The sequence below is a fragment of the Salvelinus sp. IW2-2015 genome, linkage group LG2, assembly GCF_002910315.2.
Source record: "Salvelinus sp. IW2-2015 linkage group LG2, ASM291031v2, whole genome shotgun sequence".
Lineage (NCBI taxonomy): Eukaryota > Metazoa > Chordata > Actinopteri > Salmoniformes > Salmonidae > Salvelinus > Salvelinus sp. IW2-2015.
The window spans coordinates 26173953-26227637 of record NC_036839.1 but is presented as its reverse complement, the minus strand read 5'-3'; the positions used below and the strand labels follow the sequence as shown (position 1 = coordinate 26227637).

The following is a 53685-nucleotide window of genomic DNA, read 5'->3' as shown; positions in this document are numbered from 1 at the left end:
CAGTTTTGAAATACAATAAATAGTACACTAACTTGTCAACAAGTTAACATATATGTTGGATTCACATCTCCAACTCAACCAACAATAAAAGTTATAAAATGGGATAAAACCAGTGGCTCAGATCAAACTATCCAAGCAGTTTATAGGCCTACATCTCCATAAAATTGTGATATTTGGTTGAGTTGTAAACTAAACACAATTCAATATTACTTTTGTAATACAGTTCATAGACTAAAGTTAACGCTATCTTACAAACTGATGTAACATTCAAACTTAAAAATAGCCACATTTTGAGTTACTGTAACTATATATTTCTTTGTAATCATTTAAAGCGTGCATGTTCCAACATGCATAGGTCATCGCAGGTCTGTGGAGATCTTCACAATTGCTGTAATTACCTTTGCAGAATCTCGACCGGTCTTGATAATTTGCACCATGTACTATTAATGTAATTTTTACTCAACTGCAATTTAGGTAATTTGGTTCTGCTATTAAATGAAGCACAGGTATAACACATTAATCTATTACATGAAAATAAAACATATCTGATATTGTATTTCCATTTGAACTTTGCTGTGGCTTAAAATGGTTGAAAGCACAMTGATAGAAATTTAGTTGACATCTGAACCAAATCAAATGTTATTTGTCACATACACATGGTTAGCAGATGTTAATGCGAGTGTAGCGAAATGCTTGTGCTTCCTAGTTCAGACAATGCAGTAATAACCAACGAGTAATCTAACCTAACAATTTCACAACAGCTACCTTATACACACAAGTGTAAAGGGATGAAGAATATGTAGATAAAGATATATGAATGAGTGATGGTACAGAACGGCAGAGACAAGATGCAGTAGATGGTATCGAGTACAGTATATACATATGAGATGCGTAATGTAGGGTATGTAAACATTATATTAAGTGGCATTATTTAAAATGGCTAGTGATACATTTTTTACATGTATGGCAGCAGCCACTCAATGTTAGTGGTGGCTGTTTAACAGTCTAATGGCCTTGAGATAGAAGCTGTTTTTCAGTCTCTCGGTCCCTGCTTTGATGCACCTGTACTGACCTCGCCTTCTGGATGATAGCGGGGTGAACAGGCAGTGGTTTCGGTGGTTGTTGTCCTTGATGATCTTTATGGCCTTCCTGTGACATCGGGGGGTGTAGGTGTCCTGGAGGGCAGGTAGTTTACCCCCGGTGATACATTGTGCAGACCTCACTACCCTCTGGAGAGCCTGACGGTTGTGGGCGGAGCAGTTGCCGTACCAAGCGGTGATACAGCCCTCTTATACACATCTAGATGTGTATAAGAGACAGGATACAGCCCGACAGGATGCTCTCGATTGTGCATCTGTAAAAGTTTGTGAGTGCTTTTGGTGACAAGCCGAATTTCTTCAGCCTCCTGAGGTTGAAGAGGCGCTGCTGCGCCTTCTTCACCACGCTGTCTGTGTGGGTAGACCAATTCAGTTTGTCCGTGATGTGTACGCCGAGGAACTTAAAACTTTCTACCCTCTCCACTACTGTCCCGTCGATGTGGATAGGAGGGTGCTCCCTCTGCTGTTTCCTGAAGTCCACGATCATCTCCTTTGTTTTGTTGAKATTGAGTGTGAGGTTATTTTCCTGACACCACACTCCGGGGGCTCTCACCTCCTCCCTGTAGGCCGTCTCGTCGTTGTTGGTAATCAAGTCTACCACTGTAGTGTCGTCTGCAAACTTGATGATTGAGTTGGAGGCGTGCATGGTCACGCAGTCGTGGGTGAACAGGGAGTACAGGAGAGGGCTCAGAACGCACCCTTGTGGGGCCCCAGTGTTGAGGATCAGCGGGGTGGAGATGTTGTTACCTACCCTCACCACTTGGGGCGGCCCGTCAGGAAGTCCAGTACCCAGTTGCACAGGGCGGGGTCGAGACCCAGGGTRTCGAGCTTGATGACGAGTTTGGAGGGTACTATGGTGTTAAATGCTGAGCTGTCGTCGATGAACAGCATTCTCACATAGGTATTCCTCTTGTCCAGATGGGTTAGGGCAGTGTGCAGTGTGGTTGCGATTGCGTCGTCTGTGGACCTATTGGGGCGGTAAGCAAATTGGAGTGGGTCTAGGGTGTCCGGTAGGGTGGAGGTGATATGGTCCTTGACTAGTCTCTCAAAGCACTTCATGATGACGGAAGTGAGTGCTACGGGGCGGTAGTCGTTTAGCTCAGTTACCTTAAGCTTTCTTGGGAACAGGAACAATGGGGGCCCTCTTGAAGCATGTGGGAACAGCAGACTGGGATAAGGTTTGATTGAATATGTCCGTAAACACACCAGCCAGCTGGTCTGCGCATGCTCTGAGGACGCGGCTGGGGATGCCGTCTGGGCCTGCAGCTTTGCGAGGGTTAACACGTTTAAATGTTGAAAGCATAGTGATAACACATTGGAAAATCAACTAACTTTTMGCTTTCTTTTTGGGTGGGTGAATATACTGTAGGTTATAATCTCAATGATCAACATCTCAACCAAATATTACCCAATTATCCATGTTGAAACTATGTGTTGTGCTCAGTGTGAATGACCTGCCATCCAARCAAACAAACTGCTGGTTATTTTCCAAGCTTAGACTAAGCCAAACTGCAGTAACCTTTCTGGGATGAGATGAATCAACAGGGTCACATCTTAGATCTGCTCAGTTTATTTGGACATTTCAGGATCATTCAGGATTGCGGAGGAGGGCTTCAGTAGTGTTACTGAGCTGCCTGACTTGATGAACTGTCATGGGGTTGATTCTGTCTGATCTTGGCCGAGCCTGACCACAGCACAAATGTGTGTGAATAGCTGCTGTGTCCCCAACTCCTCTGAACAACGCTTACTGTCCAGTATCTTCACACTGGATCTGTAGCACATGAAGCAGGCCGCATGTTGCCCAAATGCCAGAGAAACGTCACAGAGGAAGTCTCTCTCAAACCCATGGTTCATCTTAGCACAGGGAGGCCAGGGGCCACTTAGTATTTTCTCGRCCACGGGAGTCTGGCTGTATGGCCCCCTACACACTTGAGTTGTACCGCACATTTGGAACATGTGCGGCACAACACATTTGGAACAACAGTTGAGATACAACTGAGGGTTTTTATGCACAAACATAAATACTCAAGGGTTGTGGGGAGACACCACACCTTGATTGTATAAAAAAAGAAATGTGCAGACTCTTCGTTGTCACATAAATAACCATTGTGTCGAATGTGTTGAACATCAGTTGTGCAACCTGAGTGGGAACAMGGTGTGAGAGAGACAGGGTCACAAGTGAGGACCAAGAATGGGTCACATCTTTTTACAATCCTGTGTCCTCATATACTGTATATGAGAATTGCAGGTATTAAAATACATAGATTGTATGTGTATATAGTGTATTTTAACATATAAACAGGTAATGCCTTGCTTCATGATATTCTACTAGTACATATTGTAAACATCTTGACATCAATATCAGTAAAATCAATACTTTAAAAGTGGGAAGACTATGCCTTATAAACATATATTTAACTATTTCCAGCCCTGTATCTTCTTCTCATGTCAAGGATATTAGCAGCATTGGTTTTGGTAATACCTCAATATTCTCTTGAGGTATTTTAATTTTGTAACATTGTAATATCACATAATCCACCAAATTCAGAGATTGACCTATTAATTAAAGCAATTAATAAGCAATATTGTGTCATATATAGAATTAAAGGAGCAAGAGTCCTTAAGAGAATTATTTCTTCTTTCAATGAACATCATTTGAAGCTGTAAACATGCTGTAAAGCTGTAAACATGCTGTAAAGCTGTAAACATGCTGTAAAGCTGTAAACATGCTTGTTTACTAGCAGACTGGCTGGTGTTTCTATCGGCAATGTAAACGTGCAAGTTAAATGATTGTGATACAATTATATTTTTAATTTTTTTAAGCAACACCCCAAATTATGATTTTGAGATTTTGTTGATAAAGAAATGATGTATTCCAAGATGTACTGGAAGAAATACAACAGTGTATAGAAGTACATAGAATACAAATACCTGAGACCCCCACATGATAATAATTTCAACATCAGTGCGTATCTGTGCACATTACTAACCCATTTTAATATAGTGCCAGAATATTCACCATTCATATTATGTATACAAAAGTACACAGCAACCCTCTCTTTTACCAGTATTGTTCGTTAGCACTTGTTATATAATAATAATAAAAAARATAATTTTTACACAACAATTCAAATTATACATTTACCAAGAAAAATTGAAATCCAGTGCAGTTTTTAGTACATATAAAATACACCACAATCGAGAGTGTCTAATTTTGCTTCAAGTATGCTCTTCTTCTAAGAGTGTGGAGTCTGTCAATAAGATCACTTCTTCTTTGTGTTCATATAGGCTCATATAAATTCATATATAGGTTGTAGCCTCCAGATATATTTACACACAATGCTTCAACATTATATGTATCACTCTTTAACAAGGTTGTACAGTACGTACAGAGGTAAGACGGACCATACAGCTCCAACAACAACCCACTGGGCACACACTGGATGAATCAACGTTGTTTCCACGTCATTTCAATGAACCAACGTGGAATAGACTTGAATTGACGCCTGTGCACAGTGGGAAAGCACTTTATGAGCTAAGGCCTTTACATACACACYTATAGATGTAGGATCTTAATTTGAGCCAGTTTGCTAAAGCAGGAAAATAATTCTGCAGCAACAGGAAATGTGAATTATTAMGTGGAGCATAATTAAATGGATATTTTTGTAGGGGTTGACACATTTTTCGTAAGGGAAAAACAAGTCTGAAATTTCTAAGTGMWAATTACTAACTTCAGAAGCCTTTTTAAACCTCAAATGCATTGCAGGAAAGTTCTCTTGCAACAGGGTGAACAATTTAAGATCCTACATCTGTAGTAAAAAAATCTGAAAAAGAAATGTAACTATACAATATCGATCTCACTTTCACAGACAATAATCCATTATTTTTCTTCCCTGTGCGGTAGTCTGACTTTTTGTTATGTAGAAAATTATTAAATAGCCTAATCTTGGTGCTCACTTTGTCTCCCTCAATTGATGTACACATGGGACAAATCAGAATACAGTAAGATMATCTACAATCTACGGCAATTATTTCATAACAGATAGTAAAGCAATCGTGTGCACTTTGCTACAGGTGGGCTGACATATGTTTTTCAAATYTTCTAAAACTATTTGTTAGCATCCATGCTTGCTTCATAAAGAATAGTAATGATTCTGGACGTGGTTAGAAAAACAATAGGCGGACATACAGTAGATTGAAGACAACTATACCGGTGCATTAGAACATCTATAGAAATATGAATTATCAAAGATAAAGGTGTGAGTAAATACAAAATAGGGGCTTTCATTTAAAAAGAATAATGCATTGAGGGAATGCAGAATGCATGTAATAGCTACTACAATAGCTAAAAGATGTAAACAAATACCATTGCCAATACTTTACAGTAACAATAAGCTGTTGCAATAAAAGTACAGTATGTGTTTTGAAATATAAAGAGAAATAAGCTGCCACTTGATTGGGGAGGTTACATACCGTACCACATAACATACAGAAGGAGTGAAGAAGTTTGAACTGAACAGTGAACTGAGCCTGGCCATATACACATAGGGCCATTCCTATGGCCAAAGACCATCAGGACAAAAGACTGTGGCAAATCAAAATATGGTAAATGCTGCATAATAAACAGAACAACAGCGACATTACATATTTTGCCAGCAAAATATTTGTTATCAAAAGAGCAACATGTACATTGTCTTAAGCATTTGTCCAAGTGCACATAGATGATTTGATTTGATCCACATACATACCATCASCCTTCACTGGCATTCTACTTCTAAAAAGTCTTTACTTCTAAAAACCCTAAACCACACTGCTATCTATCTACTAAACAGTACCAGTGCATCAGCTTAATTGTACTGGGCACAATCCTTTCCACAACACATTCACATGCAATGTACAGCAGGGTTGGTATCAATGCCATTCCAATTCTATCAATGTAAGAAATAAACTGCAAATCCAAATTCAAATTTTCCTCATCGATTTTTTTTAAATTTACTGAATTGAAATGCCATTGATCCCAACCCAGGAGTAGAGCGCATGCACTGACATTGCGCTTGCAGAAAGCAGCCTGTCTATTGTAAGACACATGTGTGGGTTCAAYGCAACTTGCGAGCTGGAGATTTGAAGTTACTATTGAACCATCAAAACAGGGACTGGCTTCAAAACAGGGAATCCCTTCCCGTCCTCCCCATTCGTCAAGGCATCAGTCTGCTAGTGAAAGAACAGGTTTAGGGAGGAGGCGGGTTGCAGTGCACTGCTTTTCCTTTCCTCTGTGAAGTGCTGTGAAACTGAGAAGGTTACAGGAACTGTTCCACAGAAAGCAGATATTTAGCTAGGGTAATGAACAAAACTATAACAAATCTGTTGACAATGTCTGAAAAGGTAAATCATGAGTAAGTTTCTCCGTCTCCGTCTCTGTTTCTCTCTCTCTCTCGCACACACTCTCTGTCTCGCTCTCTCTCACACACTCTCTGTCTCGCTCTCTCTCTCGCACACACTCTCTGTCTCGCTCTCTCTCTCTCACACACACTCTCTGTCTCGCTCTCTTTCTCTTTCTGTCTCGCTCTCTCTCTCTGTCTCGCTCTCTTTCTCTCTCTGTCTCTCTCTCTCCGTCTCTTTCTCCCTCTCCCTCACTTTCTTCCATATTTCTCTTTTTTTTGTCTCTCTCTTTGTCTTTGTCTTTCTCCCTTTCTTTCTCGCTCTCTCTCTTTCTCTCTCACTACTCTCTTTCCCTCTGCAGAAAATGTAATTCTTTAATGTGGCTAGTGTGACAACACGCCTGTGCAGTTAGCAGTTAGAAAGACAGAGAAGATATACAGTCTGTTGCAAGAAATCATGCAAGAAAGAATATTATATTCTAAAGTATGGTTCAGTTGGTGGGGTCAGGGAAAGCCCCTTGATAAGTTGAGACCTTACATGGCAGTCTATGTGGCAACGAACAAGTCCAACAGTACATTATTCAGCAAGAAAGGAACAGTGATAAACTATAATAGAACTACTCACAGAGACACACCATGACAAAACTTTCTAGGTGTACTATTTCTTTGTGATCTTCTTCACTCCAAAAAAAATCCCTCACTTGTGATACATATCTCAACCTCAAATTCTTCAAAACACCTTGTACAATTAAAATGTGTATTTGGCCCAGACCTTCATATATTTGTTTGGAATGATATATAGCTAGTATCATTATGCTGCAGCAAATGTTGGTTAGTTCTCTCTCTACTGGTTGGTTGCATTGACCACACACAGTTAGTTCAACATCACTGTCCTGAGGTGGGATGGGATGGGGCGGGGACCAGTGGTGGCTTCTGTCCAGTCCATCCCTCTAGTTGAAGGTGTGTTCCCCGCGGACGATGTGAGATGAGAACTCATAGCGGTCCTTACTGCGGTGGCCACAGATGTTACACTCCAGCGGGTCCCTGTAACCATGACAACCCATGTGGATGGTGTACATGACGTGGTCCAGGAAGAGAATGCGGCAGTGTTCACACTGGAACACCCTCATCTTCCGCCCCTCTCGCCCAAACACACGCACCCCTTCCCGACTTATAGGCCTCTCTGCCGCCCTTCCCTGGGCCACCTCAGCCCCACCTCGCCCCTCCTCTCTGCCGCCATATGCTGGGCTGGATCTGGGACGGTGGTGGGGGTTGTTCCAGTGGTAACCCAGCCTATCCTGTGGGCTGCTCCGGGCAGAGTCGGCCGAGTCCAGCCCACTGTTGCTAGGAGACTCTTTTTCCTCTCTGGTACCCTGTGGGTGGTGCTGCTTAGGTCTGGTGAGGGCGATGGGCCCGTTGGAGGAGGGATGGAAGTCAGGGGGAGGAGGGGGCAGAGGTGAAGGATGAGGTGGAGCGTCGCGGCTACCCGGTCGGTCCATACGCAGCCCTGACCCCAGAGGGTAGACGTGGTGGAAGAGGGGGTTGACCATGGGTACCACCTCAGCCATAGAAAGAGACGGCTGTGGACCGTGGGGACCATGGGGGTGGGGATGGTGGACCAGGGGTCTCAGGGAGTCAGAGCCCAGGTAAGAGATGGCGTTGTTGATAGCCTGGTCCATCATGTGAGCCTGCATCAGCTCTGCCTCCTTCTCATACTTCAGACCCATCTCATAGCTCAGCTCCGGGTAACTATAACGCATCATCTTCTCACCTGCAGAGCACAGCTTGCATATTACCACAATGAAACTCACATATGCATAAGCTCACCGTAAGAGAAACTGTCCGGTCGAATGACACCATTGGATAGTACAGAATACATACAATTGTWACTCTATAGAATATGAAAGAGTGCCTTAATTTTGTGTGCGTGTCTAACCTTTCCATTTTTAATAAGCTAAACACTATCAAAGTTCTCTTGTTTTCATCTTATTGTATTTTCTCTTGTGTTGTTTAATAGTGGAAAGCCCCATCCATCTGAATGCACTGTTTAACCCTTCCAGAACAGGGATGCGGTGAGCTGTTTTGCTCTTCTCTCGATAAGAGCTATTGCAGAGATACAGGTGTAACAAACCACAGAGTGAAAACATGTCCTCGTCTCTCTCATCCGCTCTCTGTGTCTCGCTTGATCTTTTCCTCTATCTAATAGAGCAGTAAATAATAAAAACCAAATAATTGTCTTCCGCGCTAATATGCAAAAATTGGCYGTTATATGCCAACAAAATGTTTGCAACACCGTAACAATTGTTTCTTAATACAAAACAAATATATTTTTCAAATGTATGTATTAAAAAATGATCAAAATGTTAAAATMAAAAATMAAAAAGATTGAGACATATTCAGAGTGGAACAACCAGATCTGAAATGTGGAATATACTTTAATAAAACTAAAGTGTGCAGTATGTGAATAGTGTCTTCATTTCTACCATTAAGTCAAGGTCATCTGTTAGATGCAAAACAACAGCATCATGTTTCAATGTACCTCTGCCCAGGCACGCAATTCAATTCCTTTTTTGCATGTATACACTCATTCTGTTGCAGTGACTGTATGTTGAACTGAACATAACAAATAAAGAGTTAATACTGTAAACTGAATTTAATCCAACAGAACAGGTCAAATTCAATCCCAAAATGGGWTTAAATAAATACCCTACTGATACCGTTAATACCATAATTATGAAAATTACAAATGAGTTATTGTCCTTTTATATACAATAATTATCTAAGCTACAATTAATAATTGTGAGTTATTGATCCTTATGGTGAACACATTATGGTGCTCCCAGACAGGAAGTGATATAATGATGCTTACCCACAAACTTCTGTGGAGTGGTACTCTTCCTCTTCCCTACGTTACTCTGCAGTTTCTCAATGACAGGTGGCCGGTTTAATGTTGCCATGGCAGCGGCCTCCGCCAGGGGCCTCTGCTCTTTAGGYACCTCACCTGGGTGTCAGGGGTCAGAGCATGAGAGTGTGTGAGAGGTCTGCACCAAGGCTTGTAGGTAGTACTGTAGTACTGTAGGTGGCTGGTGTGTAAAAGTAACATAAGTAGAGTTCACAGGATACTCACACAAACCATAAAAAGGAAGGAGGAAGAGAAAATATAAGTATTTAATTTAACTTCATACCTAAATTATAAATGATTAAAGGTTAAAGTGCAAGGTGTAAAAAAGGTGCCAAAGAGAAAGCAAGTCCATACCATCAACAGAGATACCATATAGCAGGTCTCTGTACCAGAGCAGGACATTCACACTCACCTGGATAAGGCCCAGTGACGGAGGTGGGATCCATGCCAGCACTCTCAAGGTAGTTATGGCAGCGCTCTTTATGCTCCTCCAATGATGTCCTCTGTTTGTAGCTCCGCCCACAGTAGTCACACTTGTGTGGTTTACCCACTAAATTAGAGAAATGACATCAAAGGGAAAAAACTATTAATTTCATTCATTCATCAACTCACATAACAGACCAGTAACGCAATTCTATGTGAACTCTCTAGGAGGTTTTAGTAAACACATAGAACCCGTGGAGAACACCGAAACTAGAGCAGGGCTATGAGCTCATGGAGTGGTAATGTTCCATTAGTGGGATCCCACACACCATCATTGCCAACCAGACAGAGAAGGTGTGGGCAGGCGAGATATACCAAAATACTTGAATACACACATTTGCCTTTCATACGCCCTGGAATAACTGGTAAAGCCTACAACTCTTCCGGGAGCCCATCACTACTACTATGGTGCACAACTCAATTGGCCTGCTGTACACAGACACAGATCCCGTAGAAGAAGGAAAATAACTCTAACGTCAGACCTAAACAACGTCTGTGTTTCTCCTCAGCAGCTGGAGGTGGGGAGTGATTCATGCTGCCAGTTCCATTCTGATGGAGTCTATGCTGGTGAGACTGTGCAAAACCTCCTCTAGCTTTCCCCTAGAGAAGATCCATACATTGATCCTTCCTTCCGTCCTGTCTTCCTTCCAATCTTCCGCCATTCATTTATTAACTGTACTTCAATCATTCACTCATGAATGAATTACTCATGAATGAATTAATACATTCACCGTGATTTGGCAACTAAAGGCTGAAACTACTGAAAAGTACTACTCAAAGTCTTCTGTAGTAGAAACAAGGCTCTGAAAGTCTTCGGGATGAGTCGTCAAGGGGGAACTGTGGTSCAGACGACACCAAGCAGTGGCCCAGACACTGGCCCAGAATAGGCGTCGTTCACATGAGAAAATGTTCTAGTACCAGAGGTGACACCAGTTACTAGAAACTACCTGACCTGTTACTGTGGGAATAACATGTTTCAGTCTGACAAGTACTTTGAAAGTAAGACACAGATAGGCTTATGTAACATTTRATTAAGTCTATGGGAATTGATTGGAAATATTGGTGAGTGTGTGAACGTCTGGCTTACATTTTTTCAAGCTGATCTCAAATGACAGTATAGGTTACTTGTCTTAATGTAATTTTGTGGCCTGTGAATGCCAATTGGTTTAGTGCATTTGAAACTGTGGTTCATGAGTAAGCTTTAAACTAGCAATGGCATTATCATGTAATTAACAGGTCATAATCATCATCATTACAGAACACTTGCTTTATTTTACTTGAGTCTCTCCATATGTAGCCTAATACAATGTCCTTGTAATTGAAAAACACCCTGAACTGTCTGTCTGCTCCAATGATATTGGCCACAGCACCTGCTAACTGTAGCCAGCCGGATGGGCAGTGACACTTTCATATTGGAATAGGCCACACACACACACACACACACACATTTTATGCTATTACTCATTTACAAAACCTCCAGCCATTTGCAGATGTTGAATGTATCACAAAAATCCCACTTTCAGCAGCTATTCTTGAACATGCAAATAGCCTCAACTCTCTCTGCCTTCAGATACAGTTGGCTGCATCCAGTTGGGTGATAAACAGGAACCTCTCTCAGAAACGTATTGTTGTCTCATGTAATGTCAAAAATGAGTGAGCCCATCACTCTTAATGTAGCATCTAAWACACCTTCAGGATTAACCATTTGCACATATTTGAACAGCAATTAAAAGAATAACTTGATATTCATATTTAACAATGTGTTTGGGAGGGGTTCAGATACAACACAGTCCATGTAGTGCCACTCTGTGTCTTGACAGGGGAAAGTATACTCTTGTCTTGCCCCTCGGATTGCACAATACATCAAAGCATTCACCTGTCGCTGTCTCTCTCTCTGTTTCTCTGTCTCTCTCCCCACACCTAACCTCCCTCTCTCGTCACTCCACCTGTTTCCTGGCAGTGTGCCAGGGGCAGGGAGATGGAGGGAGAGAGGCAGAGAGAGAGAGGTGAAAGGAGAAGAGGCCTTTCATCTAGGGAACGCCATTCCAACCAACTCCCTACGCCACAGAAGAGTTCCTAACATTCCTTTCAACCCTCAGGTAGTGTAACATTCCTTTCAACCCTCAGGTAGTGTAACATTCCTTTCAACCCTCAGGTAGTGTAACATTCCTTTCAACCCTCAGGTAGTGGTACATTCCTGTTCAACGCCCAGGTAGTGAACATTCCTTCAACCCTCAGGTAAGTGTAACAGTTCATTCAACCCTCAGGTAGTGTAACATTCCTTCAACCCTTCAGGTAGTGTAACATTCCTTTCAACCCTCAGGTGTGTAACATTCCTTTCAACCTCAGGTAGTGTAACATTCCTTTCAACCTCAGGAGTGTAACATTCCTTTCAACCCTCAGGTAGTGTAACATTCCTTTCAACCCTCAGGTAGTGTAACATTCCTTTCAACCCTCAGGTAGTGTAACATTCCTTCAACCCCAGGTAGTGTAACATTCCTTCAACCCTCAGGTAGTGTAACATTCCTTTCAACCCTCAGGTAGTGTAACATTCCATTCAACCTCAGGTAGTGTAACATTCCTTTCAACCTCAGGTAGTGTACATTCCTTTCAACCCTCAGGTAGTGTAACATTCCATTCAACCTCAGGTAGTGTAACATTCATTCAACCCTCAGGTAGTGTAACATTCCTTTCAACCCTCAGGAAGTGTAACATTCCATTCAACCCTCAGGTAGTGTAACATTCCATTCAACCCTCAGGTAGTGTAACATTCCATTCAACTTCAGTAGTGTAACATTCCATTCAACCTCAGGTAGTGTAACATTCCATTCAACCTCAGGTAGTGTAACATTCCATTCAACCTCAGGTAGTGTAACATTCCATTCAACCCTCAGGTAGTGTAACATTCCTTCAACCCTCAGGTAGTGTAATTCCATTCAACTCAGGTAGTGTAACATTCCATTCAACCTCAGGTAGTGTAACATTCCTTTCAACCCTCAGGTAGTGTAACATCCATTCAACCCCAGGTAGTGTAAATTCCATTCAACCCTCAGGTAGTGTAACATTCCATCAACCCTCAGGTAGTGTAACACCATTCAACCCTCAGGTAGTGTAACAATCCATTCAACCCTCAGGTAGTGTACATCCTTTCAACCCTCAGGTAGTGTACATTCCATTCAACCCTCAGGTAGTGTAAACATCCATTCAACCCTCAGGTAGTGTAACATTCCATTCAACCTCAGGTAGTGTAACATTCCATTCAACTCTCAGGTAGTGTAACATCTTTCAACCCTCAGGTAGTGTAACATTCATTCACCTCAGGTAGTGAACATTCCATTCAACCCTCAGGTAGTGTAACATTCCTTCAACCTCAGGTATGTAACATTCCATTCAACCCTCAGGTAGTGTAACATTCCCATCAACCCTCAGGTAGTGTAACATTCATTCAACCTCAGGTAGTGTAACATTCCATTCAACCCTCAGGTAGTGTAACATTATTCACCTCAGGTTGTAAATTCATTCAACCTCAGCAGTGTAACATTTCCATTCAACTCTCAGGTAGTGTAACATTCATTCAACCCTCAGGTAGTGTAACATTCATTCAACCTCAGGTAGTGTAAATTCATTCAACTCTCAGCAGTGTAACATTCCATTCAACCCTCAGGATGTACATTTCAATCACCCAGGTAGTGTAACATTCCATTCAACCCTCAGGTAGTGTAACATTCCATTCAACCCTCAGTAGTGTACATCTCATCTCAACCTCAGGTAATGTAACTTTCATCAACCCTCAGGTAGTGTAACATTTCAATCAACACCCTCAGGTAGTGTAACATTCTTCAATCTATCCCTGCAGGTAGTGGTAACATTCCTTCAACTCTCAGCGTGTAACATTGCCATCAAACCTCAGGTTAGTGTATACATAATCAACCTCAGGAGTGTAACATTCCATTCAACCCTCAGGTAGTGTAACATTCCATTCAACCCTCAGGTAGTGTAACATTCCATTCAACCCTCAGGTAGTGTAGTATAGGCAGGCAGAGGGAATTCATACAGCACTACTACATACTATAGCACTGCATAGGGAACTACAGTACACCTAAATGTGCCGTCTACACTGACTGGAGGAGGGTAAATCATTAATTTAGCCTAACAAAACAGGAAGTGAAAATTTGAAAAAGGTCAAAAGAGAAAAAAACGAGACATGTAAAGAGTGTTTGAGAGCATTGACAGAAAAGGAGAGAGAGATACAAAGGGCTCTATTTTAACAAACTTAACGCAATGGTAAATCTGGTAGCGCTATAGGTTTGGGGGTGTGTCAGAAATATTTGTTCTATTTTCACAACCAGAATTATGTGCGCAGTAGCTGGCGATGGCGTGAAAGAGCTGGGTTTTGATTAATAAAAATGTTGCGGGTATGTCGAGGGTTGACACCTCACTGGCCAATCAGAATATGCTCCATGGTTAAATATGTGGTTGCTTCAAGTTGTCTATTTACGGTTTTCATGTATTGCATTGTACTCAACTCCAATTTTGATTGTTAGTCCATTATAGCCTAGTTCGTTAAATAGCCCGACCCATATCTGCTAAATATGTTAAACATGCTAAATATGTTGAACACAGACAAGCCAACTTAAACTATGGATGGTTTTACGCACATCCAAACMTTTCAAAGGCGCTGGACAAAGATCCAATATGACGAGAAAGGGGGAATGTCCACTCACCATTATAATGCTACCAAATGAACATTTTACAAACACCATGGAACCATCTTACAGATCATATTTGCACTTCTCCAGAAATAGCAGACAAAATTGCATTGCATTCGAGCCATGTACAGTGCCTTCAGAACATATTTACACCCCTTGACTTTTTCCACATTTTGTTGAGTTACAGCCTGAATTTAAAATGGATTCAATTTAGATTTTGTTTCACTGGCCTACACACAATACCCCATAATGTCAAAGTGGAATTTAGTTTAAACCCCTAAGTAAAATACTTAGTAAAAGCACCTTTGGCAGCTATTGAGTCTTTCTGGGTAAGTCTCTGAMCTTTCCATACCTGGATTGTGTAACATTTACACATTATTATTTTCATAATTCTTCAAGCTCTGTCAAATTGGTTGTTGATCATTGCTAGATAACAATTTTCAGTTCTTGCCAGAGATTTTCAAGTAGATTTAAGACAAAACTGTAACTCAGCCACTCAGGAACATTCACTGTCTGTTTGGTAAGCAACTCCAGTGTAGATTTGGCATTATGTTTTAGGTTATTGTCCTGCTGAAAGGTGAATTCATCTCCTAGTGTTTGGTGGAAAGCAGACTTAACCAGGTTTTCCTCTAGGATTTTGCCTGTGCTAATCTCCATTCKGTTTCTTTTTCATCCTGAAAAACTCCCCAGTCTTTAACGATTACAAGCATACCCATAACATGATGCAGCCATCACTATGCTTGAAAATATGGAGAGTGTTACTCAGTAATGTGTTGTATTGAATTTACCCCAAACACAACACTTTGTATTCAGGACAAAAATCSAATTTCTTTGCCACATTTGTTTGTAGTATTACTTTTGTGCCTTGTGTCAAACAGGATGCATGTTTTGGAATATTTTTTATTCTGTACAYGCTTCCTTCTTTTCACTCTGCAAATTAGGTTAGTATTGTGGAGTAACTACACTCCTAGAAAAAAAGGCACAATCTAGACCCTAAAAGGGTTACAGAACCCTTTGAAGAACCCTTTTTGGTTCCAGYTAGAACCCTTTTGGTTCCAGGTATAACCCTTTTRGGTTCCATGTAGAACCCTTTACACAGAGGGTTCTACATGGAACGAAAAGGGTTATCCTATGGGGACAGCRAAAGTCACCAATGGCCTCATGGTGAAATCCCTGAGTTAGGAAGTATGCCTGTATCTTTGTAGTGAAAAGTAGACATTGATTATCCCTTTGAGCATGGTAAAGTTATTAATTACACTTTGGATTGTATATCAACACACCTTGTCACTACAACGATACAGGCGTACTTCCTAACTCAGTTGCCGGAGAGGAAGGAAACCGCTCAGGGATTTCACCATGAGGCCAATGGTGAATATAAAACAGTTTCAGAGTTTAATGGCTGTGAAAAGAGAAAACTSAGMAAGGATCAACAACATTGTAGTTACTCAACAATACTAACCTAAATGACAGAGTGGAAAGAAGAAAGCCTGTACAGAATTAAAATATAATCAAAACATGCACCCTGTTTGCAATATGGCACTAAGGTTAAACTGCAAAAAATGTGGCAAAGAAATGAACTTTACTAAGTGTTATGTTTGGGGCAAATCCAAGASATCACATCACTGAGTACCACTCTTTATACTGTCAAGCATGGTGGTGARTGCATCATGTTATGGGTATACTGTTATGGGTATACTAAAACTAGGGAGTTTTTTTTAAATAAAAAGAAAACTGAATAGAGCTAAGCACAGGAAAAATCAGATAGGAAAATCTGCTTCAGTCTGCTTTCGAAAAGACACTGGGAGACAAATTCACCTTTCAGCAGGACAATAACATAAAACACAAGGCCAAATATACACTGCAGTTCCTTACGAAGACGACATTGAATGTTCCTGAGTGGCCGAGTTACAGTTTTGCCTTAAATCGTCTTGAAAACTTATGGCAAGACTTGAAAATGGCTGTCTCTTCTCTTGAACTTGATAGAGCCTGATTTTTTTTATTTTTATAATGTGTTTTTATTGTAAAATCCACGTATGCAAAGCTCTGAGAAAATTACCCAGAAAGACTCACAGCTGTAATCGCTGCCAAAGGTGATTCTAACATGAAATGATTCAGGGGTGTGAATAATTATGTAAATTTGATATTTCTGTATTTCATTTCCAATACATTTGCAAAAATGTCTAAAAACATGTTTTCAGTTTAWCATTATCGGCTGCACTGTTGGATCTAGGAACATGAGTATTACACCCGCTATAACATCTGCTAAATATGTGTATGTGACCAATAACATTTTATTTGAAGACGGGTGAGATTTTTTTGTAGCCATTTTGAATTCAGACTGTAACACAACATCATGTGGAATAAGTCAAGAGGTATGAATACTTTCTGAAGGCACTGTATATTCTCAACATAAGTTTGGTTTTTAAAACCTTTTACTGCAGTGGGCTAAATCAAGGTCACACAGAGTGTTTCTTGGTCGTCTTAAACAAATTAAAAGTATACACCTCACACACATGGTTATGGGCTTTAAAATAAAGACAGCTGTACCATGTCAGAAATAATARTTTTTTTATTTAACCTTTAACTAGGCAAGTCAGTTAAGAACAAATTCTTATTTACAATGACGGCCTAGGAACAGTGGGTTAACTGCCTTGTTCAGYGGCAGAATGACATATTTTTACCTTGTCAGCTCAGGGAGTTGATCTAGCAACCTTTCAGTTACTGGCCCAATGCTCTAACCACTAGGCTACCTGCCGCAAATAGAGTTGAAATGTGCTACATTTTGACTTTGCATCCCAATAGGACACTTTATATATATATCACAGAAAACTGAAATATAACAAAATCATTTGACATAGAAACACTGGATTTTCTGCATAAAATAAATAAATCATGTTTATTAATTATGAAACTATGAAAAAGTATTAATAAAATTCCACCCATGAGGCCACTAGGTCATTTGACTGCAGGAAAGGGGAACTCCAATTTTAAGGAAAAACAATCAATAGTTATTTTTAACAACAGCAATATTTCTAAATATGATCGGGTCCGAAGCTAGATATTATACATCTCTCGTTCCATGAGCATAAAGCAATGTGTGCACACTGTAGGCCTAATGGCTCTTCCGCTGGAGCCATGAATGTTTGTCCTATCCATTGAAGATAGTTTATTAAATAGTATACAGTAGCTACTACAATAGGCCTAGTTATAACAAACATGTAGCCTAGCCGATGTAGTTGTTTTTACTGGCTTCAACATGGAAATACAGGTAACTGCCAAAATAATGGAAACACTTGAGTAAATGAGGGATACGAAGTATATTGAAAGCAGGTGCTTCCACACAGGAATGGTTCCTGAGTTAATTAAGCAATTAATGTCCAATTATTCTTAGGGTCATGTATAAAAATGCTGGGCAGGCCATTATTTTGGCTACCATGGCTATTCCCCCATACAATGACAATGCCCCCATCCAAAGGGCATGAGTGGTCACTGAATGGTTTGATGAGCATGAAGACAATGTAAARCATATGCCATGGCCAACTCAGTCACCAGATCTCAACCTAATTGACCACTTATGGGAGATTCCTGATTTGAACGGGTGAGACGGCGTTTCCATCCACCATCAACAAAACACCAAATGATGGTAATTTCTCGTGGAAGAATGGTGTCGCATCCCTCCGATAGAGTTCCAGACACTTGTAGAATCTATGCCAAGGTGCATTGAAGCTGCTCGTGGTGACCCAATGCCCTAATAAGACACAGCCTTATTCTAAAATAGATTAAATATTTTTTTRCGCTCATAAATCTACACACAACAGGTTGTTGTTTTCAAATMTATTAAAAATGTAAAACAGGAACAGGGAGGTGACCAAGAACCCGATGGTTACTCTGASAGAGCTCCAGAGTTCCTCTGTGGAGATGGTAGAACGTTCCAGAAGGATAACCATCTATGWAGCACTTCACCAATCAGGCCTTTACGGTAGAGTGGCTAGACGGAAGCCACACCTCAGTAAAAGGCACATGACAGCCCGCTTGGAGTTTTCCAAAAGGCACCTAAAGGACTCTCAGACCATGGGAAACAAGATTCTCTAGTCTGATGAAACCAAAATTMAACTCTTTGGCCTGAATGCCAAGCATCACATCTGGAGGAAACCTGGCACCATCCCTACAGTGAAGCACGGTGGTGGCAGCATCATGCAGTGGTGATGTTTTTCAACGGCAGGGACTGGGAGACTAGTCAGGATTGAGGGAAAGATGACCGGAGAAAAGTATAAAGACATCCTTGATGAAAACCTGCTCCAGACCSCTCAGGACCTCAGACTGGGGAGAAGGTTCACCTTCCAATAGGACATTGACCCTAAACCCACAGCCAAGARAAGGCATGGGTGGCTTCGGGACAAGTCTGTGAATGTTCTTGAGTGGTCCAGCCAGAGCCTGGACTTGAACCCGATCGAACAACTCTGGAGAGACTTGAAAATAGCTGTGCAGTGACGCTCCCCATCCAACCTGAGAGCGCTTGAGAGGATCTGCAGAGAAGAATGGGAGAAACTCCCCAAATACAGGTGTGCCAAYCTTGTAGRGTCATACCCAAGAATACTCAAGGCTGTAATCGCTGCCAAAGTTGCTTCAACAAAGTACTGAGTAAAGGGTCTGAATAGTTATGTAAATGTGATATTTCGGGTTTTACATTTATAATTTCTAAAACCTGTGTTTGCTGTGTCAATAAGGGGTAATGTGTGTAGATTGATGAGGAAAAACAAACAATTTAGTCAGTTTTAGAATAAGGCTGTAAAGTAACAAAATATGGAAAAAGTCAAGGGGTCTGAATACTTTCCGACTGCACTGTACATGTGAGTACTTCTAAGAGGACAACACTAGAGATGAGGTTTTACTGTCGTCTGTCCCGGATCTCAAAGAAGAGGCAGAAGAGAACACAGAGACAGAGGCCTATGACGCAGAGATAGGAAAGTGGGTTACAGTTAGAGCAGGGCAGTGTTTCTCTGGTCTCCCCATACTGTATCTCTACAGATAACAGAGAGAGTTCCTCTCTGAGGAGACGTGAGCTGAGCAGGTTATAGGAACAGCATGTCCTGGGTGCCTAACCACAGCCCTTGTCTGTCTGCACAAAAATCCCCAGAGAGATGCATCCATCCAACAATACGAAACCCTGTCAGGGTTAGAAATGTGTGGGTCTGTTGCTAATCTGTCACAAAAACTTAGACACGGGTCAGACCAGATCATGCTTTAAGTTACATCGAGATAGGCCGGTTCTATAGCATCAACATAGTATGGACTATTTTAGAAGTTATTGAAACCAGGATAAATACTAAGGAGTAACCACAGTAATAAAAAAGTTAAAGGAAGCATGGACCCAAGACAAAGGGAATAGGAAGACAAGGATGAAAAAGAGGAAGAGGATAAGAACATAGAGGAAGAAACAAAAAAAGAGAGGAGGTAGAGGGGCTGACCTGAGTGTGTGCGTAGGTGGCCTGTAAGTGCGTCACGACGGCGGCAGGCGTAGCTGCAGAAGGGGCATTTGAAGGGCTTCTCCCCCGTGTGCAGTTTGATGTGTCTCAACAGATTGCCCTTCTGAGTGAACGACACGCCACACTGGTTACACTGGAACGACCTATCACCTGAGAGGGGCACAGGAAGTGTTACACTGGAACGACCTATCACCTGAGGGGCACAGGAAGTGTTACACTGGAACGACCTATTACTTGAAGGGGCACAGGAAGTGCAGGCTCTCATCTCTCACTCCCCCTTTTACATATAGCCAGAAAAGCAACACACAATACCCACAGACCACCAGCCACCTAGTCTTGAGTTTTCACTCAGCTAGTGGACCGAACAAACTTGAGAAAGACGGAAATGGAGGTTCACAGCTACTCAACAGCAATCAACACATTGCAATGGTAAAACATGGTTTGATTGGTAAAGGCAAGCAATGATTGGTAAAGGCAAGCAACACGCCTTAGCTGAGAACGTTGTAACATCTCAAATAATGCAGAGAATATATTTCTAGGAGGATTGTCAGTGGGTAGAAAAACACTAACGTGTGGTGCCTGATGTGTGCTGTGTACAATTGATACATTTGAGCTACAGCCTACTGCTACTACAGTAATAGTGTCTGGAGTGTGGTGAGATGAGGTGTTAGAGCTCCACCCTAATAGCTCTGCTCTGGGTCTCTTCTACAGCTCCCTCTCTCACCACAGAGTAGGTGTAGAAATACAGTGAGTTTTCATCCTTCACCAGGCGCCCGGTAGGGCTGTATGCGTTCTACACACAGATACACAAACACCACCAACACCACTAAGTTGGTATAAGTTAATAAGGTTTAGTGTGGCAGTCAAAGTCTCTTCAGATAGTAAATGGTTAAGACTTAAGGAGGCTTACAGTGTGTCTTAAAATCTTCCATTGTGTTAAAGTGCTGTACATCTTTAATACCAGCTTTACCATGAAAGTATGTTTGTCTGTATCMATGCAAAAAGTTTGCCCGGTTCACCAGTAAACTACAGTAGTCTCATCATCATCTTGATGATCGTCTCTTGATCTGCGGCCGAACGTTTGGAAAAGTGAAACGTGATCCTAAATCTGTGAAGACCGAGGCTCAGTAATGGCGTCAGTGAAGGGCTCGGGAACAGGTTGTGGAGGATTCCTGGGATGTTATCCATGAAAATCATTCCAAGGCTAAACTATTGTATTCTACAAAACAGCAAAGCTCTCCAGCTCCACACCCGTAGAAACAATTTCTGACTCACAGAATTTAAAAAAATCATAGGGTGAGTGACGTACAATTGCTTGAGTCTGTAAAATTCATATCTCATAGYGAGCTACAACGTGAAGTATAATTTATTCATCATTTATTAACGTWTAACTAATGGGTTTTTGCAGTTTGCTAGATGTTAATGATAAAACATTGACAATCCTTAGATACATCAGAGAGTATTGAGTCAATGTTGTTCAATATAAAGTACATTAGGTTTGTAAAATATTCTGTGAAAGGGACATAAGGGGTAACAACTTTAGAGAAACATTTACCATTGGGCAGCCGAGTTCCTGGGTCACATGACCCATCTGACCCAGGGACCCCATCCTGTAGGTTGTTTGGGCTGTCAATCATGGGCTCTTCCAATCCCGATTCCTCTTCCCCACTTTGTCCRATATCCTCAGCTGTGGTCCTCCTGTCCCTTTCATCTTCTGTCTCTTCTTCTTGTTTGATGGTGTGTTCTGGAAGAGACAGGTATGACCAATCCAATTACAGTTTTTCAGACAATCACATGACAATCACATGACATGGCTTTAGTGGATGATCCTTGTTCTTCCAGTAAGAGGTGCAGTGGCTCTAGGTTACAAGTCTAAACCTTGTAAATCTGTTTCTCTTTGAATGTAAACATCCATTGATTGGAACAAGTTCATCAAATCTGCATGTTATTTCCCCTGGAGAAATAAGTAATATAATGATGCTCAACATAAATTGCCAAAGTTAATGCTAACCCCTAGAGGCAGGGACTCATCAAATCTGACAAAAAATGGTTAATTATTGGTATGTTATTGTTAATTATATGCAAGTATTTAATCAGGCAAGTCAGTTAAGAACAAATACTTATTTACAATGATGGCCTACCCTGGCCAAACCCTAACCCGGATGARGCTGGGCCAATTGTGCGCCGCCCTATGGGACTCCCAATCACGGCCGGTTGTGATACAGCCTGGAATCGAACCAGGTTCTGTAGTGACACCTCTAGCACTGAGATGCAGTGCATTAGACCGCTGTGCCKCTCAGGAGCTCAATTATTTCTGTTATCTATTTTAAACCTGAGACTTCTGGAATGTACACAGTAAAGTAGTTATGTGGAGAAAAGCGGGGTTCGTCCCAGAAGTGGACGGGCGATACGTGACTTGGTCTGAACATTAGAGATTTGTGGAGGGACAGCTGAGAAACAGGCTGGTCTAGTTCCACTCAGTCCTTGGCAGGGCTGGGGTCAATTCTAATTGAAGGCAGTCAAGTAAACTTAAATAACAATTCGAAATWGAATAAAAAAATGGTATCTATTTTCAATGACTTCTCAACAAACTGAGAAGTAGAAGCTATTAATTTCAAATATTTTTTCCCCCATTTTATTTGAATTTAAAATCACTTCCTGAATTGACTGCCTTTAATTCGAATTGACCGCAGCCCTGGTCTCTGGGGAGGAGGAGAGGAAGAGCGGAGGACTGCGGCCAGGTGCTGCTTAGCCTCTGTGGGTTTAGATTTGACTGGCACTGGGAGACTGGCTGGATGTCTTGATGGGGGGGGACTCTGGCTGACTAAAGGCACAAATGCCTCAACTCTACTGGGTTGGCCACCAGACTCTCAGTATCCCTCATCRGACATTATAGGGAGACTGACACACAGACACACAAATATGGCCCAGATACATACTCCTCCAGTCTGGCTTTAGTAACGTTTGACTCTTGAGTCACTAGGGACACACACACACATAGCCACAGAYTAATTAGAGATCGTCCTCTCCCACACAACATTTGAAGGTACAATATGCAGAAATTGTCCCGCCATTTCCTGGTTGCTTAAATTCAAATAGTTTTCCTAATTTCAGTTTGTTTGCCAAAACAAGTAATCTATTGTGTAGAGAATCGTTGTACCATCTAAAGTATATTTTCAATAACCAAAATTATTGTATTTTCAGCAGTTTAAAACTGGTGTATAAAACTGAAAGTAAAAGACACAAAAAGAAAYCTTAAGAGCGGAACGCATAGAAASAGCACACATAGAACATATCTACCGCTTCTTAGACTTACGTTCAATGGAAATGACAGATCTATCTCATGTTTCTATGTGAATTTGGTCGGGTTACCCAAAAAGTTGTATTTTGCAGCTTTAAGATTCTGGTATGCTTAGCATATACCTAGGGACCTTAATCTTGAACATGTGGAATTAGTTTTTTTATTAGGATCCCCATTAAGTGTTGCAGAAGCAGCAGCTACTGTACTTTTTGTGGGGTCCACACAAAACATAAAGCATGACAAAATACATAACTCTATTAGACAAGAACAGAAACACACATTTAAAAAAAGAACAATAGAGCACATTTTTTTCCTGTACTGCATATACATACAACATATGCATATACAGCATATACAGTACATACAYGTTTTTAGGTCATACAAGGTCAGAGGCATCATACCGTGAGAAGGAGACTTKTTGCATTCCTTTACAGTAGTCTGAAGGAAAACCTGATACGGACGTTAATCATGACCATCCAGTCAAGCCTGTTTGTGATTTGTGACTGAAACTATAATCATAGCGTAGGTACGGAAGGAGCAAGAGCAATAACCCCAAACCTCTCACATCCATATAATCCATTCCCTGACTGTCCCTTCAGGCTCCTAGGCTCCATTAAAGGGGATTTGGCAATAAGGCCACTTACAGTTTCTACGTCCCGAGAGTCAGATGAACTCGTGAGTACCATTTTTATGTTTGCATCCGGTATGAAGGAAGTTAAAGGTCGTTTGGTGAGCCAATGCTAACTAGCTTAGCGCAAAAACTTGAAGTCTTCCTTCATACTAGACCAGGCACTTGCACAGATGGAGCCCTAGGTGTGCTGGAGCACCTGCCCCTTTGCRGAACAGTTTGGGCAACACGTTAATATGAACCCTCTATGGAAAGATGAGACTCTCACGAACACGTGCATGTTTTTCTCTAGGACACCCACAAGCTTCCCAAGACTTGTCTGAAGGTAGCCTGGTACCAGTTCAAATGTTGGTGCCTAAAAAAAGGGGTTAAATATGTTTAAAAAATATATATAAATAAGTTCATGATCTTTCCTATATCTCTCAGACACAAACTTCCTTTAGATTTTTTTTTACCATCTGTTTTTCCATGTATGAATCTGTTATTCAACGCGTTTCTATGAGCTAATAGCAATAAAACCAAACTCAATATTTCATCCAATATTTATTTTATATACAAGTGGAGTGTGGCGATAGCTAGGGTTGACTGTGTGCTTATTGCTTTAGGGTTGACAACAACATTTACTGTGGTGATTGCTACAGGGTTGACACAAAGTCATGGTGACTGCTATAGGGTTGACACTAAATCATGAATGATTGCTATATGGTTGACAATAATGTCATGGTGATTGATATAAGGTTGACACAAAGTCATGGTGACTGCTATGGGTTGACACTAAGTCATGGGATGGCTATAGGTTGACACTAAGTAAAGGTGATTGCTATAGCGTTGACTTTAAGTGGTGGTGATTAATATAGGGTTGACACTAAGTGATGGTGATTAATATAGGGTTGACACTAAGTGATGGTGACTGCTATAGGGTTGACACTAAATCATGATGATTGCTATATGGTTGACACTATGTTATGGTGATTGCTATGGGGTTGACACTATGTCATGGATTGCTATGGGGTTGACACTAAGTAAGGTGATTGCTATAGCGTTGACTCTAAGTGGTGGTGATTAATATAGGGTTGACACTAAGTGATGGTGATTAATATAGTGTTGACACTAAGTCATGGGGATTGCTATAGCGTTGACACTAAGTGGTGGTGATTAATATAGGGTTGACACTAAGTATGGTGATTAATATAGGGTTGAACTAAGCCATGGGGATTGCTATAGCGTTGACACTAAGTGGTGGTGATTAATATAGGTTTGACATAAGTGATGGTGATTAATATAGGTTTGACACTAAGTGATGGTGATTAATATAGGGTTGACACTAAGGGTGGTGATTAATATAGGGTGACACTAAGTGATGGTGATTATATAGGTTGACACTAAGTGATGGTGACTGCTATAGGGTTGACACTAAATCATGATGATTGCTATATGTTTGCACATAAGTCATGGTGATTGATATAAGGTTGACACTATGTCATGGTGATTGCTATGGGGTTGACACTAAGTAAAGGTGATTGCTATAGCGTTGACTCTAAGTGGTGGTGATTAATATAGGGTTGACACTAAGTGATGGTGATTAATATAGTGTTTGACACTAAGTCATGGGGATTGCTATAGCGTTGACACTAAGTGGTGGTGAATTAATATAGGGTTGACACTAAGTGATGGTGATTAATATATGTGTTGACACTAAGTCATGGGGATCTATAGCGTTGACACTAAGTGATGGTGATTAATATAGGGTTGACACTAAGTCATGGGGATTGCTATAGCGTTGACACTAAGTGGTGGTGATTAATATAGGTTTGACACTAAGTGATGGTGATTAATATAGGTTTGACACTAAGTGATGTGATTATATAGGGTTGACACTAAGTGATGGTGATTAATATAGGTTTGACACTAAAGGATTGGTGATTAATATAGGTTTGAACATAAGTCATGGTGACTGCTATAGGGTTGACACTAAGTCACACTATCCACTCCACTGAGGTGATATGATTGACAACTTCCATCTATCTTCCAACACAGACCACATAGAATTCTGGAGTCCTGCTATTGTCAGCAATGACATGGCAATCTCTGTAACAACATGGCAGTATTTTATTAAGCAATATTTCCCCTTTTATCTCTTAGCCTTGTGTGAACTGAAAGAGCTCCTCTTTTACTAACAGCATGACATTGAATTTATCCTCCAGTGCTGTATCCTGGCAACATGGAGCTAGCAGATCGAGGGGTATTGTAGGTGGGGTATACACATGAAGAGCTCGCCACTCTCTGTCGAAGCTGGCTGAACTTGAGATGGTTGCTGCGACAACAGCATTTTATAGAACCCAGATAAATAAAATATAAAGAAACTCCCGAAGCATGACGGGTTATGTTACCAAGGAGGAGAAACTACAGTAGGTATCCAAGCTAAGTGAAAAGTGCTATCATAAGCTAATCTGAGTAAAGATACCTGTCCCATACCTGGCTGTGTATTGAACACCTCATAGTTTACATTACTCAGGGGTCAGAGATCAARAAGATCAAGAAGAGTCACCCATAAGGTATTTTGCTAGTGRAACTGTAGAGGTATTTTGCTGAAGTGAATGAAAAAATACTTTAAAATGCTATACCATACTAATAGCTTGATACTAAACATAAGTGTATAGGCAAACATGTTTTGTAGTTTTGCACACACTGACACAACTGCTTAATTTCAGTGTTGTGTTACAAAAGTGGTGTCATGGCGGAGTGGTGTTAGGCAACCTCTGGGTCGGGATGACACAAGCTGTATATGTGAGTCTCTCTCCCTCTGACACAGATCTAGGACCAGGCTACTAATACTGGGGGATGCTGCGGGAAACAACTTCCCTTTTCTGGTTCAGCCACCTCATGGTGACATGTCTGAAGACAATGAGAAGAATGGCACCATGTCTCAGCTCTTCCTATTTCTTTTCATTTAATGGAAGGGAACTACGCAAGACCCTTCAGATAAGACATACATTTCTGATGACCCTTTGATAAAAGAAAATAAACTGTTTCTTGACGTGTGTGTGTGTGTGTGTGTGTGTGTGTGTGTGTGTGTGTGTATCCACTCACCAGTCGGTGAATAAGGACCCTGGGGCTGCTGTGCGTTGGGTGTGTTTGCCGACAGGTCCACCAACATTCTAGAGTTCTCTGTCTTCCTGGGAGAGCAGTCCCCGTTACCTGGGTGACAGACAGACAACAAGAGAGCTGGGAACATCGCATTGCACAGCATTGCACTGCACTGAACAGCATACAGATACAGTACATACTGTACATACAAACTCCAATCTCCAAATGTCATGACCTCCTCAGATAAATGCTTTGAGAKGTGTCAATTGTAGCAATCACACCATGTAAAAAAAAAGTGTAAAAATGTCTGATGATACCCGGAGACACTTAGCCAGGGGATAATTTAATGCTGTATTTCACACTTCTAATTCATAACAGGAAATCATTCTGAACCACTTTCAGTAGCAAACAAATTGTCCGTGGATGAGACCCAGCACTTGCTTAGCTTCTAGGTGCTAGCCAGTACAGTACCAGAGTGCAAGGTRGTATGGCTGCTGTCTGCTGGCTACTTTTTCTGTCAGCCTCGTGTCCTCTCCATACAGATCAGATCAGATTGTAGCCTGTCAGCACCTTCCCTGACACAGGCAATGCCATGGGATAGCTATAGCTGTGTGTCCTGTCCTGTCCACTTAGAAGGAGAGCTGTACAATCCCTTATCCCATTACAGCCTGGCCCCAGCACAGCCTCTCAGACAATACAGCAGCAGCAACACCACAGCACCCCCACTGACCCAGGTGTCAAATCCCACAGGAGCCAGACCACAGCAAAGACAACACTGTACCAGCTAGCACCTGGGAGTATTTTGTTAATATAGGTTTACAGGAAAGTACCTGAAAGTAACAGTCTAACTGTTAATCTTCGCCAAAGCTTCTCTCATGGAAGCTAAAACAAAATGCTKGTATTTTATGTGGTGTTACATTGTTGTGATTGGCTGCTGCTGAGTGAGACACACTGGGAGTTGTGGTCCATGACCATGATGACACAATCCCTGGGTCTGGTCTCCGATTGCACGCCACGCTGGGGTTGGATGAAATCTCAGGTGACTGACAGGTGGCTATCCAATGGCAGTGGTGTCTGTTGTAGAGATAGGGGTGGCCCAGATTTGTCATGAAGGATTTTCCATTACTGTGCTAAGTGTTGACGCCTTGACGGCTGCCTGGCAGCTCTGTAGGGCCTCTCAGGTCAGGTAAAGGCTCAGTGTGTCTCAAAGGTGGTGTGTACTCGTAGCACGTGAATGTTAATGTTCATATGTTTTATGTACGTAATTATTACTGAAACCCTTAAAGGCATTTCGCTGAAACTGGTTTCAAAGACGAACTGTGGTAGGCCTTCATATATACAGTATACACGCTTGCTAACCCTAGGAAACTCTTTTCTACCTTCTCCTCCCTCCTTAATCCGCCCCCCTCCCTCCTCCCTCTCTGAGGACAACTTTGTCAACCACTTTAAAAAGAAGATTGACGACATCCGCTCTTCATTCACTCAGCTTATTGAGTCCACTGGTCGCACTCACACAGAACTACCCTACGCTTTGACCTCTTTCTTCCCTCTCTCTCCASATGAAATCCTGCGACTAGTGAGGTCAGGCCACCCAACAACCTGCCCGCTCGACCCCATCCCCTCCTCCCTTATCCAGACAATCTCTGGAAACCTTCTCCCATTCCTCACKTCCCTCATCAACTCATCCTTGACCACTGTCRCACCCCTCCTCAAGAAACCAACACTTGACCCCTCTGACGTCAAAAACCTCAGACTGGTATTACTTCTTTATTTTCTTTCCAAAACACTTGAGCGTGCTGTCTCTGACCAACTTTCTCCCTATCTCTCTCAGAATGATCTTCTTAACCCTAACCAGTCAGTCTTCAAGACAGGTCACTCAACCAAAACTGATTCTCTCTGTCACGGAGGCTCTCCACACTGCCAAAGCTGAATCTCTCTCCTCTGTTCTCATCCTCCTAGATCTATCCGCTGCCTTCGAAACCGTGAACCATCAGATCCTCCTCTCCACCCTCTCAGGGCTGGGAGTCTCAGGCTCTGCACACTCTGCATCCTACTTGGCAGTCTACTCCTACCAGGTGATGTGGAGAGGATCTGTGTCTCTCACTACTCTCACTACTGGTGTCCCCCAGGGCTCGGTTCCAGGCCCTCTCYTCTTCTCTCTATAAACCAAGTCACTCGGCGCCGTCATATCCTCACATGTTCTCTCCTATCATTGCTATGTGGATGGCACTCAACTTCTTTTCTCTTTCCCCCTTCTGACACYCAGGTGGTGATAAGCATCTCTGCGTGCCTGGCAGATATCTCAGGTTGGATGTCGGCCCACCACCTCAATCTCAACCTCAACAAGACGAAGCTGATCTTCCTCCTGGGGAAGGCCTGCCCGCTCCAAGACCTCTCCATCGCGGTTGACAACTCCACGGTGTCCCCCTTCCAGAGTGCAAAGAACCTTGGCATGACCCTGGACAACACCCTGTCGTTCTCTGCAAACATCAAAAAAGCTCACGTCCACTACAATACCATGGTACTTGCCTATGGAGCAGCAAGATGAACTGCCACTCCATACCTTCAGGCTCTGCTCAAGGGAGGGCAACTGCAACTCCCACAGTCCAGTCCAAGCTTTTCTCTGTCTTGGGACCCCAAGGACAGCAGATACCCTGCCCCTCTTCTGAAAACATCTGAAACCCTACATCTTCAAAGAGTATCTTAAATAATCCCACAGCACCCCCCCTCACACCCCTTCCTCACACCTCCCCCCACCGAAAATAAATAAATAAATAATAATAATAAATAAAGTATTTTGTGAACTAACACTCACACTTAGCTCTGTTTTTTTTWATTTTMTTTTTCTCCCCAATTTCGTGATGTCCAATTGCTAGTTACAGTCTTGTCCCATCGCTGCAACTCCCCTACGGACTCGGGAGAGATGAAGCTCGAGAGCCATGCGTCCTCCGAAACACGACCCTGGCAAGCCGCACTGCTTCTTGACACCCTGCTGCCTTAACCCGGAAGCCAGCTGCACCAATGTGTTGGAGGAAACATTGTCCAACTGGCGACCAAAGTCAGTTTACAGGCTCCCGGCCCGCCACAAGAAGTCACTAGAGCGTGATGGAACAAGGAAATCCCGGTCGGCCAAACCCTCCCCTAACCCGGACAATGCTGGGCCAATTGTGCCCCGCCTCATGGGTSTCCCGGTCACGATCCCGGTTCTGTAGTGACGCCTCAAGCACAGCGATGCAGTTCCTTACACCACTGCGTGACTCGGGAGGCAGATATCTACATTATTGACGAAAATGTACTTACTATGACTGTGATATGTGGTTGTCCCACCTAGCTATCTTAAGATGAATGCACTAACTGTAAGTTGCTCTGGATAAGAGTGTCTGCTAAATGACTCAAATGTAAATGTAATGGTTTGATACAGTCATATGTGTGCACTCAAACACACTCACTTGTTTATCATCTGCCATTCCTCATACAATAGTTAAAATTGCAGCTCGCTGCCCCCAAAGTGATGCATGCTGGAACCCGTGGGCCAGGTTGAGGAGACAGTGTATGGCCACATCAGCGACTGGGGCCAACAGCACACACACACACGCACACACACACAGTCTGCTAAGTCAGAATCAGAGCTTTGATTCACACCACTTGTTAGCTGACTCAATACTGTATTTACCACCACACCATGGCCCAGATGACTTGTATAGACAGTGGAGGCTTCACTGGAAGAAGACAATGTGTGTAACGCATCAGATATGGATTGTTCCATGTGTTGGCGTTGCCAAAAGGAAAATAAAATGTATGAAAATGACAAAGATGATATAGGCTACCGTGTATATGATTTATCTTATCAGACATGGTAGTTACTGCAGGTTGTCTTATGAAATGAGATTGAGAACCTGTTGTGTTAAACTATCAGCAACAAGTGGTTGGCTGGTTATAAAAATGCCATAATTTCTGAGTGGGAGGACTATAATGAGCCACAGAAACAGGAATGAYACAAAGTAAGAATGATCAAGGGTTGGAACTGTGCAGGATTTCTCCCCCGGGTGACAGAGTAACTATGTTGTGGCTTGTTGGAAACACACAGGCTGGAGCAAGGATCTGGTTTTTCCTGTCAAACTCTCAACCTCCGGACCTTCCCTCTAGACTGTGAGAGATCTCATTCACCAATCTGCCTATGAACATGTTAGTGGAGATATGGCAGTATACTTCAAACATTAACCAAAATAGATGTGTATCAGCGATGTGAATGAAAGCAGAAGGCACTATATCCTACTTCATCCTACTTTTTTCCTTCACACTATAACGTTCATGTTTTTGACCACTCATCCCAAACCTATTACCAACAAACACAAAAAGGAGTTGTCAAACTCCAGATTGTCAGTATGTTCTATCAGTGGGAATCTGTGAAGGGGAATGTAAAGAGGAGGGAAGTACCACTGTGTTCCTGCTACAGAACCACCCTACTGATGATAAGACATCTCTAGGAGAGCGAAGTTGGCAGGATCGTTTTACAGGATCAGAACACATGTAGCTTGAGAAGGAGGGTGGGAGAGGAGAAGGGATATCTCCTTCTCCTAGCAGGACTGTCCGCCCCTGCTCCTACACCTGGTCCATCTGCCCAGTATCCCTGTAGGCCTAGGCCTCTCTTCAGGGAACCAGAACAATWAAAAATCTACCATTTTTATAGATACGGATGGATACGCTACAAACTTGATTAGAAAGACCAGCTTGTATAAAACCATAAAATGACAATTGAGAGACACATCCAGTATCTGCAATGTGAAACAGGATCTCGCTAACACAACTTTTCAAAAGTTTAAAGAATTAGAATAGTTCAGGAGGCTTCAGGTTAGAGAGTGATTGAAGAGTTGACTTACTTGCAGAATATCCATCAGTTGCCTCTGTTTCCATAGTTGGTGGAGAGCTTTGGGTATCAAAAGAAACAATACATTAGAAGAGCACTTGAGCTGAACCACGATGCTTATTCACTGGGCACACAGAGGTTGAATCAACTTTGTTTCCACATCATTTCAATGRAATGAAGTTGAACCAACTTGGAATAGATGTAGATTTGACATCTGTGCCCAGTGGGCCCTCTCTTCCTAACCTCTTCTAAATCCTTATGAAATTAGCCATATTATACTGTTTGGGTGGAGTGTTTATTTTTTTTTACGTGATCATTGTATGTTTAGGCAACACTTCCTAATACATTTAATTAATAAGCCATTATGAATGATAATAAATATTTATAATATTCTAAAATAGCCAAATTAGAGGATATTTTGATTTTGAAAAAGGCAATGATAAATTTGAGATATTTCACTAATATATTACAATAAAGGTTGATTGAAAATACATTAAACGTATTATGACTGGTACAATTATATGATGTATAAAACAGTGTTATACAGTGTTCAAATAAAACTGAAGCCGAAAAGTTCACACCACCAGTTTATTGTCTCGCAACATAAAACTATATTGTTCAACTTCCCAAAAAGCTGCTGAAGGGCTGGTGGGTTGTAAAATATAGCCTTTGAATAGAATGAAGTGGCTCATTGAAAGTTGCACTGTTAGAGAAGTAACACATATATTCAGCTAAAACTATAATATGGGTTATACATGTACATGGAGTGAGAACACACATTGCAGTTCTAGTAGTTTCACGTCCTCTGACAAAGGCCTTAAGCTAAAAATAAATATGTCTGAGAGAACAGTAGTGAGGTGCAAACAAACCACCACTGGCCAACCTAATGTCTGCTATCAGTATCAACGGAAATGTTGTAGACATGTATTATCTGTTGGTGGTTCAGATGAAATTGTGTAGTATTGATGTTTGATGCACAAGATAATTATGACCCACAAGCGGAGTACAGCTTCATAGTGTGACCCCACAAGAGGAGTTTGTCCTCATAGTATGACCCACAAAGGGGCTAAGCCCTCATAGTTCAGTAAAAAAAAACAGAAACCCAATCTTGAGGACCGACCTAGCAAAACATTTTCTACTAGGAACTAGAATACAGATGTCAACATTTGGCAAATGTCTTGTAAATGATTACCACTTCTTTCTACATACAATACAATAAAAATCACACAAAACATATTCATAATCAGTCAATAAAAAATGGCATGCACTTAGATTTTCCCTAATAATTGTCTCTTCAATCATTTGGATATCTATTAGCCTACAATGCAAACSATTCATAAATGAGACTAAGAGCCATGATATGTTCATATTTTTAAGAGTATTTTCTCTCGAATTTATAGTCAGTCATACATGGGTAGACTAGGCTAKTCAAATAAATAAATACAAAACAGTTGTTTTAGTGATTAGCAACCTAAGTTATTTGATTAATTCAATCAATATAATTTACCTTTATATTTTTGACAATTGAAATTAGAAGTGCTTCATTTGCAATRAACGGAAAGCCCATAAGAAGTATTTTCACCAGCTATCCGCGCCTCCGTGGTGGACACCTGWCTCTACAAACGCTCCGCCGTGCACGTGTGTAGGCTAACTGACAGCCAAAGATCTCCCTTCAATTTAAGAAAAACTATATGGGTTGATTTTCTCATTCATATGATATGAATCAAGCATTTGATTGACACAATCGGCCRTCCCCTGTTATTGTATGACATGAGCAATCAAATGGGATACACTGTCAATGTATCGATCAATCGCTCCTAAACAGTACGCAGAAGGAGCATCGTCGAAGTTGATATATTGCGTCCAGATAAAACAATTATGAAACTGTTATTATGAACGTATTACAAAGTTACATAACGTTGTTTTGTAAGGATGGAAGCCTAATCGTTTCCAGTGCATTATAATGTGTAGGATGCCTGTAACTTGATAAATTGACAAAATGTTTGATTGGACATTACCTTTTGTGTCTCCCCTGTTCAAGTGATAATCAGTGATCTTCGTCTGCGGAAGCTGCACGTCTTAAAATTCAAATGCAAATGCTCAGTAGCCTAATATGTTTTTGATAGACAATAACAAACAAAGAAATTAGGGGATACTCTCCTCCAAAAAAAGTGGGATGCCCCCCCCAAAAAAACTTCAGTTGAGTATAACACTGTCCTGTCCTGCATACAACCTGAATAAAGTTTAGGGAACAGAGCAGCGCACTCCTCAATAAATAGCTTTGGTAGTTACTTCCTCTGTGCTGAACTAGACCGTCAACTTTCCACCTCAAACGTGACCCCCGCACACACCTTCCCTGTATCCTACAGTATTCTATGAAGTACACCTTCATAAGCCTAAATATGGACACGTCAACATTTATAGACTGTGTATTACTGGATGTTGTTTTTACTACAGCAGCAATGAGGTCGAAGACTCAACTTGTTTTTAGACTAAATGAAATAAAGAACGAGGGGATAGAACTGGATACACCGGTTCCTAAGGAATTAGCCATAGAACAACGAGTAAGGAGCAGCCTATTTTAAACAGAGGGGGGCTAAAGAATCAGAGAWGCATACGTAGGATATTCAAAAGGTATTGGATAAAGACGGAGTGAGTGAGTGAGTCAGTAGGCAGTCCCAGAGAGATATGCCAGATAACATGCTGTCTCATACTAACCTGTCAAAATATTCTCAGGTGCAGTTAGAAATACATTTCAGTAGAGACAGAACATCTCCTCAACTATAGTGCCCATACGATGATAGAGTGTCTCTCTTGGCGTTGCTGTTTGGGGAAAAACCATTTCGAATGGTGTCATAGACTTCGCAGAACCCCCCACTCTTGCATCAACAGGTATCGGATCACTGTTGAGTCGCGAGCAGTCTGGCTTTCATACGTGAGACCCACCTGTCTCGCTGGATGTCGTGGAGACAGCAGCACGCATTGTATTGTCTGGATGAATCAATGGTCGGATGTTGAGCGTTTATCCACGGGCATATTTTACATGTCATTATAGCAGAGTAACCGTCATCCCTGTAGGCTAAATATCATYACTGAGTTGCATTGGTTTTCTTTCTTTCTTTACTTTATAAACGCAGGAGATTGAATAATCCCATCACCTATGCTCGGTAATTAGGACTAGCCTACACATTTCACCCATTGGAATATCTTTCTTGGATCACACTGTAATATATTACAGTAGTGGCGCAGGCAGCAACAGTTAACCCGCCGATACTTCCTCCATATTAGAAAGCAAAGCAGACGAGTCAGCGAGTGTCTATTCTGGGAACTTGGTCTAACACAGAGAAACGGATCTCTCTCTCTCTGRCTGCCTGTCTGTGTTCGGCAATCGATTACAGGACTTCACAGCCTGTTTCTTTGGCATATAACATATCGACATTACATTTAGCGAAAATAACACTAATACAATTTGATTCCGAGTAAATGGTGAAAACAATGATTGAATAGGATACAATAGGATGATAATAATAATAGGAGAATAATAAAGTGATACTGCTACTGAATAATTACAGTAGATACAATTCTCATAATAATATTAATTGTATTAGCCTATTAAACTGTTACTAAAAAGTGCATATCAACCAAGCTGATGGGCTATATAGTAGGCTGTGACTTAAAATCAATATTTTGATACAACATGAACATATATTAATAACACTTAATTATTATCATCATTATTATTATTATTGTTATTATTATTGTTGTTATTATTATTATTATTATAGGGGGGATTCCAGTTATTTTCAGATTTTTGACAGCACATTTGCCTGCATATTGCCTAAGAGTTCTAAATAATAAATAACATGGACAAAAGCAAAACTACATTATATACAGAGCCTTCAGAAAGTGTCCAGACCCCTTGACTTTTTCCACATTGTGTTACTTTACAGCCWTATTCTAGAATTGACAAAATCCCCCCCTCCCCCACTCATTCATACACACAATACCCTATAATGACAATGCAAAAACAAGATTTTAGAGATTTTTCCWAATTTATATAAAAAAAACGGAAATATCATATTTACATAAGTATTCAGACCCTTTACTCAGTACTTTGTTGAAGCACCTTTGGCAGYGATTACAGCATCGATTCTTCTTGGGTATGACGCTACACGCTGGCATACCTGTATTTGGGGAGTTTCTCCCATTCTTCCCAAGCACTGTCAGGTTGGATGGGGAGTGTCAACTGCACAGCTATTTTTAGGTCTCTCCAGAGATGTTCAATCGGGTTCAAGCCCAGGATCTGGCTGGGCCACTCAAGGACATTCAGAGACTTGTTCCGAAGCCACTCCTGCATTGTCTTGGCTGTGTGCTTAGGGTCGTTGTCCTGTTGGAAGGTGAACCTTTAACTCAGTCTGAGGTCCTGAGCTTTCTAGAGCAGGTTTTCATCAAGGATCTCTCTGTACTTTGCTCCGTTCGTCTTTGCCTCGATCCTGACTAGTCTCCCAGTCCCTGCCACCACCGTGCTTCACTGTAGGGATGGTGCCAGGTTTTCTCCAGAAGTGAAGTTTGGAATTCAGGCCAAGGAGTTCAATCTTGGTTTCATCAGACAAGATAATTGTGTTTCTCATGGTCTGTCATGTGCCTTTTACTGAGGAGTGGCTTCAGTCTGGCCACTCTACCATAAAGGCCTGATTGGTGGAATGCTGCAGAGATGGTAGTCCTTCTGGAAGGTTCTCCCATCTCCACAGAGGAACAGGAGAGCTCTGCCAGAGTGACCATCGGGTTCTTGGTCACCTCCCTGACAAAGGCCCTGTCCCCCCGATTGATCGGTTTGGCTGGGCGGCCAGCTCTAGGAAGAGTCTTGGTGGTTCCAAACTTCTTCCATTTAAGAATGATGGAGCCCACTGTATTCTTGGGGACCTTCAATGCTGCATAATTTTTGTTGGTACCCTTCTCCAGATCTGTGCTTCAACACAATCCTGTCTCGGAGCTCTACGGACAATTCCTTCGACCTCATGGCTTGGTTTTTGATCTGACATGCACTGTCAACTGTGGGACCTTATATAAACAGGTGTGTGCCTTTCMAAATCATGTCTAATCAATTGAATTTACCACATGTGGACTCCAATCAAGTTGTAGAAACATCTCAAGGATGATCTTTGGAAACAGTGAGGATCGACACTGGAGACCTTAGAAAGCAGGTACCAGGAGAACATTTAAAGAACAACGGACATGAAACAGGACAGGAACAGCGTTTCGACAGGGGAAAAATAACGACATCAATGCTGACACAAGGAATAATGTGAGGAGCAGACAGATAAAGAGGGGGTAATCAACAAATGGAGTCCATGTGAGTCCAATATCGCGCAGYGGCGCGTAATGATGGTGACAGGTGTGCGTAATGAAGGGCATCCTGGTGCCCGCGAGCGCCAGAGTGGGAGCGTGACTGAAACAAGATGCACCTCAGCTCRATTTCGAGTGTCATAGCAAAGGGGCTGAATACCTATGTAAATAAGGTRTTTCTKTTTATTATTTGTAATGAATTTGCAAAAATTTCTAAAAACCTGTTTTTGCTCTGTCATTATAGGGTATTGTGTGTAACWTGCTGAGGAATTTGTTTAAGTTAATCCATTTTAGAATAAGGCTATAATGTAACAACATTTGGAAAAAGTCAAGGGGTCTGAATGCTTTCCGAAGGTATTGTATATATATATACAGTAYCAGTCAAAAGTTTGGACCTACCTACTCATTCAAGGGTTTTTCTTTATTTTTACTATTTTCTACATTGTAGAATAATAGTGAAGACATCAAATCAACACTATGAAATAACACATATGGAATCTTGAATTAACCACAAAAGTGTTAAACAAATCAAAATATATTATATTCTATATTATATTCTATATATACTATATTATATTCTTCAAAGTAGCCACCCTTTTCCTTGATRACAGCTTTGCACACTATTGGAATTCTCTCAACCAGCTTCATGAGATAATCACCTGGWATGCATTTSAATTAACAGGTGTGCCTTGTTAAAAGTTAAATAGTGGAATTTCTTTCCTTCTTAATGCGTTTSAGCCAATCAGTTGTGTTGTGACAAGGTAGGGGTGGTATACAGACAATAGACCTATTTGGTAAAAGACCAAGTCCATAATGGCAAGAACAGTTCAAATAAGCAAAGAGAAAACACAGTCCATCATTACCTTTAAGACATGAAGGTCAGTCAATTTGAAAACCATCAAGCGTTATGATGAAACTGGCTTTCATGAGKACCGCCACAGGAAAGGAAGACCCAGAGTTACCTCTGCTGCAGAGGATAAGTTCATTAGAGTTAACTGCTCCTCAGATTGCAGCCCAAATAAATGCGTCACAGAGTTCAAGTAACAGACACATCTCAACTGTTCAGAGGAGACTGAGCGACTCAGGCCTTCATGGTCAAATTGCTGCAAAGAAACCACTACTAAAGGACACTAATAAKAAGAARAGACTTGCTTGGGCCAAGAAATATGAGCAATGGACCTTCAAACGGTGGAAATCTGTCCTTTGCTCTGATGATTTGAGTTGGTGAATGGATGATCTCAGCATGTGTGGTTCCCACAATGAAGCATGGAGGAGGAGGTGTGGTGGTGCTTTGCTGGTGACACTGTCAGTGATTTATTTAGAATCCAAGGAACACTTAGCCAGSATGGCAACTCAGCTTTCTGCAGTGATACGCCATCCCATCTGATTTGCGCTTAGTGGGACTATCATTTGTTTTGTCGACAGGAAAATGACCCAACACAACTCCAGGCTGTGTAAGGGGTATTTGACCAAAAAGGAGAGTGATGGAGTGCTGCRTCAGATGACCTGGCCTYCACAATCACCCGACCTCAACCCAAWTGAGATGGACCGCAGAGTGAAGGAAAATCAGTCAACAAGTGCTCAGAATATGTGGGAACTCCTTCAAGACGGTTGGRAAAGCATTCCAGGTGAAGCTGGTTGGGAGAATGCCAAGATTGTGCAAAGCTGTCATCAAGGCAAAGGGTGGCTACTTTGAAGAATCATAAATATAAAATATTTTTGATTTGTATAACACTTTTTTGGTTACTACATGATTCCATATGTGTTATTCATAGTTTTGTTGTCCTCACTATTATTCTGCAATGTAGAAAATAGTAAAAATAAAGAAAAACCCTTGAGTGAATAGGTGTACCCAAACTTTTGACAGGTACTGCATATATATTATTGTTTATTTATTTAATTTTTTTCTTGTGAGACGTGGAATAAGCAGTAAGCTCGGTTCTGTACTGTAGATTMATTATTCGCCTCTGCTGCTCGCTCCTGTGGTAAAGACCAGACTTGTCTGAAATGACCTAGCAACTGTTTTTCAATGCCGGTTCTAAAAGTTGCTGTACACTCAGAATGAAAATAAACAAAAAAATGTAATTGAGAGAGGTTTGACATTCTATGTTTTCATGTGATGCGYTGTTCCTATGTCACGCATGTGAACTTCTGGTCATGTTAGTCACTTCCAACAAGTGGTTAGATGTTTCACTCTTTGGATTTGAATACCAAAAAGACTGCTGATGTGATATGACACTTTACTTACTGGTAATAAAAACAAGATAATGTGAAGSACCTTTAGCCAACATGATACACTTCCGTCACATCAAAGATACATAACCAAATAAAATACATGTTCAACATTTAATTTCTATTATACAGAACTTTTGATATAAAGAAATTAGTCACACTTTATTTGGATAGTCCGCATTGTTCGTCTGTAGATGCTCTAAAGATGATCATGCTATTAACAAACTAACTGTTGGTAAGCAAATGCTTGCTGAGGTTACGGTTCAGTTTAGAGTAAGGGTTAAGATAAGGGTTAGGGTTAAGGCTAGGAATGAATCCCCAAATACATATACATTTTAATGTATAAATTATAATGATTATTATAATGCATAACATGAATAAAAGTAATCAATTACTCATTTATCAATAGTATATATAGTTTGTAATGCAGAATAAGTGTGGTATTTATCGATTGTGTCCTGAACATTTTYATTCAGTATAAGATGAATTGGAGTGTTATTTGAGAAAAATGGAGTTGCACAGTACCTAGGACATTACACTGTCAGAAAAATAAATAAAACGTGTAAACAAATTATCAAAATTAGAAGTCAAACGTTTTTCAGATCAGAGAAGCGTATGATAAATCGAAGAATTCACACTTTTTCAGTTTGAGTTTCTTTTTTTCCTGCATGATCACATTTGCACTCTTGGAAAGTGTTTACCTCAGCGTTTATCTTTTACAGTAGCAGCTCCTGGATTTAAAGGAGTTTGACAGTAGACACCCACCCTGAGAGTGAGCGTAAGGGAAGTTTCCACTGCAGGTTGGCGTTTGAAGTGGAGGGAAAACCGTTACAAGCCCCCAACCACACCTTTCTCTATTGCTCTCTCTGTCTCTGTCTCTCTCTAACTCACACTCACACTCACACTCACACTCACACAACACACACACACACACACACCACCACACACACACACACACACACACACACACACACACACCACCACACACAACACACACACACACACACACACACATCTCATAAGAATTAAGACATCTTAGTGTGGGTTCTCCAAGACAAGGGTATGTTTGTGTAACAGTAGTGGTTTGGTGAACTATGCTTGAATAACTCTCAATGGTTGAAGGGATAGTTACCTACTGCACACAGCATCTGCAAGGGTTTCAAAAGGGTCTTCAGCTGTCCCCATAGGATAACCGTTTTATGGTTCCAGATAGAACCCTTTTTGATTTAAGGTAGAACTATTTTGGGTTCCATGTAGAACCCTCTGTGGAAAGAGTTTTACATGGAACCCTAAAGGGTTCTAGCTGGAAGCAAAAAGGGTTCTTCAAATGGTTCTCCCATGGGGACAGACAAAAAACCCGTATTGGTTCTAGATAGCACCTTTTTTCTAAGTGTACTCTGTACAGTACGCGTCTGGGAGGATATGACTTCACTCACAGTAAAAGTTTAAACAATGTTGAATTATCACTGGTATAGGAAATACTGTCCCTGAAAACCCTATAAAAACAAAAACATAGAGAATTGTGTCACAAAACCACTAATTAGAAAAACAGCCAGGGCCCTAAACCACAAGGCCATCTCTCTTCCTYGTATTTAGAGCCTAGTCCTCTATCTCTAACTCCCTTTTTTCACTTTCCTCCACAACATCAAACTAAAATAATTTGCCACACGAATGGCTGTCATTAACCTTATAGGCTCTCTTTCAGAAGAGAGAAAAGTGAGAAGGCATAACCTCAGGGTAGAGCGAGTGCCTCTTCACACCCACGTTAAGGTCATAAATGATGTTGTGGCTTGATATTCTGCATGCTCCTGCAATGGATATAAGGACAGCAAAGGTGTGAAACTACCTTCAATACAGCCTCATAACAGCTTTGCACTTTTAAACAGGAAATGTTGATCTATAGAAGGTAATTAGCACGATAAAGAGAGAGTTCAGTGAGTTAAGACTTGTAGCAATGTACCTCAATGCTGCCATCCACTGTTCAAAACAGTGACTGTGTACTGGGGGAGCACATCTGATTGATCATGCTSTTGATATACATTCATGAATGTAACACACATTGTTATTCATTATTTCTCAATATCCAGTGGCACACAGTGTGGCAATTACACATCCAGTAACCATTACATGAATAAATATCTACTTGAGGTATTATAGGCTCAAAATAACAATAGAATAATCAGGCGATGGTAGAGGGCACTAGTGCTCTCCTAAAGGCTTTGTCTGGATACATCCCAGATGGAAAGAGAAAGTATTGTTATTGACTCTTATAGTTAGTGATCTACATCACAGTTCATATGTCCGCAAGGCAATCAAACAAGCTAAGCGTCAGTATAGAGACAAAGTAGAGTCGCAATTCAACGGCTCAGACACGAGAGGTATGTGGCAGGGTCTACAGTCATTCACGGACTACAAAAGGAAAACCAGCCCCTTCGAGGACCACGATGTCTTGCTCCCAGACAAACTAAACAACTTCTTTGCTGGCTTTGAGGACAACACAGCACCACTGACACGGCACGCTACCAAAACCTGCGGGCTCTCCTTCACTGCAGCCAACGTGAATAAAACATTTAAACATGTGAACCCTTGCGAGGCTGCCGGCCCAGACGGCATCCCCAGCTTCGTCCTCAGAGCATGCGCAGACCAGCTGGCTGGTGTGTTTACGGACATATTCAATCAATCCTTATCCCAGTCTGCTGTTCCCACATGCTTCAAGTGGGCCACCATTGTTCCTGTTCCCAAGAAAGCGAAGGTAACTGAGCTAAATGACTATCGCCCCGTAGCACTCATTTCCTTCATCATGAAGTGCTTTGAGAGACTAGTCAAGGACCATATCACCTCCACCCTACCTGACACCCTAGACCCACTCCAATTTGCTTACCGCCCCAATAGGTTCACAGACGACGCAATCACAATCACACTGCACACTGCCCTAACCCATCTGGACAAGAGGAATACCTATGTAATAATGCTGTTCATCGTCTACAGCTCAGCATTTAACACCATAGTACCCTCCAAACTCATCATCAAGCTCGAGACCCTGGGTCTCGACCCCGCCCTGTGCAACTGGGTCCTGGACTTCCTGACGGGCCGCCCCCAGGTGGTGAGGGTAGGTAAAAACATCTCCACCCCACTGATCGTCAACACTGGGGCCCCACAAGGGTGCGTTCTCAGCCCTCTCCTGTACTCCCTGTTCACCCATGACTGCGTGGCCATGCACGCCTCCAACTCAATCATCAAGTTTGCAGACGACACCACAGTGGTAGGCTTGATTACCAACAACGACCAGACGGCCTACAGGGAGGAGGTGAGGGCCCTCGGACTGTGGTGTCAGGAAAATAACCTCACACTCAATGTCAACAAAACAAAGGAGATGATCGTGGACGTCAGGAAACAGCAGAGGGAGCACCCCCCTATCCACATCGACGGGACAGTAGTGGAGAAGGTGGAACGTTTTAAGTTCCTCGGTGTACACATCACAGACAAACTGAAATGGTCCACCCCCACAGACAGCGTGGTGAAGAAGGCGCAGCAGYGCTTCTTCAACCTCAGGAGGCCGAAGAAATTTGGTTTGTCACCAAAAACACTAACAAACTTTTACAGATGCACAATCGAGAGCTGGTACAGCTTCTATCTCAAGGCCATCAGACTGTTAAACAGCCATCACTAACATTGAGTGGCTGCTGCCAACATACTGACTCATCTCTAGCCACTTTAATAATKAAARATTAATTTAATAAATGTATCACTAGCCACTTTAAACAATGCCACTTTATATAATGTTTACATACCCTACATTACTCATCATATGTACATACTGTACTCTACACCATCTACTGCATCTTGCCTATGCCGTTCGGGCCATCGCTCATTCATATATTTTTATGTACATATTCTTATTCATTCCTTTACACTTGTGTGTATAAGGTAGTAGTTGTGGAATTGTTAGGTTAGATTACTTGTTAGATATTACTGCATGATCGGAACTAGACGCACACGCATTTCTGTACACTCGCATTAACATCTGCTAACCATGTGTATGTGAAAAAATAAAATTGTATTTTATTTTATTTTATTTGAAAAGGATTATGATGACCATAACACCCATACATCCATGAAAAAAAATAAAAAATTCAGCACCCTCAGTATCAAATTTTGTAACAGATCTGTAGACAGTGTCTGTCCCAAATGGTACCCTATTCCCTATATAGCTCGCTACTTTCATCCATAGCCCTTAGGGTCCACTGTAAAGGGAATAGGGTGCCATTTGGGACAGAATTGGATGTGAAGGATGAATATCATCAGCTCCACTGAGGTTGGAAAGACTTGCTCTTCATRCATTGTGATAAGAATACCCTGGTCTTACTGCGAGCTCATCGGTGCAGAGATGGGGGGTGTAGAGTAGAGAGAGAGAGGAAGAGAGAGAGGGGGGAATAGCGAGAGATGAAGAGAGAGAGAGGCAAGTTGAGAGAGCGAGAGAGAGTGGGGGGTCTGAGAGTTATTAGTGTAGGCCCGGGTGTAAGTCTTCACGCCACGGCTGCATATCTTACACAGACAGCGGAGGGGATTGCATCGTATTTCACACCCAGGCGGCTATCGAGGGAGAGCAGCATGCCATGTAAACCTAACATAAGTTCGTCAAATGGAACATCCTCTTCCCCGCTGGGCACACACTGGTTGACTTAACGTTGTTTCCAAGTCATTTCAACTAAATTACGTTGAACCAGCGTGGAATAGATATTGAATTGACGTCTGTGCCCAGTTGGACTCTTCTTGTCATGAAAACTGTTTTGACATGCTTTCAAAGCTGGCTGTAAATTCATTTTGTAGAAACTTTCATTTCTAGACAACATGACATCCTGATACTGGTATCTTTGTTGTAGTTGCTCTCTCGTCTCATTCGAGTCATCCTGACACACTGCAGTGTACATCCCCTGTGAGACAACATCTCAGATCAAACCATAAGTCTCTCTCACCAGTCTGTATATTATTGTTTTTTACACAATGTATGGGCAGAACAGGGTTGGGTAGGTCACTTTCGAAATGTAATCCATTACAGTTACTTGTTACCTGTCCCAAATTTTCATCAGTAACGTAACGTAATTACCCAAACTCAGTAACGTAATGTGATTATTTTCAATTACTTTTGGAACACTTTCCCCTTAAGAGGCATTAGAAGAAGACAAAAAGGATCCACCAATCATATTTGTGGTGTCATCATAGTTGTCTCTAAGTTGTGGGCATACTCAAAGAACAAATTTAAACTTGTCTTTTTTCAATGCAAAATCAAATGTTACTGAGAAAACAGAAAAGTGTCATAATGTATATATTTTTACTCTCTCAAACATCCTTTCTACAATTAAAAGAAATCTAAGTAATCATCCAGTTTTTCAAAAGTATCCGGAATCTGATTACAATATTTTTGCAGGTAACGTACATTATTACAATTAGTAATCAGATTACAAGTAATCAGTTACTCCCCAACCCTGGGGTAGAAGATAGTGCTGTCTGACAAATGTTCTCATGTTAGTATCTGAAGATCCAGAGAAACCTATCTGTGATCCACTTTGATAAGTTATTTGTGAGATGCACGTTTGCTATTTGCAAGATATTGATCATGTTGGCTTGATCTATGTTGTAAATTCCTAGTCAGTTGCATAACTGAATGGATTCAACAGCAATGTGTCTTCCACATTTAACCCCTCTGAATCAGAGAGGTGCGGGGGGCTGCCTTAATCGACATCATTGGTGCCCAGGGAGCAGTTGCTGTAGGGGTTAACTGGTCTCAACTTGCTCAAGAGCAGAACAGCACTTGCTGGCTTGGAGATTCATTCAAGCAACCTTTCGGTTACTGTCCCAACACTCAAACCGCTAGGCTACCTGGGTTGGCTGACTGAGTGGTCCCATTTACCTGAATCCCAATACACACACACACAGATACGCTGATCTCTGCGCTGTCTGATCCACTCAGGCTTGTCTAACACACACCGTGGAGCCACAGCGAATCACAGCATGTCACTCAAAGCCTGACTGGGTTTCTTATCAAATACATTTCTGAGAAACGAGACGAAACAAGATATCAATAGAATGTCCAACAGAGCAGGAACACACTATGGGCCCTGGTCAAAAGTAGTGCACTATGTTKGGCAGGGCTCTCCAACCCTGTTACTGGAGAACTATCCACCTGTAGGTTTTCGCTCCAAACCCAGTTGTAACTAACCTGATTCGGTTTATCAACCAACCAATTACTAGAATTAGGTGAACTAGATTAAGTTTGGAGCGAAAACCTACAGGACGGTAGCTCGCCAGGAGGGTAGTTGGAGAGCGCTGATGTAGGGAATAAGTACTAATTGGGAAGCAGTCATAGCCGCGGGACGTAGGGGTGTTGAGGGTCCTGAAAAATCTTTATTAAAAATAAAAAAAAATTATAATAATGAATACAAAAGTAGTGCACTGGGCCTTGTAACGAACGTTATAATTAGTGGACCAAAGTGCAGCGTGATCTGGGTTCCACATCTTTTTATTTCTAGGTGAAACTCACAGCAACACAAAACAATAAATCTCAAAATGAACCGTGACGCTAACAATAGTGCTAACAGGCAACTATCCATAGTCGAGATCCCACAAACTACAAAGGGGAAATGGCTGCCTAAATATGATCCCCAATCAGAGACAACGATAAACAGCTGCCTCTGATTGGGAACCATACCAGGCCAACATAGATGTATAAATCACCCGTATTAGCGGGACTATTAAAAGTAATCAAAATAATCATCTAGTTTTTCAAARGTATACGCAATCTGATTACAATATTTTTGCAGGTAATGTAACTGATTACAATTAATAACCAGATTACCGGTAATCAGTTATTCCCCAATCCTGGGGCAGAATAAAGTGCTGTCTGACAAAGGTTCCCATGTTAGTATCTGAAGTATTCACAGAAACCTATCCGTGATCCACTTTGATAAGTTATTTGTGAGATGTACGTTTGCTGTTTGCAAGATATTGAACATGTTGGCTTGATCTATGTTGTAAATGCCTTTAATAGTCCCGTATTAGTGGACCGATATTTCCGTCTGCAGCGCGGGGAAAAAAATCCATCTACCACCCCCCACACCCCCCACCCCCCACCCCCCAAACTACTTCCCTCGGCTATGGAAGCAGTCAATAACAACTCCAACTAAATTCTATTTTTACCAACATACTGCATAGCCTCTTTATTATGATAGAGATTTGTGTTTCTTATTATATCTGATTTAGCTGGAGTTAGATAACCGGTCAGGCTTTTAACCCTGAMGTAAACACATTAGTTGTCTTCTATTGCAGTGGGTCAGCAGTATGTCCAATGATCGGGTTCATTAATTATTAATAGAAAAAACCTGCAGCTAAAGATAAAGCTTTGTTACTAGCATCTGACATTCAGTAGAGCTGGAGAGAGCTCTTGTTGTTTTCTATCATTTAAATGTAATAAGCTTCTTACGATAGAGTTAATCTATGTCTGTTCTGAGTGATGACATCTTTCCCAAGCYGGTTGAAAATACTTTATTACAATTGGTTGATAACTTAGTTCAAAGTTGGTAACATTTGGTTSATTTTCGTTTAGTTGAAGTGATTTTCAGAAATGCAGACAAAGAGAGACCCATGACTGTTTAATTCATTCTCAKTTGTGTCTAAAGACACTGGGCTGTGAAATTGCAGAACGGCATTTTWAGAAAATAAAGAGATTATAAACAATCAGACGTACATATCTCCACCCACACAGAGCAAAGACAAAGTCTCTGTCTCTTCCTGACAAGAACCTCCCTGTCATTTGTGTGTGTATTCGCACATGTGCATGGGTGTGTTTGTGTGTATGCGCGTCTGTGAGTATCTACATTCTGTCTAGTACAGTAAACCACAATCCACCATCCCTGACCTTGGTCACTAACATTGGACAGATTACAGAGAGAAATGTTGCAAAGGCAACATAACATATCGTCTTATTTTGTACTACATCACAGTGCAATCACAGAGCAGCACTGCCATCGCTCCAATCATTTCCTTCATTCTCTATAGTTCTTTGATGTCCTCTGTTAACCAAAGTTTAAATAATCATTCCTTTATGTGATGTGTCCTGTGAGGGCTGTGAAAACATAGATGTATTCAGAAAGCAAACTAACTAAGACTGGGTCACAAATACACTATACAAAAGTATGTGGACACACCTTCAAATTCGTGGATTCGGCTATTTCAGCCACACCCGTTGCTGATAGGTGTAGAAAATCGTGCACACAGCCATGCAATCTCCATAGACAAGCATTGACAGTAGAATGACCTTACTGAAGAGCTCAGTGTCTTTCAACGTGGCACCGTCATAGGATGCCACCTTTCCAACAAGTCAGTTYGTCAAATGTCTGCCCTGCTACAGCTGCCCRATCAACTGTGCTGTTATTGTGAAGTGGAAACATTTAGGAGCAACAACGGCTCAGCCATGAAGTGGTAGGTCACAAAAGGTCACCAAACAGGACCGCCGAGTGCCAAAGTACGTAGCGCGTAAAAATTGTCTGTCAAMGGGTTGCAACACTCACTACCGAGTTCCAAACTGCCTATAGATGCAACGTCAGCACAAGAACTGTTCRTCGGAAGCTTCATGAAATGGGTTTCCATGGCCACGCAGTCACACACAAGCYTAAGATCCTCATGCACAATGCCAAGCGTTGGCTGAAGTGGTGTAAAGTTCGCCGACATTGAACTCTGGAGCAGTCGAWACSCGTTCTCTGGAGTGATAAATCATGCTTCACCATGTGGCAGTCAGACGGACTAATCTGTGTTTGGCGGATGCCAGGAGAACACTACCTGCCCGAACAAGGAATAATGGTCTGGGGCTGTTTTTCATGATTCGGGCTAGGCCCCTTAGTTCCAGTGAAGAAAAATCTTMACGCTACAGCATACAATRACATTCAAGACAATTGTGTGCTTCCAACTTTGGGCAACAGAAATGGTTTGTTGAGATCAGTGTGGAATAACTTGACTGGCCTGCACAGAGCCCTGACCTCAAATCCATCAAACAGCCAGGCTAATCAGTCACCCGACCTCACTAATGATCGTGTGGCTGAATGGAAGTCCCCGCAGCAATGTTCCAACATCTACTGGAAAGCCTTCCCAGAAGAGTGGAGGTTGATATAGCAGCAAAGGGGGRACAAACTCAATATTAATGATTTTGGAATGAGATGTTTGCTGAGCAGGTGTACACATACTTTTGGTCAAGTAGTTTAACACCGTATTCCTTATATAATGTACTACTTTTGACAAGAGTCTTATCGGCCCTGGTCAAAAGTAGTGAACTATGTAGGCTTGGGGAAAGGCTGATATTGTCACGACTTCCGCCRAAGTTGGCTCCCCTACCTGTTCGGGCGGTGCTCGGCGGTCGTCGTCACCGATCCCTTTTTCGTTTGTCTGTTTGTTTTGTCTTATTAGTTTCACCTGTGTTWCTGTTGTTTTCTGTTAATGAGCTTCCCTATATTTAGTAGGTAGACCCGCCCTTGTTTTATGCGGGATTGTCTTTATTTTGTTACGTGTGTGCATTGTAGGCTGAGGTGTATTTTCTTTCTTACACTTACACTTGACACCCTGTGGTTTTTGGGTTGTCACGTTGTATGTCTGCGCCCTGTATTGTTGGGCTTATATTTTGTGTGTGCCTTAGTAAATAGCACTATACCCCAGTGGAACTCTCTCTGCGTCTGATTCCTGYACCCACCTAGTCCCGCGTGACAGATATTTGGGATGCAGATCAAATCACCATGCGTCTGAGATATTTTGTCTGACTAAATTTAAAGTCTTCCTATGAAGTCGTTCATTGAAAACAGGAGACATAACTTTCTCTCTCTGGCTGTCCCTCTGGCCTCCAGGGCTTAAGTAACAATAACATAAACATGGTCAAATGCTTCAATCAATACTGGAAAAGAAGAGACACTGTCAGTGGTTTGTACTTCACATTTGTTGTAATGACTGTTTTCTAACTGCATGTACCCCATGAGGCTCAGTCCTGGTGGACTAGCTCATCGTGTGTGTGTGTGTGTGTTTGTGTGTGTGTGTCTGTGCATGCCGGCGTGCKTGCCACAAGGTTTTGAAGTTTGGTAATGGTGGACTAGCTCATTTCATCACCTTCGTGTCCGGTGTGTTTGGGTGTCTGGTAGCAGCAGTGTAGCTCCTACAGAGCTGTTCATTTTACCATCCTCTAGATCTATGTCTAGGTGACTGGGTGGCCATTTTGGTTTGGTTGTGTTGATCACTAGTTGTTTCACTTCAGGGAGTTGGGGTTGGGGGTGTGATTGCTCTTGAGCCTGCAAAATCACAGGGGATCAACTCAACTGTATTGCTTTCCACTGATGGCTATCTACATTTATAGGAAACTGGAACTGTTGTCTGTTACAATGCCACAATTCCAGGAAATCGGAAACAGTAAGCGAATGATTGAGACTATTGGGATGTTACAGTATATGTTWACTGTAATAAAACAATATCAAGGAAACAAACAGCAGATCTTCATTTAGGTAAATACAAAGTGAAACTGCATTTGCAGAGTTCTGAATGAAATCCCATTTGCTACACCAAGCTGACAATAAAAGCAAGCCAGCTCCAAGGACATTGGATGAACTATGCATAGCCAATCATGTTTGTCACAGCTTGTGTGTTGTAAAGTGACTTCAACATTCTCTACACGCTTATACTAGGTAGGAGGACATCAATCCTTTCTCCTCTATGGCCTTAGAGAGAATAGCTGGCATCACTCTATTGGACATGCTAGGAAGGTTTTTATCATAGGGGTATTTTGTTGTCATGACAACCAGTGGAACATTTCTAGTTGTTACATATTCTGTTTTTCATGTTGACCAGATGTGTCATACTTACTCTTTCCTTTCTGAACTCTGGGTGAAGTTTAGAAGGGTATGAAAGGACAGTTTGTAGCCAGCTTACTGGAAATACTCAAAACAAGATGGACAAAGGTCTATGAATGCAAGTCTTTTCAGAGAAGCCAACAGAATTATAGTAACTTTGGTTCTTAGTGGGTGAGCCACAGTATATCTCCAGTGGTCTATACCTACAGTAGCATGGGTACTACAGTAGCATGGAGACTGTGGGCTGGGTTTAGACTGTTTAGTGGTTTGGGATTGAGTCATCTGCCTCCTACACACTCTCTGAGTAAGTCTGCCTTAAACTTTCTCAACCTGGAGTAATTCCATTTACTGCAACCCATTCACTGTTACACAGCTGCACATAGTAATTTTGATTTACGTAAACATGGATTGCAGTAATTCTGAAAGATTTTTAATTATTATTAAATAAATCATCTGTCAAATAAAGTCAATTGTCTGGAATTGTATGGCTCCATAAAGCCCAAACATTTATTTGCTGTAGAGACAACAATTCATAGGTTCATGATTGTGTGAAGGAGTTAAAATGGAATATGTTGGCTTTGAAGTAGAAAGACAGTCATGTAAAAGCATTTGGTCGAAAGAAGTTAGAGGAAAGTGTTGGTTGAGGTTTCCAGGTGAAGTGACTTGCGAAAGTATTCACCCCCCTTGGCATTTTCCCTATTTTGTTCCCTTACAACCTGTAATTAAAATAGATTTTTGGGRGGTTTGTATTATTTGATGTATATAACATGCCTACCACTTTGAAGATGMCAAATATTTTTTMTTGTGAAACAAACARGAAATAAGACAAAAACACAGAAAACTTGAACATGCATAACTATTCACCCCCCAAAGTCAATACTTTGTAGAGTCACCTTTTGCAGCAATTACAGCTGCAATTCTCTTGGGGTATGTCTTTATAAGCTTGGCACATCTAGCCACTGGGATTTTTGCCCATTCTTCAAGGCAAAACTGCTTCAGCTCCTTCAAGTTGGATGGGTTCCGCTGGTGTACAGCAATCTTTAAGTCATACCACAGATTCTCAATTGGATTGAGGTCTGGGCTTTGACTAGGCCATTCCAAGACATTTACATTTTTCCCCTTAAACCACTTGAGTGTTGCTTTAGCAGTATGCTTAGGGTCTTTGTTCTGCCTWAAGGTGAACCTCTGTCCCAGTCTCAAATCTCTGRAAGACTGAAACAGGTTTCCCTCAAGAATTTCCCTGTATTTAGCGCCATCCATCATTCCTTCAATTCTGACCAGTTTCCCAGTCCCTGCAGATGAATATACTGTCTGAAACCCCCCCCTATGCAGCAGCAGCACCTGATGAATATACTGTCTGTCCCTGCAGATGAAAAACATCCSACAGTATAATGCTGCCACCACCATGCTTCACTGTGGAGATGATGTTCTTGGTGTGATGAGGGGTGTTGGTTTTGCACAGACATAGCGTTTTCCTTGATGGCCAAAAAGCTAAATTTTTTGTCTCATCTGACAAGAGTACCTTCTTCCATATGTTTGGGGAGTCTCCCACATGGCTTTTGGACAGATACTCCAATCTCCGCTGTGGAGCTTTGCAGCTCCTTCAGGGTTWTCTTTGGTCTCTTTGTTGCTTCTCTGATTAATGCCCTCCTTGCCTGGTCCATGAATTTTGGTGGGCAGCCCTCTCTTAGCAGGTTTTCTGTGGTGCCATATTCTTTACATTTTTTTGTAACGGATTTAATGGTGCACCGTGGGATGTTCAAAGTTTTGGATATTTTTTTTAKAACCCAACCCTGATCTGTACTTCTCCACAACTTTGTCTCTGACCTGTTTGGAGAGCTCCTTGGTCTTCATGGTGCCACTTGCTTGGTGGTGCCCCTTGCTTAGTGGTGTTGCAGACTCTGGGGCCTTTCAGAACAGGTGTATATATACTGAGATCATGTGACACTTTKATTACACACAGGTGGACTTTATTTAAGTAATTATGTGACTTCTGAAGGTAATTGGTTGCACCAGATCTTATTTAGGGGCTTCATAGCAAAGAGGGTGGCAGGTAGCTTAGTGTTTAGAGTGTTGGGCCAATACCTGAAAGGTTGCTAGATTGAATCCCTGAGCTGACAAGGTAAAAATCTGTCGTTCTGCCTTTGAACAAGGCAGTTAACCCACTGTTCTTAGGCCATCATTGTAAATAATTATTTGTGCTTAACTGACTTGCCTAGTTAAATGAAGGATAATAAATATTTACACACCACTTTTCTCTTTTGTATTTTTTGTATTTTTTTTAAACAAGTAATTATTTTTGTTTCACTTCACCAATTTTGGACCATTTTGTGTATGTCCATTACATGAAATCCAAATAAAAATCCATTTAAATTTCAGGTTGTAATGCAAGAATGTAAGGCACTGTACAATGTCCACCTGTCATCTTTGAGTCATCATTACACTTCTTATTCTCTCCTGATGCAATATTGTGTACGCAGTGAGGACCTGATGCATAAACTGTCATAGTAATTCTACAMAAACCACACTGCCACTTGTCAATGTGACAACCACAGAACCCCTTTAGTGAATGTTAGCACAAGGGGGCGTTTGCTATCTGAAGACCCTATTTTCACATCAGTAGTGTCTCTATTGTTAGGATAAACCACAGGCCTATATCCTGTATCCTGTRTACACCCCCCATGAAGCCTACATTAGATCACTTTAATGATTAGTTATAAACTGAGCAATACATGGGAAACGTTTTGCTTTATTGTAGAATTATACTGTGCATATGGATATTCTAATTGCTCAGTGTTCTATTACCGTGACTCTTTGTTCTATTTATGTTCTCTAAGTGTATGTCCTTTTTTCTATGGAATACATTGTGAGATGATTTAGAGTGTAAATGTCATGATATGCAGCTTAAAACCATTTTGTTCTTGTATGCTCAATATTTTGAGCCAGTGAGGCAGCAGCCAGGTGTGAATGTTATCATGCAGAGCCTCTAGCATAGGTAAAGGTCAATGGTTTCTGCCCACACTTTTTCCTATAACCACATCTTACAGCGTCTTACTGTGTAACTGACTCCAATCAGGTGGGTGGGGGAGGATCTCTCCATCTCTCCACTGGAAACCGTTGAGTTGAGGGAGGGAAGAGATCACACGAGAGAGGAAGGTATGGTGTAGCTAGCTACTAGAACCACAGAATAACTGGAGTAATATAGAGCTATGAAAAGGAAGATGCATAATATAGAGCTATGAAAAGGAAGATGCATAATATAGAGCTATGAAAAGGAAGATGCATAATATAG

The 53685-nt window shown here is 41.5% G+C and overlaps 1 protein-coding gene across 3 annotated transcripts; it reads right to left on the bottom strand.

Annotated features, from left to right (window-relative positions):
• Positions 1-3884: 3884 nt before the first annotated feature.
• On the bottom strand, positions 3885-35212 carry ikzf2 (IKAROS family zinc finger 2). 3 transcript variants are annotated; one of them, XM_024006890.2, is made up of 8 exons: positions 34885-35212; positions 31952-31998; positions 27075-27182; positions 21611-21799; positions 20038-20205; positions 9790-9927; positions 9345-9476; positions 3885-8246 (listed from the first exon to the last, which is right to left on the bottom strand). In XM_024006890.2, exons 1-8 carry the CDS (start codon positions 34986-34988, stop codon positions 7426-7428), a joined length of 1707 nt encoding a protein of 568 aa, XP_023862658.1. In that variant the 5' UTR covers positions 34989-35212; the 3' UTR covers positions 3885-7425. The 3 variants fall into 3 exon arrangements, with proteins under 3 accessions (XP_023862658.1, XP_023862674.1, XP_023862667.1); XM_024006906.2 differs by lacking the exon at positions 34885-35212 and adding an exon at positions 34657-34864; XM_024006899.2 differs by lacking the exon at positions 34885-35212 and adding an exon at positions 33957-34348.
• Positions 35213-53685: the final 18473 nt, after the last annotated feature.